The following is a 72,089-nucleotide window of genomic DNA, read 5'->3' as shown; positions in this document are numbered from 1 at the left end:
ACGAGGGGGATGGGGGGTGGGGGGGATGCTGGGACCCGTGGTGATGGATGACGGGCACTGGTGGAGGGATGGGCACTTGATCATTGTATAACTGAAGCCCAAGCACAAAATTTGTAAGCCTATAACTGTACCTCATGGTGTTTCACTAATAAAAAAGAAAAATAAATAAATTTAAAAAAATAAATTAATTTAAAAAATAAAGTATCTCAGGGATTTATGTAAGCGTTCCAGACAATTTGAATGTACGCAAAGATGTAAAATCTATTGTCTTAGGATATAGCTTTCAAATAAGCAATGTAAAACATACAGAAAAATTTAGGCTAGAGTGCTTTAAAAAATCAGAAAATTACCCAAATATGTTTCAACAGTAAAACAAGTAAAGAAATTGTGGTGAATTTATATATAATGCAAGATTGTATAGTAGCTATATGCCCACCCCTGAGGTGGACTCTCAGGAATATAAAAAAATAATTGTTTAGGCCAGTGGGGAGGAAAACAAAAGAAGTTATACTGTACAATTAATTTATAGTAAGTACAAAAATGTGAAAAATATAATTATTATGTAATTTATAATATTTTACACTATTATATGATTTAGGGATAAATACATAAGAAATTTGCACATATATGGATAGCACTGTAGCACTGTCCTCCCATTGTTCATCAATATTCTCGAGCGGGCCCAATAATGTCTCCATCGTGAGACTTGTTGTTACTGTGTCTAGAATATCGAATACTTCACTGGTAGCTTACCAGGTTTTGCTGTGCGGGCGAGATACTCTCGGTAGCTTGCCGGGCTCTCTAAGAGGGGCGGAGGAATCGAACTCAGGTTGGCTACGTGGGCTGCATGCAGGGCAAACTCTTTACCCACTGTGCTATCACTCCAGCCCTCTTAGAGATAGATACAAAATAATTTATACATTTGTACATATTCCTTAGGAGTATGGGGAATACTAAATGCAAATTTAAGATGAAGATTTAGGCATTAGGAAGTTTGCACCATGGGAAATGATCTGTGAGTGTTTGTTGAATTGCTACTCTTTATATTTTTCTCATGTGATAAAAGTATATTTTCATATTAATTAAATGCAAATTCTTTGAACAGAAGAAGGGTATGGTTAAAACATGGTACTTTAAAGATAATTAATCAGAATTATCTTAATATTTTGACAAATATTTGGTGAAATATCCAAAATTTCCCAATAATTTTCACCAACCTGTTGACAAGTTAGGATACAACTTAGTGTAGTTAGGTAGCATTGTAACACTGTAGCACTGTCCTCCCATTGTTCCTCGATTTGCTCCAGTGGGCACCAGTAATCTCACCATTGTGAGACTGTTGTTACTGATTTTGGCTTAAGGAATACATCACAGGTAGCTTGCCAGGCTTTGCCATGCAGATGGTATACCCTCAGTAGCTTGTTGAGCTCTCCAAGAGGGCGGAGGAATAGAAACTGGGTCGTCCATGTGCAAGGCAAACACCCTGCCCGCTGGAAAATTCCTTAAGGGTGAACACTTGAGATCATATGTGTCCTGTCTTCGTACCTAATCATTCCCATCCTGAACAAGTCAAGTTCCAAGAAACCAGTGATACTTCCAAAGACCAACTTTGTGCAACATGTGCTCTGAAATAAAACATTTTTTTCCAAAGCTACCTCTTATTATACTGAAATGATTATTTAATGCTATTTGTGTCATGCTAAATAATGTAGTTTCTCCAAGTTTCTCATTTGTATCCACTGAGAAATTAACACCCTTCAAATCCTTTCTCATTCACATCAATTTTACAAGGGATCAAGATAGGACTGACTTAGAAACATAAAGGTGGTGAAAGGCAAAGTCCTTTTGTTCAGATATATACTTCATTTCTAAAATGGCATATATTGCCTTTTTTCCTCTAATGTTCTGAATAATGGAGTCCATGACTCAGTCTCATAGCGATTGTTTAAAGTTGACTTGCGATGGGAGCGTGATGGTTGTGCCAAGCGGTATGTGAGAACAAAGCTGCCTGTCATATATTGGCCTCAGTTTCTTTACATTCATTTTCTGGTTTAAACAAAAAGACTTCAGTTTCTTCCTAGGAACAAAGAAACCCAAGAGACCCTAAGTTACTTTGCCAGTTTGCAATATAGCTGTCATATAGTTCTTGATGTATTTAAGAGATACAAGTTACCACCAGAGATGATCACAATAAGAAACTCAGCATGGGTGAGTTTAGAAAAGGAAGTTAATATTTTGCTCCTTAATTGCAACCACCTCTTCATCAGATCTGTTCAACTGCTCCAAGAACAAATATAGTTAAGCCTTTATTCCATACCACATGACTTGAGAGTCTTGTATACATCACTTTGCCAGCACTGACCAGCTATGTGATTTTGAGAAAATCACTCCATCACATCCACAGTAGTTGAGTTAGCAACTATTTATTTTATTTTTTTATAAAGAAGTTCACAATAGTTGATTACATTTAATATTCAAACACCAATCCCACCACCATTACACCTTCCTACCACCATATTTCAGACCCAAACCCCAATCCCTGCACCAAAGCAGAACCCAAATAATGTATTTTGTATTGTTTGTTATGGAAAAACTGAGGAAAATACTACAACAAAGTAGCCTTAGAGGAAAGAGTGTAAAGATTGTTGTATTTCACCCAGGGACCATTAACCCCTTCTGTAAGAGATCACTAACATGTCTTTAAAGGTTGAGCCTTGTGTGCTTATATATATGTATATATGTAAATATATATATTTCTGAAAAAAATATTTCCCTCTAAGATTGGTTGCCTCCTATTTTGAACCCCATCAAATGTGGTGCAATACTCTTGAAGTATGGGTAGATTGTGTTATATAAAGTGTCGTGTGGCTGCAAATGTGGCCACACAGTCCAGAAATAGATTTACTCATGGGTGAGGTTTGGCCCAAGCATGTGGAGAGTGGCCTTGAGCATGGCAGTGGTTGGGTTCTGGAGGTTTTTGGCGACCGGGGCTGACATGACTCAGGCTCATAGTGATTGTTTAAAGTCGACTTGCAATGGGAGCTTGATAGTTGTGCCAAGAGGTATATGAGAACAAAGCCCTCCTCCAGAGCACCCTGAGTGAAACAGCCTGTCACGGCGTCTGACAGCATGGTTATGGCAAGCATTATGTTATGCTCTCTTCTGGGAAAGAAGGGCATGCGATCTGGATGGTGGCTGATAACGAGAATACCTGGCCAACAACTATTTTTTAAAAAAATCATACTATCTGGCTTGATTCTACAAACACCTACTTGTCACATGCAACGCAGTTCAATATTGGCTGTATAGATTTCCTCCAAGAGGGTACATTCCACGGTGGTTCCACCATTTTCAAAAGTAAGGCTGAGTAAAAGTAGAAAGTAAAGGAGAGACTGCAAGGAGATGTTTCACCCTTTTGTAATTGTTCCATTCTCTCACATCCAGTTCCAGAAATGAGTCATATGATTCCACCTTTTTTTTTAATTATTATTTTTTATTAGTGAAACACCATGAGGTACATTTGTAGACTTACAGATTTTTGTGCTTGGGTTTCAGTTATACAGTACCCACCCCTTCACCAGTGCCCATTCCCCACCTCCAACGCTGTCGGAATCCCTCCCCCCCAAACCCTCCCATCCCACCCCACCCCTGTGGCAGGGCATTCCCTTTTGTTCTCTCTCTACTTTTGGGTGCTATGGTTTGCAAAAGAGGCATTGAGATTCCACCTATTTGTAAGAGTTCAAGAAATATGATTGAGCTTATACACAAGAAGAGGAAAAGGAGAGCACGAGCATCCTGTCAATTTCTTCCACAAGTCGGTTATTTTTTTGCCTCAGTTGCTTCATCTCTAATGGTAATCATTATTTCTCTCAAGTCTTAACTCAGAGAATAGTAATGAGAATCAATAAAAAGCATGAGACAAAGAAGACACAATAAGGGGCCAGTATTATAGTATGGGGGTTCGGCACTTGCCTTGCGTATGACTGGTTTGATCTACAATACCTCACCTGGTTCTCCCAGGTCCATCATAAGCAATCCCTGAATGCAGAACCAAGACTAAACTCTGAGCTCTGGTGGGTGTAACCCTCAAACAAAAACAAACACACAAAAAGAAGACACAAAGATCTATCAAGCACTGCAAGTGTATAAAACATTGCAATTTCTAACACTGTCCTAGAGTTCAAATGACTTTCTGTAGAGCTCATTCACAGCTGGTAGAATCCTGGGTCTTGACTAGGAGGCTCGATTCTGAAAGATAGCCACCCGTTTTATTATGATAAAAATAATGAAGATGTCCCAAAGGTGATGGAAGGAAAAAGTTCACATGAAAGAGATTATACACCATATAAAGTGAAAAGATAAAATGTTTGAAGGTGATCAAGTTAAATATTCATTGTTTTATGTGAGATGAAAAAGAAGTGCGTGGAGTAATGGAGGATTCTCAGGACACTCCTGGAGGAAAGCAGACACCATGGATGGGAAAGGTATTAAAATGTTAAATGTATGAAAAGTATTATTAACAGTGTTGTAAATTCTGGTCTCTCAATCAAAACTTTTTTTTTTAAAAAAAAGAGAGATTTTATACCATTTAAAGCACAAAGATAAAATGTTGGAAGGGTATCCAAGTAAAATATTGGTTTTACTGTTTAAACTTTTCTTCAGTTGTTTATCAATATGTTTCCTCAGGTCTACTAGTCATTAGTTTATGAATTTTAATGTCCTTCATTTGGTTCATGTATGTTGATAAGAGTTATGTCCTCTTGATGTTTTATTCCTTAGTTGGCATGCTATGTCCATCCCTATATCTTAATACCTTCTTTAGTTTGAACACTATTTGGTCCGGTACAAATATACCGTCTTGTTTTGTCTAGTTTACCATTTGCCTGTGTGATTGCCTTTTGAGCCTTTTACTCGGGTTTGTGTTTGTCACAAAAATAAAGTGTGTCACTTGAAAGCAGAAGGTCGAATTTTATTGCTGGGTCCATAAAGTCACTCTGTGTCTATTGATAAGGGAGTTCAATCTGCTTATATTTAGAAAAATTATTGACAAAAAATAATTGGTGGACATTTTTCTATGAAAATTTTGGGCATTTCTGGACTTTGACTTTGTTCCTTTGACTTTTTTAAAATTTTTCTACTTGCAATTTGATGCTGGCCTTTTAAATGTTGATCTGCTTCTATTTGCTTCTTGTTACTTTCTTGTAACTATTTTTGCTTTGAGGTTACCATATTTTTACTTTTGAATTCTAAGTTTATTTCCCCTTTAAGTCTTAAAGCATGTAGTGCTAGAGTTTACTATGGAAATTTTCATTATTACTCTCATTCTTTCCCCAATTTATGACTTTTATACATCATCTTGCTTCAAAATGGGGTTTCCTTTCCTTTTATAGAAGACAATATAATGTTTCTTACAGATATGGTGTGGGAATGGTATAAATTTTGTCTGAAAACGTCTTTATCACTTACTCAAATCTAAATCATTAGCTGGCAGAATAGAAGATACTTGACTGGATGATAGTTTCATTCAAAATTTTGAATATATTATGCCTTTCCCTTTGCTTATTGAATTTCACACAATAAAATGATGTAGACTTACAGATACTTCTTTCTGTGTGAGTATTTGCTTCTCTGTCTGCTCTTGAGAGTCTCTCTGTGTTCTGCCATTTTGATTGTAATATGTTCCAGAGTTCTTATTGCATTAGTTTTATTTGGAGATCTTCTGTCTTCCTTCCTGGATCAATGCACATGTCTCGCTTCTCAGATTGTGGAATTTATTAGTTATAATTTCTTCCACCAGTGATCCCACTCATTCCTCTGTTTCCTCTCCTTTTGGTGTTTCTATAGGGCAGAGCTTGTTTCTCTTAATGCAATTTCATATTTATTTCATGCTCTCTTTATTTTAAAATAATTTTTTCAAATCAAACTTAAAATCTCTTGGAGAGCCTGGCAAGCTACCGAGAGTATCTCGCCCACTCAGCAGAGCCTGGCAAGCTACCCGTGAGGTACTCGATATGCCAAACACAGTAACAACAAGTCTCATGATGGAGACGTTACTGGGCCCACTCAAGCAAATCAATGAACAACGGGAGGACCACGCTACCGTGCAAACTTAAAATATAATCAGGGGTTGAGGCAATAGCACAGCGGGTAGGGCGTTTGCCTTGCACACGGTAAACCCTGGTTCAATTCTCAGCATCCCATATGGTCCCCTTAGCACCGCCAGGAGTAATTCCTGAGTGCAGAATCAGGTGTAACCCCTGTACATTGCCGGGTGTGACCCAAAAAGCAAAAATAATAATAATAATCAATGTGTATCCCACAATGTAATTTTACTGTTATCCATAATCTTGAGGCTGGTGATTATTATAGTATCTTTAAAAATAAAACTTGGGCACTGCTCAAAAAATTTTTTTCTTTTTTTTCTCTTTATTGATAGAATTGTGTATCTTGCCCTGGGGGTCACTGATTTGAACTATGGTTTCTTTAATTCTATTGACAATTTTAGCTAATATCATTTTCAGGTCAGCTACTGTAATATTTTGATTCTTTATTTCTATTTTAATGACTTTTAAAAAATCCTTTCTGTCAAACTTTCTCTAAGATTATTGATGTTCTCATCCATTGATTTCTTCATTTAATTAAACAAATGTAGCATTGTGGCACTAAAATCTTCCTTGGGCAATTTAGAACCTGATGTGGTTCAAGACATTTTAGATTTTGGTTTCTATTAATCAATGTAGACAAGGTCCTTGATTTATTATCATCATTATTATTATTATTATTGGGCTGGAGTGATAGCACAGCGGTAGGGCATTTGCCTTGCAAGCAGGCAATATGGCCAACCTGAGCTCGATTCCTCTGCCCCTCTCGGAGAGCCCGGCAAGCTACTGAGAGCATCTCACCCACATGCAAAACCTGGCAAGCTCCCTGTGACGTATTTGATATGCTAAACACAGTAACAAGTGTCACAATGGAGACGTTACTGGGCCCGCTCGAGCAAATTGATGAACAATGGGAGGACCATGGCCGTATTATTTTTATTATTATTATTATTATTATTCCTTGTGCTATGTGAGTGCTAAGGATGGAGTTGAGTATAAGCTGGTCTGAGAAACAATCAAGTGCTAATGTTAGTAAAATAGGACAATATATGGTTCTGAGTTTCTGTGTACCTGCATGATTGCTAAGGATTTATGGTATTAGGTGCATGTAACTGGTATAGCAAAAATTCTTAGCTAGTTTGAACTTTGGCCCAGATTTCACAGTTGCTAATATCTAGAAACTGACTGATGTGAAGTCAAAGTCTGGTTGGCCTAAGCAGTATCTGAGATTTGTGGTCATGCATAGCCACTAGCAGCTGATCTTTGTAGCTACTAAGGGGTTTTGCCCTTGCCAGGACCTGACTGCAATTGTAGAGCAAAAATTCACAAGATGTGGAAAGGAACCTGTGTTGTGATGCTATGATTGCCTGATAGGTTCATAATACCAAGTTAAACTGGTTCACAAGAATTAGGACTTGCCAGGGGCCAAGGATAGCTGGGAACCAGATTCATTCAAACATGGGGACCAAATTTTAACTGGGAAATGCTCCCAAGTGCCTGAGTATCTATATTGGGAGGACCTGATTGGGAAAAATGCTCTCTCTATAACCAGAGCATCACTTAATCACTTAATCACTTAATCCCCGTTATTCATCGATTTATTCGAGCGGGTGCCAGTAACGTCTCCATTCATCACGGTTGCGTGCTAGCGTAGCCCAATGGTATCTGTTCGTTTTAGGAACATGTAGAGCCTCAAACCGATCATTTAGGGTCTTGACGAAGAAGTCTGACCATCTTATAGGTGGGCATCCACGTGATCTTTTGATGTCTCGTGGAATCCAATCAGTAATGGCTCTAGTCCAGCGGTTGTCTGTAAACCTCATTACATGTCCAGCCCATCTGATTTTTGATGTCTTGGCAAATGAGACAGCGTCTCTGATTCTTGAGCGTTGACGAAGATCAGAACTCCGGATTCTATCTCTCATTTGAGTGAATCGTGATATTCCAAGCATAGTTCTTTCGATTCCTCTTTGAGAGACCCGAATAGTGTTCTCATCCTGTTTTCGTAGGGTCCAGGTCTCTGAGGCATATGTTAATGCAGGAAGAATAGTGGAATCAAAGAGATGTGCTCGTAGTTGGAGGTTCTTTGTCCTTTTAGTTATTTCTTCAATGCTCTTGAAGGCATTCCAAGCCGCTCTCTTCCTCCTGCGTAACTCAGGTGCCAGGTCATTCATCATGTTGATTTCTCGACCTAAGTATATATAACTGTTGCATTCGGAGATGGTGGTTCCGTTGAGAGCGAATGGAGCGTCAGGAACAAGGCTGTTTCTCATAAACATTGTCTTCGTAAGATTCAGCTGTAGTCCAACCTTTCCACACTCACGGTCAAAGTCCGCAAGCATTTGTGCTGCTTGGCTGATGTTTGGTGTTATTAGAACGATGTCATCAGCAAAGCGGAGGTGGTGTAGTTGCCGACCATCTATCTTCACTCCCATGTTTTCCCATTCTAGTCGTCGCATGATGTTCTCGAGGGTGGCACTGAAGAGTTTTGGTGAAATGGTATCAACCAGAGCATAGACGACTTATATATGCCCTTCTCTGTTCTACAGGGCTGGGCACCAGTCTCTTGAGCACTGCCATTGCTTGAAGATCCAATGCTCTTTCCCAGTCAGTCAGTGAGAGCACAAAGTTTAGCCTCCGAGAACCTGTGAATTCAGCACACCACTGTCTCTGTTTTGCCTCTCAGTACCTAAGAAGCTCTCAACTGAGTTCTATTTCCCAACACAAGTGGTACCCCTTTGAGGCATATGTCCATGGTCATGTGGCTGGGCTTCCAGTTTGTTTTGTCTCATTTCCCTTGCTGAGCTCCTCTTTTGGGTAGATGCTGAGTGCACTCAGCATCTTTGGGTAAATGATTCTGCACTCGATCCACCTCTCCATACAATTTCCACTGTGGGAGACTCAATGTTGGACACTCGTTCATTTGGTCATTTTAGCCACTCCCTTCACTAGAATCAACAATTATCATTTTCCCTTTATAACTGTTAAATAAATATTAACTTCTAGAGTTCCAGTTTGTGCAGTCTCTCTCTCTCTCTCTCTCTCTCTCTCTCTCTCTACCCCTCTCCCTCTCCCTCTCCCTCTCCCTCTCCTTCTCTCCTACTGTACTCTATGCAAAGGAAGATAGCATGTATAGTACTATATGTATTTATTTTAAAAATTAAACTAAATTCTTTTTTTTTTTAAATTTACATATAAGAGGGCTCTGGAAAATGCCTCAAAGGAGCTGGACTGCATGATTTGCATGCAGGAATTGTAGGTTCAATGTCCAGCATTATACTCCCTGAGCACCACAGGGAATCAGTAACCCCTTAAAACCACCTGATATCTCAAGAAAGAAAGAAAGAAAGAAAGAAAGAAAGAAAGGAATAGAAAAGAAACATATGAAAAATTATATATGATTAGTCTTCCTAGAGTTTTTATTCTTTAAGGTACAACTTTGCCTGTGACAAGATGATTAACATTAAGTAAGCTTATTAAAATTGCAAAGTGCTGTTACTATAGAAAAATTGTTTCTTTATTGAAGGGTTGTCAAAAGCCTAATTTATTATCTTGTCATGTTCTGTGAGTGGGTACATAAATCTTATATTGGTGATCAAGAGGAAAAAGACTTGGAATGTCTGCCGTAGTAAAATTCTCCGCATACTTTCCATGGTAAACACATATATCACCTGAGTTCTTCTACGGGAGAAAGTTTGATTACCTCCACCCCAAAATATGAAACTCCACTATCAATGTCATTTGAGGTAAGATGGATACCAAGCCTTAATTTATAGTAGCATTGTGGTGTAAAAATTGGCAAAGACAGGCAAAAATTTTTACAAAACCAACTAAACTTTTGGTTTTTACAAAACCAACTAAACAATGCTTTTAAGCACTAAAGTTGTATAAATGAGACCAACAATAACACCGTTGAAAAAGTTAAGGGAACACCCACAAAAGTTAAGGGAATCTGGTCTCTGGAATGGTTTTTAGATCTCAGAGAATCACTGAGTTGTGGGAGTTTACTGCTAAAGTCAAGAAGATCCAATCTAAGATATGACATATTTCAGGTTTCAATCACTGTCAACCAATGTGCCCCTTGCCATCTCTCTACACTGTTTCCTTCCCTGGAGACTTGTTTCACAAGATATCAAGAGGACTACTGGAATTTTCGGGCATACATATTTTCTGGCTCAGTAACTCAGACCAAAGGGAACTTTAACTATTCGTAATAGAATAGCCAAATTCACAGAATGTCTCAAGAATGTCCTCTCTTTGCATTAATTACAGAGGGCTAACTAAAATATGTTTATCCTGGGACTGGGGAAGAGGATAACATGAGCTTACAATGTGGCAAATCAGCTAAGTAGGCAGTGGGAGGAGGTATCTTTCTGGTGCAGCCCTCCCCCAACACAAACACACACACACACACACACACACACACACACACACACACGAGTAAACAAAAACAGGGCACATGAAATGAACACAGTAATGTGAAAAAAGACATAGGATGTGTGAGTTTAGAGAAAACCAGATCAAATTCCAGACAAAACTCTATTCCTGATGAAGGAATCTAGGTAAGAGTATTGTGAGAAGTGACCAATCAACTTCTGCTTTTCCCTTTCTTCCCATGGTCGAGAAAATAACTCTATGGATAAACAGTTCTGACAGAATTCTGAGTGCTGTCACCCAAGTGTACCTTACTACACTTTCATCTTGAGTTCAAATTGTGTCTCAAGAAACAGTAAAGAAGCAAATCCATTAACCCTGAGCTGGTGAGCTCAGCTTGTAGCTCTTTCCCAAGTCTTTGAAAACTTCTTCCCTGAATGACCATGTACAACCAGAGATCAATTAACCATAAGCAGTCAAACCTTGGACATCAGGGTCCCACACTACTACAACTCCCATCATTGCAGAGGGTCCTAGGGATGGGGGAGAGGGGCGGAAGTGATAATTTTCTGTCTGGAAGCATTTATATTTAAACATTTCTGATAAAGTAGGTCTTTTAAAAAGTGACTGGATTTCTGAGCTCCAATAATTTGTTAAAACCTGTTTAATCTTTTAAAATAAATATTCACATTCATATTTATTTACAATCTCATCTAAAGGAAAAATACTCAGAAATAAGTTTAACATGTAATTAAGATATTTGTTCATTATGAAACACTATTGAAAGAAATTAAAGAAGTCACAAAGAAAAGGAAGACATTTTCATGCTTATATGTTGAAAGAAGTAATTTATTTAAATTTTCCTTTTTATTCAAAACAATCTATAGATTCAACAAAATTCCTATCAAAATTCCAAGGTGTTTTTCATAACAATAGAGCAAACAATCCTACAATTTGTGTGGAACCATAGGAAATCTTGCATAGAAATCTTGAAAAATAAAATCAAAACAGAAAGCATGACCCTTCCTGACTTAAAATTGTATTTCAAAGCACTAGTAATGAAAATAGTGTGGTATTGGAGCTGAAGTGATAGCACAAAAGTCTGAACCCAGAGTACGCATGGGTTTGATCCCTGGCACCACATGGTTCCCTGAATTTGGAAGCAAAGTCCTTTGTGAGATTTAGGAATGACTTCCTCTTTGAATCTCACTCCACTCACCTGTGAATAATAATTCTTTTTCTGATATGTCAATGTTGAAATGATGATCAAATCAAATTAAACAATATAAAAAGCAGTTTTAAAATGACAAACATTCAAGGAAAAAATAGGAAACATTAATTCTCCTAACTTTGCCACAGTTTAGGCCCATAGTTATTTATTTTTTTCACCCTTGATTTTTGTTTTGTTTTGTTTTTTGTTTTTGATCACACCCGGCGATGTACAGGGCCAACTCCTGGCTCTGCACTCAGAAATTACTCCTGACAATGCTCGGGGGACCATATGGGATGCTGGGAATCGAACCCGGGTCGGCTGCATGCAAGGCAAACACCTTACCCGCTGTGGTATCTCTCCAGCCCCTCACCCTTGATTTTTTTCATTTCGAATCAGAGGGTTGCTTTCAGCCCACATGTTATGTACATACAGAGTAATGAGGAAGGCTGGATCAAATTATTTCTTAGGCAGACAGGCAGATCATGTTCATTGCTAGCTCGTAAGAAGCAGCCATTCTAGTCCAAGAAATTCTACTTCTAAAAGAGGAAGAGCAAAATGTTTTGTATTTCCTTTGGAATGTATCCAGTCTGCTGGAGCTTCGTGGGGGAGTTTGAGAAGTGTAGAAATCAGATGGGGCTCATAGAGAAAGAGGGAATAGTTATGTCTGATTTCAGGCCCTGCCAAATCAGGGCTGAGTATCAGGCACTTTCAGTATTTTAACTCATTTAGACTTTACTGGTTTTCAAATTATTATGCTCATTTTCCAGAAAAGAACTCCTGGAAATTCAGAAATATTATGTGAGTCTCTGAAGTTTTTAAACTGTTTGGCTCCCATGGGTTTTCTACATGAGATTGCATCTAATACCCAAATCAATGATATATACACTTCTGAAGCAAAACTGCAGAGAAGAAGAGATAATGGCGATGGCTTTGCCTGCAAATCTCTGTAGATATAAGTTACAAGCAGGTAAAAAGTAAAAAAGCATAGTGCCGGAGAGAGCTCAAAGGGCTAGGACACATGCACTGTGTGTGTGAGTGTCAGCTTGCGTCCTGGCACTGAAGGGTCCCCTGAGGACCACCAGGAACGACCTCAAAGAACTGAGCCAGGAAACACACATGGGCATCACCAGACGTAGACCTTAAACAAAGAAACAAGCAAATCAAAACCACAAATACAGGTTTTGAAAATACTGAGAGCTGATCAGGAAGATGGTGGGAGCTCCCATCTTTGGAGGTGCTTTGAATCCTTTGTTCCAGATCCTAAGTTTCACCAGGTGAGCTCATTTCCAAATCCTGCTGGGGTGTGGACCTGCTCACCTCTCCACTTTTCTAGGCTGCAGCGTTCTGAGTTCTCAGACTTGAGTAACTAAATCCCCGAGGGGAGTTTTGAAATTACTCAATTCCCTAGGCCTGTACTTATAGCCTAATGATAGGATATTAAGATGCAAATTAAACAGTAACTTGGTAAGCAAATCATGTCACCTTCTAATGGAGACATCAATAAAGCTCGCTGAGAGGCAGGACACTGGTGCCTGGTGCAGAAGCCTTTGGGAAGATTTCAAAGGCCCACCTGGAAGCCTGGGGCACTCCAGTTAGAAGGTCTATCAGGCCCAATGTATTTATGGTCTGCCACCCTACATACCCAAGCAGCTGATTTTTCTGGCACTGTTCCCTTCCCTTATCCTAATCTATGCTGACAGGACTTTGTACCTGTGTGGGTCTCCAAAAGTGTTGAAATTTCTTACCCATGTCACTTACAAAGTAACAAAGGAGATCACAGTCTCCTCTGAGTACTACCAAAATGCAGGACATTTGGTTTCTTTGGGACAGTTTTATTGCTGCCATTTGCTTATTGCCTCTTCTAATTTCCTTTATTCTACTTTGCCTCTTAAGAATGGGCTGGGAGGCTGGCCTCTATGCCATGGAGTAATTCTCCTGGTACTTATCTCGGCTATTGTTGGGCGTTAGTCTCCTATTTTGTTACTTTATGTTCCCAAGATGAATGCAAGCTTTCTATGTCTGTCCCTCTCTTTCTGACTCATTTCGCTTAGCATAATACTTTTCATGTAGTACCACTTGTATATGAATTTTATGACTTCATCTTTTCTAACAGCTGCATAGTACTCCATTGTATAGATGTACCAAAGTTTCTTTAACCAGTCATCTGTTCTCGGGCACTCAGTTTTTTTTCCAGATTCTAGCTATTGTCAGAGTCAGACAGCGATAGCACAGCGGGTAGGGCGTTCGCCTTACACGCGGCCAACATGGCCGACCCGAGTTCGATTCCTCCGCCCCTCTCGGAGAGCCCGGCAAGCTACCGAGAGTATTCGATATGCCAGACACAGTAACAACAAAGTCTCCAATGGAGACGTTACTGGGCCCGCTCGAGCAAATCAACGATCAACGGGAAGGCCTTTACCTTTTACCTTTACCTAGCTATTGTAAACAGTGCTGCAATGAACAAACAAGTGCAGAAGTCACTTCGACTATACTTTTTTGCCTCTCTGAGATGTATTCCCACGAGTGGTATTGCTGGGTCAAATGGGAGCTCAGTTTCTAATTTTTTGAGGATCGTCCATACTGTTTTCCAAAAGGGCTGAATGGGCAGCTCAAATAGAGAAGGGAGCACCAAATATAGGGTGTTGGGAGGTTCCTCTCAGGATGGGAGATGCATGATGAGAGTAGACTATAGTCCGAACATGATTGCCACTCAATGTCTCTTTTGCAAACCACAGCACTCAAAAGGAGAGAGATAACAAGGGGGAATGCCCTGCCACAGAGGTAGAGTGGGATGGGGTGATGGGGGGTGGGAGGGATACTGGGATCAGTGGTGGTGAAGAATGGGTACTGGCGGAGGGATGGGTATTTGATCATTGTATAACTGAAACCCAAGCACAAAAATTTGTAAGTCTACAACTGTACCTCATGGTGTTTCACCAATAAAAATTTAAGAAAAAAAAGAGTGGGCTGGGAACCTCATGAATTCAGGTTGTTTTGACCATCCGGAGCTAACTCAGATGAGGAGAGAGCTCCTAAATTCATTGGCTCCACTTATAAAAATAAATAGGAATGCATTATAATCAGGAAAATATAAAGGTAGGGGAGAAAAGCTTAAGGGAACATTTTTTCCTTGACATGGTTCTTTTATGGGGCAAAGGGATAAATTTATTGGAGATACAGCCAACAATATTTAGGACTTACTCCTCCTGACTCTGTGCTCAGGAACCACACCTTGAAGCACTCAGGAGACCATATGTGGCGTTGGAGATCAAACTGGGATTGAAAACATACAAGGTGGATGCAAAAATAATCAATTAAATTAAATCATTGGCTTCTTCAATAAATTGTAATCACCAGATCATAGAAGGTCAACATGTTTATTGTCCATTCAATACACTCTAGCCTTTAGCCAAGGACTCATACAGAACATACAGTTCTTCTAATAATGTTTGATAGAGAAGGAGTACAGTCTGCTCAAATTCATCATCAAATTCTTATTTCTATGGCTGTGTTCAAGGAAAGCAGGAAGCTCTGGGTGCTTGTTAAAATTCCAGTTAGTTGTGTGATGATGCACAGATCATTTCCCCTTCTCACTGTGCCTTGCTCTGTTCCTCTTGCATTCATCTTATGTTCCCAAGATGAATGCAGTCTTTCTATGTCTGTCCCTCTCTTTCTGACTCATTTCGCTTAGCATGATACTTTTTTTCCCCTTTATTTTATTTTATTTTATTTATTTTTTTTTTGCAGTTGTAGATTTACAATTTTTTGTGCTTTGGTTTCAATTATACAATGATCAGATACCCATCCCTCCACCAGTGCCCATTTTCCACCACCATGGATAATATCCCTCCCACCCCCATCCCCCCATCCCCGCTGTCTCTGTGGCAGGGCAATCCCCTGTGTTCTCTCTCTCCTTTTGGGTGTTGTGGTCTGCAAAAAGAGGCATTGAGTGGCAAACATGTTCAGTCCATAGTCTACTTTCGACATGCATCTCCCCTCCTGGGAGGATCCTCCAAACATCCTTTATTTGGTGCTCCCTTCTCTATCTGAACTGCCCTTTCCTCTAGGATACCCGGCTGGCCTCTAAGTTATGGAGTAATCGTCCTGGTGCTGATCTCAGCTATTCTTGGGTATTAATCTCATACTTTGTTACTTTATATCCCCCAGATGAATGCAATCTTTCTATGTCTATCCCTCTCTTTCTGACTCATTTCGTTTAGCATGATACTTTCCATATTGTACCACTTGTATGTAAATTTCATGACTTCATCTTTTCTAACAGCTACATAGTACTCCACTGTGTAGATGTACCAAAGTTTCTTTAACCAGTCATCTGTTCTTGGGCATTCAGGTTTCTTCCAGTTTCTGGCTATTGTAAAGAGTGCTGCAATGAACAAACAAGTGCAGATGTCACTTCGACTATACATTTTTGCTTCTCTGGGATATATTCCCAGGAGTGGTATTGCTGGGTCAAATGGGAGCTCAATTTCTAATTTTTTGAGAATCGTCCATACTGTTTTCCAGAAGGGCTGAACCAGTGGACATTCCCACCAACAGTGAAGGAGTGTCCCTTTCTCGCCACATCCACGCCAGCATCGGTTGCTTTTGTTCTTTTGAATGTGGGCCAGTCTCTGAGGTGTGAGATGGTATCTCATTGTGGTTTTGATCTGCATCTCCCTGATGATTAATGATGTAGAGCATTTTCTCATGTGCTTTTTTGCCATTCGGATTTCTTCTTTGAGAAAGTTTCTGTTCATTTCATTGCCCCATTTTTGGATGGGGTTGGATGTTTTCTTCTTGTGGAGTTTAACCAGTATTTTGTATATCCTGGATATCAACCCCTTGTCAGATGTGTATTCGGTGAATATCCTTTCCCATTCTGTAGACTGTCTTTGTATTTTGGTCACTGTTTCTTTGGAGGTGCAGAAGCTTCGTAGTTTAAGATAGTCCCATTTATCTATCTCTGTTTTCACTTGCTCGGCCAGTGGCGTGGCATCTTTGAAGATACCATTAGCTTCAATGTCATGGAGGGTTTTGCCAACTTTATCTTCAATGTACCTTATGGTTTCTGGTCTGATGTTGAGGTCTTTAATCCATTTTGACCTTACTTTTGTACATGGTGTTAGGCAGAGTTCTGAGCCTATTTTTTTGCATGTAGCCGTCCAGTGATGCCAACACAATTTATTAAAGAGGCTTTCCTTACTCCACTTCACATTACTTGCACCTTTATCAAAGATTAGATGAGCATATGATTGAGGGGAGATGTCAGTGTATTCAACCCTGTTCCATTGGTCTGCAGTTCTGCCTTTGTTCCAGTACCATGCTGTTTTAATTATTACTGCTTTGTAGTACAGTTTGAAGTTCGGGAGGTTGATTCCTCCCATTTTCTTTTTCCCAAGAATTGCTTTAGCTATTCGTGGGGGCTTATTGTTCCATATAAATTTCAGGAGTGTTTGCTCCATTTCTTTGAAGAATGTCATGGGTATCCTTATAGGGATTGCATTGAATTTATACAAGCATAATACTTTTTATGTAGTACCACTTGTATATGAATTTCATGACTTCATCTTTTCTAACAGCTGCATAGTACTCCATTGTATATGAAAAGAACCAGGGTAGGAATCTCTGCTGTCTGTTACAGATCATGATCTGTGAGGCCAGGATTCTAGATCTTTGCAAATATTGATATTTGCAAAGATCTAGAGCTGGAGTGTCATCCCCCGCCTTGACCCCCCCCCCCCCCCACACACACACACTGCCCTCATCGCCTGTCTTACTGGGCAGGGACTCCTTGAGTAACAGCTGAAGAATGCAAGAATGCTGGAGTTCTAGCAAATTAAGTCCTAAATTTAAATTGATGCCATTGTCAATTTATACCTTAAATGCATTTGATGTTCAAAACAAAATGATTCCCATTTGTTATCAAGCTTTTCTGAGTTTCTTCTGCCTAGGATTTTGGATAACACCTGGGAGCTTTGAATCCTTTTACAAAGAAAAGCTCACATTTACATTTAAACTGACCCACTGGCTTTCTGGCATGGTTCTCACAAAACCAGATGGCTGACTCACAGGTGGCAAAGTTTATAGGGTAAAAAAAATATACAGGTCAAATAAGGAATTTAAGTCAATTCAGTTTTCAGTTCCCATGCCTCCCCGCCCCTGCCCACAATACACACACACACACACACACACACACATATATAATCAATTAAAACATCTAATATGTAACCATTGGGGAGGGAACAAAGTACTAAGGGCCATTTTTTGGAGGCCTTGATAGTTTGGGATCTAGGAAATATTCATTTGAGATCCCACAACCCCTAGAATATATCTTGAGAGATGGTTGCTATTGGTTTTTCAGAAATTCTTATGACACTTACAATCAGTTTACATATTGTTACACACATACCATTCAAGTTGGCTCTTTGTCATTATCTTACACTGTTTCTTGTTTGTACTAAAACAGAAAGTCTTTAGGGAAAGCCTGGATACAGGTTTTCCAAAAGGGGCTAAAAGTTCTAAGTGTTAGATGTATGGAAATTTTTTTGGAAGAGGGTTCATACCATTCAACATATCCAGTGGGATCTTCTGTATTATAGTCATAGCCAACATCACGTTTCAAATAATTCCCTTTTCCAGCGCCTACTCTGAGGCCAGGCGTCCAGGATACTCCCCATTTGAGTTGCTGTGCCAGGCACTGAGAATATAATTTTCTCAGAGAAATGGTCCTTGAGTGTTCTCTCCACTCTCCAGTGCTGCATCAACTAGGTCACACCTAGCTCCAAATTCATCAAGAGAGCTGAACAGACAAGCAGGCAAGCACAGCCTGGCTCTCACATTCATTCACATGCTGAAGGGAAAGAGGGGCTTTTGTTGGGAATAAAACTAGGATTTCTAGAACTCTCTTCCTATCCTAAATAATGGATTATTGAACTAAAATAATGGATCCAATGACTTGAATCCAATACAGGTGAAGTGGACACAAGGGTGTCTTTGGGAAGAGAACGATTGCCAATGAGTTCTGTCTCAAGTTGTTGCATATACTTAGCCAACAAGTACATGCACATGGAATATTCCAGATTCTCGGGTCCCCAACATTTTTGCTTCTTTTTGTTTTTCAGTTCCCAGAATCAACAGAGAGTTAAGGTGTTTGGGGGTTTTGTTTGTTTGTTTTAATGAAAAGTTTCAGACACTAATATTCTTATACAAAAGAAAGTCTGATTTCTCTTTAAGTTCCTTCTTTGTTTTTATTAATGATGCAATATCTGGGCTGTGGTGCTCACACAACTTGGGGATAATATACTTCTGTCATCAGGGATCACAACACTGGAGCTGGAGATCCTTCAGATCCTTTAAACGCGGGGATAAAGACAGGGAGCAGATACATGGCCTCATACATATAAGCAGGTGAGCTTGCATGCCCACAAAGGCTCCATCTTTCTCTTAAAGGTGAGGAGAGTCCTGTTGCGGGAAAGCTGAATCTCACAGTGGGGATAGTTTGAAGGCCAGATATGGGGGTTGAACAAAGCCTATTGACTCTTTTTAAACATTTATTGAATCACAGTGAGAGACACATTTACATAGTTGTTCATGACTGGGTTTCAGTCATACAATTTTCAACACCCGTCCCTTCACCAATGTACATTTCTCACCACCAATTTCTGGAGATCCCTCCCACCATCCCTCCCACAGCCTGCCTCTGTGGGAGACATTTCACCTCTCTCTCTCTCTCTCTCTCTCTCTCTCTCTCTCTTTCTCTCTCTCCCCACCCCGCCACCCTCCTTTGATTCGCTGTGGTTTACAACAAAGAGTATATCCCTTTAACTCCTTTCAGCACTCAGTTCATGTCTAGAGTGATCCTTTCCAGTTATCATTGTCATAGTGTTCCTTCTCTGTCCTCATTGCCTCTAAACCCCTGACTGGGGTCTTTTGTTCACACTTGCAAAACTTGGAAGGATCTTGGAGTTCTCTAACTTCAATCCAACAGATTTGCGGAGTTCCTGTGGCTCTCTCCTTGCTTCCCACCCTGCTTCACTCCTGGCTCTGCCTGATGCTGATCTCATCTCCCCTTCCTGGTTCTGCTCTTGCCTCATAGGGAGGAGGGTAAGCACTGCTGCTAATACAGTTTTCAAGCATTTTCAAACACATGCACTTTTTGTTGTTTTGTTTTGGGACCATACCTGGTGAAAAGGTTGCTCTTGGCTCAGCACACATGAATTACTCCTGGAGGGGCTTGGGGATCATATGGGGTGCCTGGATTAAACCTGAGTCAGCCTCATGCAAGACAAACACCTGACCTACTGTATATTTATACCTTTGCTCTGGCCCAGGAAGTACATGCACTTTCTAAAGGCCATGGACCCTGGGGGTGGGGGAATAGCACTGTAGCACTGTCCTCCCGTTGTTCGTTGATTTGCTCGAGCGGGCCCAGTAACGTCTCCATCGTGAGATTTGTTGTTACTGTGTTTGGCATATTGAATATGTCATGGGGAGCTTGCCGGGCTTTGTTGTGTGGGCAAGATACTCTCGGTAGCTTGCCAGGCTCTCTGAGGGGGGCGAGGAATTGAACCCGGCTCGGCCAGGCTGGCCCGCATGCAAGGCAAACACCCTACCGCTGTGCTGTCGCTCCAGCCCTAGGGTGGGGGAATAAAAAAAAAGGACATGGGCCCCTGCAGCACCCTTGTCACTCCTGTCACTGTGTTTCCATTAAGTGAAGAAGGTGCTGAGCTGGAACCCCCTGGTTGCAATAATTTCGGCAGTTAAAATGATATAGAAGAATCTTAAAAGTTTGAAGGTAGTAAATTTCAGTTCTGTGACTGGACAAAAAAAGGGGCCTGGAATTTTATGGATAAACAAGTATCAGTTGGCAGAAACTTTTGCTGGAACGTGTATATGTTGTTAGTTCCACCTCTTCTCCTGTCCGGTTACCATAGGGGACACCTTCCTGAAAATCTATGCTGCAGGATGAACACATGTTCAAGAGATAGGTGAGGTTTCTGACCAGAGGAAACATAGACACAGTTATATAAACCATAAAGCTGAGGAGAAAAGACATTCAGATGGGTTTGAGTGGTTCCCCAAAGTATGTTGGTCTCTTAGGTTCCTCAAATGATACTGGGAGAAGAAACAAGAAGCAAGAGTGGTAGTCACCTCAAGAGGAAAGTGCTAGTATTATCCTCCAGCTCCACCCACCTTAGTCTCTTGGGGTTGGTACCTGAGGGAAGAAGAATGGCAGTGGTCATCACAGTCCCTGAGTCCCACCAGTCCCACTGGACAGCTATCAAACTGCATCTGGCTTCACTTGATCTACACAGTGTGGAAACTTCTGGTCTCCCAGCAGAGTTCTCAAGGAGCCAAGAACTCAGATTGGACCAAGGAATTGTTGTTTGATGGAAAAGGAGTTATTTCTCACTCCTGAAAAGTTTTCTATGTCTGTCATCTACCACCTCACAGTAAATAAATATTTCAGGAGGGGCATCACTGTCACTGTCCTCTCATTGTTCACTGATTTGCTCGAGTGGGCCCAGTAACATTGTGAGACTTGTTACTGTGTCTGGCATATCAAATATGTCACGGGTAGCTTGCCAGGCTCTGCTGTGCGGGCGAGATACTCTTGGTAGCTTGCTGGGAAAAGGAAACACATTTCCCTTCACCAGTACTTACTTTTCACCACCAAGAACACCAATATACTCCCCCTCTCAACCCTCCCAATGCCTGTGAGGCAGATGAATTCTAGTTAACACTCTATCTACTTTGATTAGATTCATTGTTTCGACAAAAAATGCACCATTATTATTTAGAGTTTACACTCCAAAATCAGACCTGCTGAAAAGGCATTGTGAAATAATTTGTTTTCTACAGCTGGTTACAGGAACCAAATGATGTTGCAGGGCCACAATAGTGGGCATGTGATTTTGGATTTCTGATATTTTACTTATTAAGCCTGGAAGTATTTCTGCCAAAAGTCAGATAATTATGAGATTGGTTTCTGTGGCTCTGGAGCCATGGCCATACCGGAGAGCTGCTCGTGGGGGGCAACTTGTGACCTCAGTAGGGCGTGAAGGACGAGCCGAGAACGACCTCCTTCCTATGAGGTTTCAGTTGCCCCGTCACCACCGGCTCATACCTGGCTTTCCAAAAAGCGCCAAGGTGGCCGCCATCTTGCTGTTCAGAGGGAAAAAGGAGGAAGGGAGCAAGCAACACCCTTTCCCTTCTGGGCAGGCATGGTGGTGTGGATTAACTCATAGTCCATTCACTTTCCTGCTGCAAGCTGCCGGGCTCTGCATTAAGTCCTTGTGCATCTGGAGCCATGGCGGTGCTGGAGAGCCGCTCGTGGGGGGCAACCTGTGACCTCGGTAGGGCGTGAAGGACGAGCCGGGAACGCCCCCCTTCCCATGAGGTTTCAGTGGCCCTGTCACCACCGGCTCATACCTGGCTTTCCAAAGAGCTCCGAGGCAGCCGCCATCTTGCTATCCAGGAGGGGAAAAAGGCAAAGTTGGTTTTATAGGGTTTCCTCAAACTATTTCACTTGGGATTTTCTTCTTAGGTAAGATCCTGTTGCTAGGGTGTTGTCATAAGCCAAGAACTTTGAATTTTTGGTGGTCTTCTCTCCTCTTATCACAGCCTATTCGAAAGTAGAAGTGAAAAGAAGAGAAACTCCTTAGGGTGTTATTATAGGACTAAGTTAAGTATGGCTTATTGTGGTTATTGGGGGATTTTATAAAAAAAAAACCTAGGTCTTTGTGTTATGTATCAAGTGACAAGAATGTTTACAGTAAATGCAAGAATTATGCAGTGTGATCTGGTTAGCTTTGAGCCTTTTGGATAATCTATTTGGCCACTGGCCTTAGGTATTATCCATTGCCTCTTAGTCTCTGTGAGCCTAAGGTGTGGGGTAGAATCTATTATTTTAGACTATTGTTAAAACTTACTATTTATCATAAAGAGCCCAGGAATTCATAAGAATGTTAAAAATATAGGATAGAGTCATAAAGAAAAATGGGATTGCTCACAGCAGCTGGCAAGGGGTGTTGTGGTCTGCAAAAGAGGCATTGAGTGGCAATCAGGTTCAGTCCATAGTCTACTTTCAACACCACTGAATTTTTTTTTTCTCCCACAGTGCTGGAAATCAAATTCAGGGTCTCATACACGCAAGGCAATTGCTCTACTGAGTTATGTTCTAAGCCCTGCTTTGGAGTTTTATAAGTTTAACTGTACGTGATTGAGGAGGTGGGAGAGATGAGTATCATTGTCCTTGACATGTCCTATCCTTGAACTGTCCATACCTGCCTACTTGGGCAATTTCACAAAATCTGACTCACATGCTGATAATTCCCCAACTATTACTTGCATCTCAAGTATAGAAATAGGGAAAGCCTCAATGTACTCTACACTCTTAATTTCTTACCCTGTAGATTTTATCATTCACATGATGGAGTTTGCTTCCTTGTATACTGGCACCTCTTCCCAAGTCACAAAACACTTTTCACTTAGCTCATATGATCACAACCCAACATCCTATGGGTGGGCAAGGCCAGGATATAGGGTTTTAGGCTTGAGCATCCAGTGTGAGTGAATACCTTCCTGATATCACAGGAAAGCAATGTGGTCCTAAACCAAGAATTCACAGGAGGGACTCAGTTAGATGAGTCATGGGTTAAGTCCTCTTACTACCTGGACTTGATTCTTAAATCAGGCTTCTTAATAGAATCATAGGTAACTGCTAATACCAACTGATTCATGGCTCTTAGATGCTTAAAGAAAGAAAAAATGAATGAATAAAAACTGATCTTCCTTTAGATACTTTCTTACTAATCTGGTTATATCAGGTCATCCTGGGAAATAAATGCACTAGAGAAAAATATATACCTAGTTTAGGCCCAGTCAAACTCACTCAAAAGAATGAGGTAAGGCAAGGAAAACACTCTACTCTCTTGCCAAAGGAACTCCTTCTACTTTCCAAAAAAAAAAGAATAGTAGGGTGAAAGTGTTGTAGCCTCTTAAGTACACTCCAGAGTATTCTGGTTACTATTTTATATAAACTTAGATTTCTAAATCTGTATCTGACTAGTCATCTTGATAGAATTTGTGATGTTCTTTTAAAGATAATTTTGAGTATTCAAGGTTCTTTTCATGAAATAGAGGTTATTAGTAATTGGAAGAGAGGAAGGAGAAATTGAGGAAAGAGAAGATGAAGCTTTGGGTGGAAGGAGGAAGGGAGCTAAGTCAAGAGCTCAAACCTAGCCCACCCCTAATGTCCTCTCTCAGAGGTATCTTGAGAAAGTCATTTAAAATATTTAATATGAAAAAATGGATTATAGGATTGGAGCAATAGTGTAGCAGGTAGGGCATTTTATCTTGCACACAGCTGGCCTGCGTTAAATTCCCTGAGCCCCATATGATTCCCTGATCCCACCAGAAGTGATCCCTGAGCACAGAAAGAGGAGTAACCCTGTGCACTTCTGCATGTGCTCCCCTGAAAAATTAGAAAAAGAAAAATGGATTATAAAAAGTTTGACTTAGAAATCAGTTCATCATGGTCTGGTACAGAAGAAAGATCTCAGTAAATCATAGCTGATTTGATGAATAACAGAAAAGGAAGCATGAGTCTGCGGTCCATGTTCTAACCCCACCACTGACTGCCCAGAAATCTTGAGACAGTCACTTTAGATTTAAATGCCTTAGTATCTTTATTGGTAAGTAGTAGAGGACAAGAGGGTTGACTATAATAATGAGGGCATCTTCCAGGTTCCCTCATATTTAGTTCTGGGAAAAACACCAAACAGGTGTTGGAGTAATCTGGAGGGAAGTTTCTGGGTGGGGCCAAGTACCTCTGGATGATGCATGCCTTGATCTCACCCAGGTTACTTGGGGCAGAGATCCATGTAAAATCATTCCCTTTGCATATTTGAACCTTTGTTTAAATCTTCTTTCATCCTGTTAAATCTATGAGCCATAGACGTGTAGGGAAGAGTCCTGTGGTTGTTAGAGCACTCCTTGCTTCATTCCACTCCAATGAAAGAAAGCGGAATCAAGGAATCCACCCAGAGGGGATGCTGCCTGGCCCCCCATGATCCAAATGCATAATTAGCCAGGAAAATTGCCAGCCCTAAGACAAATTAATTCACCTACTGTTTTGCTCATGATACCCTCCAGGATAACAGGTGTGGGAAGTGGCCAGAAGGGACACAGATTGATGAGGGTGCCTTTCCCCAGCTGCCCGGAGGAGCCTGCATTGGGCTCCACTCAGCCACATGGGTTTTCTTCCCTCACACTTGGCAGCACTGGAGCTGAGTTATGAACCAAGAATAATTTTTTGCTTAATTTGAGATCAATTGGTCTCCTTCAAAAATATCAGATCCATTCTGCTGCTTCCCAGTAATGTATAATTTCCTGAACGAGCTCTCCTCTTGACTACCCTCTTGGGACTGCCAGGGGAACAGTGGGAGAGAAGGCTTTTTTCCATAGAGCTGTCAATATAGAAGGAGCTTTTTGGAACAGAAAACGTGTGGGGAGGCCTGCTGTTGTAATTTTGAACAAATTTCACACTCATTGTTTCAATATTCACCATGAAAGTTTTGGCTGAATTCTAATGCAAGGCTAGCCTTCTGTCCGGGCACCATCCCCAAAGTAAGGAATAAATGCATTTCTTCTAGTTGTCTATGGACAACTATGCTGAAGCTACAGACAAATATGCTGAAGCTATTTTTGGGAGAGAAAGTTTAGTGGTTAGGTGCCCAGAATCAACCAGACAGACCCAGATGGAGTCTGGTGCTGCAAGTTCTAGTGGCGATATTAGTGCTATTATCAGTTAACTATACAATTATTTATGTTATAGTTGTTAATATGCTTTGTAACCCCTTACCCTTGATGTCAGTGGGCCCCACGGGTGACTTATGTGAAGCGGGGAGGAGAAAGACAGTCACTTTCTCCCCACCCGCCTCTGCTACTCGGGACCCAGGGGTGCTGGGTTCTTGTCTCGCCTCACAGAAAGGAATTTCAGGAGTAGACAAGCAGTGAAGTAAATAGATTTTATTTGGAGGATTTTTAGGTATGGAGGGAGGGAGAGAGAGTGAGAGAGTAAAGTTAGACACGAAAGCATGAAAGTACACATCTCAAGAGGGGAGATGCGGGCGACACATGTGCTCGGGAACCACATGTGCTCGGCCACGTGGGCGCAAGCAGCACAAGGGCTCGGGCAGCAAATGCGTGCTTCCTTTGTTCAAGGTGGCCTTTATAGGGTTTCTCCAACCTGCTCCCACGTGGGGCTTCTTCCCAGGTAAATGTCCCGTTGCTAAGGAGGTTACCAGGGAGGATGGGAGTGGTGATGGTCTTCTTTGAAATTCCTTTCCTGGCCTTTTGTTCCTAGAGGAGCTTCTTTGGGTCTGTTGCTGGAGCCAGGTGAGGGTCTTATCAAGCCTTAGTTCCTGTTTTCCTATTTTCTGCAGGGCTGGCTTTTTGCCTCGGGAGGGGGCCCTCCCTGTCTACCTGCCTACATCATTATTATATTATTAATTATTTAAGTTAAATCCTCTTGATAGATTCGTTGTTCCATTAACCAGTTTTTAACATCACTCTACCTCTAATTATTTTCCTTAGTTTGAATGTTCTTTTTTCTGATACAAGTATGGCCATCCCTGATCTTTATTTTTTAGTTTACCATTAGCTGCTTGATTTTATTCTAATCTTTTACTCTGAGTCCAAGTGTGTATTTTGTAAGCATCATAAGGCTTGATTTTGTTTCTTGATCTATCTAGACACTTTCTGCCTTTTGATAGCAAAGTTCAATAATGCAAAGAGAAAAAGAACAGCCACTTTCCTGAAGAGGACACATGGATGATTAATAGACATAGGAAAAATTACTTTTCATACTTATATCAGGGAAATCCCAATAAAAAACAACAATGAGATATCACATGCCAGTAAATGGCATATATCAGAAAAACTGGAAACAAGGAGTGTTGGTTAGGGTGTGGTGATAAAGGAACCTGTACTCACTGTTGATGGAAATGTTATCTGGTTCAGATGAAAGACAGTATGAAAATTCCTCAAAAAAAGTAACACTAGAGCTTCTGCATAATCCAGTGATTCTACTTTTTTTTAGCATATGCCTACTAAGAATAAAAAATAATTTGAAAAGATATATACACACCAAAAGGTTTTTTTTATAGCACTAAGTATAATATCCAGGAAATGCAAAAAGTCCAGATCTCCAATAACAAATGAATAGATATGAGAGTTATAGTGCGTAGATTCAATGGAATACTACACAACTGTAAGGAAGATGAAATCATGCAGTTTGATGCAAGTTGGATGGAGATCAAGGGGAATCATGTTAAGTAAAATAAGTCAGAAGGATAAAAACAAATACCAGATAATCTCATTCATCTGTGTTATAGAGAGAGGAAAAAGAAGGGGTAGACAATACTGGACATTGAAAATGTCTTGGCTTGCGGGGGTGGGGGCGGCAGGGGCCTCATGGGAAGGGGGGCGTTCCGGTCCGTCCTTCACGCCCGACCGAGATCACCAGTTGCCCCCCACGAGTGGCTCTCCGGCATTGCCACGGCCCTGGAAGCACAAGGAATTGGCGCAGAAAACCAAACGCTTGGAGCAGAAAAGCGAATGGACTATGTGTTAAACCGCGCCAGCATGCCTGCCCGGAGGGGAAAGGGTGTTGCTCCATTCGCCCTGGCCTCTCTGGAAAGAAAGATGGCGGCCGCACGAGAGCCTTGTGGACAGCAGGTTTGAGCTGGGGGTGGGGGCGGCAGGAACCTCATGGGAAGGGGGGCGTTCTGGGCCGTCCTTCACGCCCGACCGAAGTCACCAGCTGCCCCCCACGAGCGGCTCTCCGGCACGGCCATGACTCCAGAGCACAGAAACCAATCTCTTAACTATCTAACTTTTAATAGAAATACTTCCAGGGTTAATAAGTAAAACAGCAGAAATCCAAAACCGCACGGCTGTGATAGCGGCCAAGCGACATCATTTTATTCTTAAACCCAGCTGTAGAAAGCAAATCATTTCACAACGCTGTTTCAGCATATCTGATTGGGGGGTGGGTCGTAAACTCTAAACAATAATAGTGCATCTTCTATCGAAATAATGTATCTAGTCAAAGTAGATAGAGTATTAACTAGAACTCATCTGCCTCACAGGAATTGGGAGGGGTGGGAGGTGAGGTTCTATTGGGGTTCGCGGTAAAAAATAAATATTGGTAAAGGGAAATGTGTTTGATATTTACATGACTGAGACCTAAACCCGAAAGCTCTGTAACTTTTCCCACAGTGATTCAATAAAGAAATAAAAATAAATAAATAAATAAATAAGAAAATGTCTTGGCTTGGATTGCAATATTTGGATTACCCAGAAGTGGGGAAGAAGTGGGGTATAATAAAGATGAGACTAGGGGTTACATAAGATTGTGGTGGGTGTTCTGAGGCACACTGGTGGTGGGGTAAAGTAACATTGTATATCAATATCTATAAAAGTTAACGTAATTGTGACCATGTTACCTAAACTACGACTAAAACACAAAACAAAAAAGACAGTTATCTGCACTTTAGCACTGTCCTCCCATTTTTCATCGATTTGCTCCAGCAGGTACCAGTGATGTCTTCATTGTGAGACTTGTTGTCATTGTTTGTGGCATATGGAATATGCCACGGGGAGCTAGCCAGGCTCTGCCGTGAGGGTGGGATTGGGATACTCTTTGTAGCTTGCCGGGCTCTCCGTGAGGGACGGAGGAATCAAACCCAGGTTGGCCGCGTGCAAGGCAAATGCCCTACTCGCTGTGCTATAGTGATTAGAATACTCAACTTGATAAATTTTTGCCTTCTGATACAACTAAAGAATCATCACCAACATCATGAGAACAAATACATCACCCCCAGTGTCGCTTCATGTTTGGTCAGTCCTCTATCCTCGCCATACCCTGTGTTCCATCTGTTCCCTTTTCCAGCCCTAGGCAAACAATGATTTGCTTGTGTTTTTCAAATGAAATTACACAGCAGGAATTCTCTTGGTGTGAAGGCATGTCTGGACTTCTACTCAACATATTCCTTTAAGATGTATCAATGTTGTGTTGATTTATCCATCTATCAGTAAATAGCTCATTTCTTTTTGTAGTGGAGTCCTATTTGTTGTGTGGATATACCAGAGTTTACCCATTCACCTATTCACATATATTTGGGTTGTTTGCAATTTTAGTAACTACAAATAAAGCTGATATGATTCATGCAGAAGTCTTCGCAGACGCATGCTTTTATTTCTCTTGCACAAACATCTAAGAGTGGAAAAGTCTGATAATTCAGCAGACAAAATTTTTACTTTCAAAAAGGTGCCAAAATGGTTTTCACAGTGTTTAAAAATAAAATTACATAAAATTAATTTTTTAAAAAGAGAGTTAGGAGGACTGGTGTGATAATAGAGGTAGTAAGGTGTTTGCCTTGCACGTGGTTGGACCAGGTATCACATATGGTTCCCTGAGTTCATCAGGACTTATCCCTGAGTTCTGAGTCAAGAGTAAGTCCTGAGCACTGCTGGGTGTGGCCCCCAAACCAAAAAAGAATGAGAGAGGAAGAAAAAAATAATGTTAGTTAACTGGTGACTATAATAGTGTTTTTTAACTGGCCCTTTGTGGGAACTCAGGATATTCCCAAGGTTGCAAGTGAAAAATCTCATAAATGGGGGCACAGAAAAGAAACAGTTCAAAAGGGGAACAGGGGTGGGAAAAGATTGAGAAACATAGCTTTAAAACAGGGCATTTCTTTAAAACAGAAATGGGGGAATGGAGGAGGTTGTCTTAGAATTCTTGCCATTTGCTAACTTGGAAACCAGAAAAGCAATAGGCCAGAGTCAAGGGCCACTGGGTTTTGAGGAGGAAGGTTTGTATCTCGCACATACTGCTAAAGTTTTTTACCTCTCTGTTTCCCCTCCCAATCTCCCCCCACCCCTCCTTTGGTATTTGAGCCATACCCCAGGATACTCAGGGCTGACTCCTGGCTCTACACTCAGGAATGATTCCTGATGGGCTCGGAGGATCATATGAAATGCAGGGGCATGAACCTGGGTCGGCCATGTACGAAGCAAGCACTTCACGCACTCCACCACCACTCTGGCTGCTACAGTTTCTTGTGCATCTGCTGCTGAGTATGCAGGGTGGGTTTCCTTCTCTCTATTTCTGGTTCCTTCCTGTCTTCCTCTCTCATTCTTGTTGGATGTAAACTTTGGACACAAGAATTCTGAATCTACACCAAGAGGGCCAGAGCCCATGCAAGCTCACAGCAGGAAATGAGGAATCCAGAAACATGGAGCCATCCTTTCACTAGTACAGTCCTACCCAGCAAAGACAGCTCGACTCAGCTTGGACTTGTTCAGAAACATGGCAGCAAGTTCCTGGAGGACCTTGCCTTCCACTTTAGAGCCCCTGTCCCTGAAACACACCACCCAGGACTTATCAGATTGCTCTGTATTTATTTATTTATTTATTTATTTATTTATTTATTAGAGGCCCTCCCAAGCAGTGCTTAGGGGTCTTAGGGTCTTGTCCAGAGACACTGAGTCAACCCTTCCAGATTGTTCAATGCCTGAAGATCCTAAAAAAAAAAAACCTGCTTTACCTGAGGGGCAACCACCACAATGATCAGAGTAGGAGTTGGATCCCAAGTTGATTATTTTGACGGGTCACTCCCACACTCAAGGATCAATTCTAGTTCTGCATTCCAGAGTCATTCCTGATGGGGCTTGGGGAACACGATGGGGTGACAGGGATCAAACCTAGGTCAGCAGCATACAAGAAAGGTATCCTACCCACTGTACTATCTCTCCAGCCCCATCAGCTCCCAAATTGAAACCTTATTCTCAGCACTTTTTTTCTGAACCCTTCTTCTGGCACTGGAGAAAGAATTGGCCCAGAGTTCTGCTTGATTCTAGGTTTACTTCATGGACCATGTCAGTGGTTGAGTTCAGAGGAGCCCTGGAATTTCCTAGACACAGAGGAGGCTGTCACCTCTGGTTCCTCAGGCAGAAGTCTCTGTATGTGCCCCTGCTGTGGGTCTGGTGTGCACCCCTATTCCAGCATACATCCCTCCCCCATTCCTCTGCTCTCTTGGTGGAAGGTGCTGAAACCAAGGCACCTAGAACAGGCCTCCCTGGTAGAAGTAGGGCACTCCTCTGCTTCCTAGAAGCTCAGGGAGGCAACCCTCAGCCCGCCCGGCCATGCCAGGCAGAACACAGGTTCCTGGGCTGGGCTCAGGCCCAACAACTGCCCACTGGAGTCTTTCTGGAACTCATTGTTCACTTCTCATCAGCACCCACTCCCTTCCAGAGCTCAGAACTCTCCTTCCCCTCCCCCCCCCACGCCCCAGCAAGCAATTTAACTGAGTGAATCCATATCCCTTTGGGGAAATTCATGGGGTGTCACTCTGCCCAGGGACATTTGCATTTTTTTCTTTATGCAGAGGATCCTGAATGGTGCTGAAAGGGCTCCGAGGCACTCCCTGGTGATTCTCAGCCAACAGGACCGACATTTCAGTGCTCAGGCTGTGGGTGGCATACTGCTGGACCATCAGATCCACACCTAGTTATGCTCAGGGGCTTCCAGCTACCATGTGACACTCAGGAGACCAATAGTGTTGGGGATTGAATGAGGGTCAGCTGCATGCAAGGCCTGCTTCTTGACCACTGGGCTATCTCTCTGCATTTTAATATGTGCATTTCAAAAGAGTTCTGTAGTGAATGATGCATCTTCAAAGAACTGGAGCCAGCCTAGCAAGGACCTGAAGAGGGGAAGGGTTTTTAGCAGAGGGTCCTTATGGCATCTGTGTTAAACCTTTCCAAGGATCCAACTGTTTCTTCAACCATCTAAAAGACAGTCACCTCTGGGTAGAAGAAGGGAAGGAAGACCAATGCTCCACTTGATAAGGGGGTTCAAAGTGAAGAAACTGCTAGGAAAAAAACCTTTTTTCCACATGACATAATCACCTCAATTTACATTTAGTTTGTCACAAATAGGAAATGTTATTCATTGCATAGATTGAATATATGTAAGGAAGTAAAGTCATATTACATTGAATATATGTAAGGTGGTGGAGAGTGGGCACTGGTGGAGGGATGGGTGCTCGATCATTGTATAACTGAAACCCAAGCACAAAAATTTGTAATTCTACAACTGTACCTCATGTTGTTTCACTAATAAAAATTTTTAAAAAAAGGAAGTGAAGGCAATTACCGAATTTTTTTACTTGTATGTGGAATACAAATAACAGAGAAAACAGGCAAATGAGCAGATGAAAACCAAAACAAGCAAACAAAAACATCTCCTAAGGGAAGAATGTGTTTGAGAGGAACCAGGAGATGGGTCTTTGGGGTGAGGTGGGGGTGCTGGAACTTTGCTGTGGAGACCCCTAGATACTAAGGTTTACTAAGGCTATAAGCTAGGCTGTACTAAAATTTCCCCCTGAGATTCTTTAATTTTACCAACAAATGATAAATCTACTTTGAAAGGACCCAAAACTTCATTTCCTGGTTCTAGATCTTCATAAATGGACTGGAGCGATAGCACAGCGGTAGGGCATTTGCCTTGCACGCAGCCAACATGGGCGACCCAAGTTCGATTCCTGCACCCCTCTCGGAGTGCCCGGCAAGCTACCGAGAGTATCTCGCCCAGACAGCAAAGACTGGCAAGCTCCCCGTGACGTATTCAATATGCCAAACACAGTAACAATGAGTCTCACAATGGAGACGTTACTGGACTTCCTCGAGCAAATCGATGAACAACGGGAGGACAGTGACAGTGACCGATCTTCATGCAGTCCACAGTGGAATTAGGACCACACACTAAAACAGGTGCAAAGCAGAGGTGACAGCTCAGCGCAGGCAGCCAAGGTGGGGGATGCCCTGGGTCCTCACCCCAGCTCCACAACATCCCCGCTGAAGGCAAGTTGTTCCCCATACCACACCTGCAGGGAGTCTCAGTGTTCTCATCTGCACAATGGGGGGATTGCCCCAAAGCCACAGAAAGATGTTGGGAGAGTCCAGTGTAAAAATATATCTGTAAGTGTGCCTTGCTAATGAAGATGCACTCCAGCACAAAGGTGGTATCACAACGGAATGCAAAAGACTGACATTAACTGTTCTCCAAGTCTGTGGGCACAAACTGCCATTCGTGCCCATGCCTCCAGGCTGTGGGCATAAACTTGGTAAAATCACAGCATAGTAATGGGTGGGTAGGAAGAAGGAGTTTCCTATTCAGGCAGGAGGGCATGAGGCTGGACTCCTAAACCTATTTGTATGCACTCCAGTCTATTCTAAATTCAGTTTTAGTTTATTTCCAGAGAGAGAGAGGCTTGCATATTTAGTTAACTCACTTTTTGTTTGCTCTCAAATCAATGTAGGAGTGCTCACTGAGCCCAGATGCTGACTGGGCTCTTATTTTGTCAGAAGTTAGCAGACAATGCTCTGCAAGCAAGAGCTGATATCAAGACAAGTAATAGCAGCTGGGTCTGCAGATGTCAACAACAGCTGTATTTTGTCATCTCAAGATGTGGTTCTCAATTAATCGCTCACTCTCCCTTCTTGTTTTTAGAAACTTTGGAGTCTTCCTGGTTAAACTAACTTTGCGATTAAACCCAGATGTGACCAGTCACTTTGGCAAAATTAGTTTGTTCAGGATACTGAAATAACAATGAATGCTTTTTATCCAATTATTAGTGAGAGAAATCTCAGCCGAAGGCATAATTCTGTTTACTAATCACTTCCAGCAAAAGATCTACATGAAATGCCAGCTAGCTAAATTACCTGCTTGCACAGAGGTATTTCAACAGGAAACCTCATATTTCAGCGCTTTCCCCTTACAACATGTCTGTAAAAAAAGCCACAGATAAAAAACCTAACTTAAGACTGACACCCAAGGACAGTAGATACAATGGCCAGGAAGATTGCTCCATAGTTGGAATCCTGCCCCCTCAGCAGGGGTGGGGGTGGGGAGTGGGAGGAGAAGACAACTGGGATAGAGAAGGGATCACTAAGAAAATGATGATTGGAGGAATTGGTCAGGACGGGAGAGGTATGCTGAAAGTAGACAAAGGACAAAACATGATAACCTCTCAGTATCTGTAGTGCAAAACATAATGCCCCAAAGTAGAGAGAGAATATGGGGAATATTGTCTTCCATGGAGGCAGTGGGAGGGTGGGAAAGGGAGGTTATACTGGGGATACTGGTGGTGTGTAATGTGCACTGGTGAAGGGATGGGTGTTTGATCATTGTGTGATTGTAACTCAAACATGAAAGCTTGTAACTATATCTCACGGTGATTCAATAAAATAATTAAAAAAAAGCCATCAATGTAGAAATAGGAAAACAACTTAGCTAAAAATGAAAACAAAGGGCCAGAGTGATAGTATGGTCGTTAAGTCCCTTGCCTTGCTTGCAACCAACCTGGGGTTGAGCCCTGGCAGCCCATATGTTCCCTCCAAATACCTCAAGGAGTTTACCCTTGAACACAGAATCTGGAGTAAGCCCTAAGCACCACCAGGTGTGGTCCAAAAAATTAACAACAACAAAAATCACCACTTCCAACAACAAAAAAATGATAAAAACCTATCATTTTATAGGAAATTCTATGCTGTAGTTCAAGTATGGAGCATTCTTCTGAGATCCAGCTTGTCCGAAAGTGTCTCATTGGATGCACATTGCATCTGTCACCGTGCATCCAACTCAGCAGCACTCACAGTTGCCATTCATAGTGAACTCTAAAGAAACCAAGAGGCTCCCGTGCGGCCGCCATCTTTCTTTACAGAGAGGAGCGGGCGGGCCGGTCAACGCCCTTCCCCCTCCGGGCAGGCTTGGTGGCGCGGATCAACACAAGTCCATTTGCTTTTCTGCTCCAAGCGGCTGGTTCTCTGTGCTAAGTCCTTGTGCCTCCGGGGCCGTGGCCTTGCCGGAGAGCCGCTCGTGGGGGGCAGCTGGCGACCTCGGTGGGGCGTGGGGGACGGCCCACAAAGCCCCCCTTCCCATGAGGTCCCCGCCGCTCCCCCGAGCCCGGCTCAAACCCGCTTTCCACAAGGCTCCCGTGCGGCCGCCATCTTTCTTTCCAGAGGGAAACGGCCCCGGAGGCACAAGGACTTAGCACAGAGAACCAGCCACTTGGAGCAGAAAAGCAAATGGACTTGTGTTGATCCGCGCCACCAAGCCTGCCCGGAGGGGGAAGGGCGTTGACCGGCCCGCCCGCTCCTCTCTGTAAAGAAAGATGGCGGCCGCACGGGAGCCTTGTGGAAAGCGGGTTTGAGCCGGGCTCGGGGGAGCGGCGGGGACCTCATGGGAAGGGGGGCTTTGTGGGCCGTCCCCCACGCCCCACCGAGGTCGCCAGCTGCCCCCCACGTGCGGCTCTCCTGGCACGGCCACGACTCCAGGGCACAGAAACCAATCTCTTAACTAGCTAACTTTTAATAGAAATTCTTCCAGGGTCAATAAGTAAAATAGCAGAAATTCAAAACATCATTTTATTCTTAAACCAAGTTGTAGAAAGCAAATCATTTCACAACGCTGTTTCAGCATGTCTGATTGTGGGGGGTGGGTCGTAAACTCTAAACAATAATTGTGCATCTTCTATCGAAATAATCTATCTAGTCAAAGTGGATAGAGTATTAACTAGAACTCATCTGCCTCACAAAGAATTGGGAGGGGTGGGAGGTGGGGGTCTATTGGGGTTCGGGGTTAAAAATGAGTATTGGTAAAGGGAAATGTGTTTGGTATCTACATGACTGAGACCTAAACCCGAAAGCTCTGTAACTTTTCCCACAGTGATTCAATAAATAAATAAATTATAAAAAAATATATATATAAAAAAAAATAAAAAAAATAAAGAAACCAAGAGATGACCTGTGGCTGAATCACCTTGTCTTACTAGCACGAGACCTCAGGTTTGGTTCTCAGTGCCTTTTGCAGGTGCCAAGCACAATACTCCACTGTTTATACCTGGCAGCTTTGCTTTCTGTGATTCCTTGGTACTACAAGTGGTTTCTCGTCGTATCACGGTGAGGTGGGACAAGCACAGTGAGGAGTGACCCTCAGTGTACATGAACAATGCAACTAAGCTATAAGAGTTCTGGTAAGCACCCCAGTCCCGGGGTCAAGAATTCTACTCTGATGTGTGGCCCCCTGGCGAGAACACAACCAAATCTGTGAGCACTGCCAACAGCAATTGCAACAACATCCATTTCTTAAAACAGAAGAAAGAAAAAAATCCAAACACCAGACAGCCTTCAATGACTGGCGCTTCTGAGCAGCACTGCTAGTGTCATACCCTTAGGGCAGAATCTCTGCTGTTCGGATGCTGAGACTAACTACATCAGTGAAGGAATGCGTGTTCACAGTCTGTAGGGTTGTGCTATCCTTCCTTCTTTCCTTCTTTCTTTTGGAATTTTGTGCCTGGGAATGTGTGGAAACTAATGAGTAATGAGGATAAGAGTGAAAAGGAGGGTTGGAGCAACAGTACAGAGAATTTGCCTTGCATGTGGCTGACCTGGGTTCAATCCCCACAAGGCATATGGTCCCCCTGAGTCTAGTCAGGAGAGATCCCTGAGCACAGAAAGAGGAGTAAGCCCTGAGAATGTCCAGGTAAAGGAGATGGAGAGATAGCATAGGAGTTAAGATACAGGCCTTGCATGTGCACTACCGGGTTCAATTCCTGGTGCCACATGACCTCCCTAGCACCTCTATGTGTGATCCTGGAGGCAACAGGGTTTCCACAGGGTAAGCAGCACCACATCTTTGGGCCCTCACTCTGAACTGCACACTCACCTGGAGTGGCCCCGATCCCCTGAGCACTGCTTGAGAGTCACCCCCAAGTCAAAAAAGAAAAAGAAAAAAGGAAAAGAAAAAGAAAGAGATAAGGATATTCTGATGCCTATCCTGAACAACTTTGCAACTGTGTATCTCACGGTGATTCAATTAAAAAAAATTAACCCCCCTCCACCCAAAAAAAAATCATGTGATGAAGAGGACTGGAGGACTGGGGCACACCGCATTTGCCTTGGGCAGCATGGATGATCAGTTTTCAGGGCCTGCAGACAGTCCTGGAGCTTGAAGCTTGGATCCACTAAACTTGATTGTGATCCTCTCACAGGAGCCATCCCCCTGTGTCCCCTACCTTGGTCCAATTCCTGGCCCCACTCCTCACCCCAGCTACTCATCACTGCCTGGTCTCTTTCTCTATTTCTCTGTATGCAGGCAGCACATGAACTCTTCCTGGGATCAAGAGCCAAGGTCTCTTGCTCAGCTACATTTGAAAAATACTCCTCTAGACCAATACTTCTGAGTCTGGGAACTGGAACTTGATTTCCCTGGAACTGAGCTCAGCAGAACTTCCTGGGCTCAGGTGGGAGCTGACCAAATGAGGTCTTTGCTGCCTCTCACACTTTAGCCCCCTTACTGGTTTATTTGGCTTTTATCTCCCTGAAACATGAGTCTCATGAGGGTAACCTGTTCAATTTACAAAGTTCTTGATATGTCCTCAGTTCCCAACACATAATAGATACGTAATAAACATATTTTTAGGGGCCAGAGAAATAGTACAGGGATTAAGTCACCTGCCTTGCACATGGCTGATCCAGGTTCTCTGACTGGTACCACCAGATGTGATCCCTGAGCTCTGCGGGTGCAGCCCAGAAAGCAAAGAAAAGAATGTAATATCTTTGTAAGAAATCATTTTTCCAGAGCTGGCATGTTAAGAAATGACCCATCCACTTAAAATTCTCTTTTCAAGGTCTAGGGCTAATTTCTATTTGCTTGTTTGATTTGGGGGCCATAATTGGCTGTACTCAGAGCTGACTCCTGGTTCTGTGTCCCAGGATCACTCCCGGGATTGGAACTGAGTCCATGGAGCCTTAATCCTTGTTCTGTCTCTTCAGCCCAGGACTTAATTTTTAAAATCCACCAAGGTTCTGGTTTACTAACCTTTCAGAAGAGAGAAGGGGAAGGCCAAGGAGGGAAATGAGAAGTGCTTAATAAAACAATGCCAACTTTTGCTTTCAGTGTAGGCTTTAAGATCTACAGAGAGAAAGTAAAGCCATAAAAGTGAGAGCGCCAGGGTCTATAGAAATATTTTTAATTGTTTGATTAAAAACTGTGATTTGCAAAGTTATTGATAGTTGAGTTTTAGGCACATAATATTTCAACACCAAACCCACCAGCAGTGTGAACTTCCATCCACCACTGTTCTCTTATCCCATCCCCACCCTATCTTTTAAAAAGATATTGTGGACCTAGAAACGTACGTAAGCAAATTACCTGTTGTATTTTGAGTTTTGTGCTTCCTCTTCTAGAAGATGTTGGGCAGGAAAGCAGGTCAATGCTTGCAGGAAGTCTAGCCGAGGGTATTCTCACTCTGACGGCTAGGCTGCCTCTATTCCCACTCCTTTAAGGGTTAATAAGCACCCAGCAGTTTAAACTTCATCAGTATTCCTTTGGGAGTGCTCCATGACAAATTCTTGTCCTTCGTGTCTGGCTTGGATCCAATCCTCACTTGGTAATTGTAAAGCTAACAGCCATTCTTAGTTACAGACTAAGATTTGTAGGCAATCTAAGCTGCATTCTTAGAAACAGCTACCACTCTGCACACACTGTCCGGTGTGCCTCCTCATGACAATCACTGAGCAGCTTAGGCCGCACCAGCTTTAATAATATTGGGCAAAATTAGAAATAAATGGGAAAAAAATAATTTTAATGTATCAAGTTCAGCCAAGGCATCCGGGACTTGAAGGCACACAAAAATGCTCAAAAGGAATTTAAAAGTGATACCTGGAAGGTAATAGAGCCAGAAAGTACATCAGGAACTACACCTTCAGTGGAGCACAGCGTGACCTGAGAACTCTGTGGGACTGAGTAAGGGGTGAGAAATTTACATGTTTCTTGGTAGCTGCTTTGGGGAGTGTCTCATCAGCTCCAGGTTCTATAACAAGTTCCCAGAACCTGACTGATCTGTACTAATATTCATGTCTCACACTTCTGAAGGCTGAGTTCTAGCTCGGTTCTGGGGAGAACTGTCTCTCAGTCTTAGAGTTTAATTTTTGCTATAGTCTCACACAGGGGGGAGAGAGAGAGAGAGAGAGAGAGAGAGAGAGAGAGAGAGAGAGAGAGAGAGAGAGAGAGAGAGAGAGAGAGAGAGAAGAGAGAAGAGAGAGCAGAGAGGAAGAGAGTGAGGGAGAGAGAGGGGAGAGGAGGAAAAAAAAGAGACAGAAGGAGAAAATGAGAAAGTGAGTGAGATAGTTGTGTGTGAGAGAGAGAGGTAGAAAAGGGGAGGGAGGGATGGAGGGAGGGAAGAAGGCAGGGAGAGGAATGAAGAGAGAGAAATGGATAGAGAGAGGGAGAGAGGTGGGAGAGATTGGAAGGAGAAGGTAAGAGAAAGGAAGAGAAGGAGGGAGACTGGAGGAAGACAGAGGGAAGAGAAAATAGAAGGGAAGAAAGAATTTGGGAAAGAGCTGGAGAGGGAGAGAGAAAGGGAAAGATTGAGTGAAGCAGACAGGAGAAAGGGAGAGAGAGAGGAAGGAACATAAGGAAAAGAGTTAAGAGAGGAGGTAGGAAGGGAGAGAGTGAATGAAGGCAACAGTTGTAAAGATACAAAGGGAGGAAGGGAAATAGAGAGGGAGAGGGTGGAAGAGATGGATAAAGAAAGAGTTAGGAGGTAGGGAGGAAAAGGAGGGGGGCAGAGGAGAGAGAGACAGAGAGAGAGAATACCTCATGGAGCTCACTTCAGAATTTAATCATTTCCCTAAGCCCCTGCCTCCAAGATCACAGTGGGGCCTGGGCTTCCAACACGAGTGTCTGAGGAGGATCCAAGTGGTCACGAAGTTGTGTGATCTTCCAATTCTTTGGGCTCCTGTGGGTCAAATAGACAGCCAGGCTGAACCAAATTTCCAGTAGAAAGAGTCCAAGTTTCCCATGTGTTGGGCTAAAAGCCAAGGAAATATAATTCCTATATCTCCTCCATGCTCCTCTTTGGCCCAGAACTCTGCTCAGGGTGGGTGCTTCAGCTGCATTCACCTTGCCTGAGCCTCCACAGATCCTCGAGAATCCTGCCTCAGAAGTTTACAGTTCCACATTCCTACCACTCAGGTACTCCCAGGAGCTCCTTGGCTCGTCTACTTCCTTCATGAGATGATTGGAAGCAATGAAAAGGCTCAGCAGGCTTTTCCCTAAAACCCACAGCAGAGCTTGCCTTGGTTTTTAGGAGGACAGAGAAGAAAGCACAGAGGTTAGGCTGTTGTCAGAAGAGAGACGAGAAATTATTACAAACATGCATTGGTAGAGGAAAGAAGGGGTGATGGGAGTCAGGACCGTTGGTGTGGCATCTCAGGCTATCTCAGGCTAGCTTTGCAAGACTTTAACCACTGTCTGGAAGCCAATGCATGAATTTGCCCTGAAATAGAAGCAGGACTCTCCATAACTCTAACATGGATTAGAGCACAATGTTTTCACTAATTAGACCTGTAATTGCTTTTCCTTAGGAAGCCTAAGGTCTTGGCCATGCTAATTATTTTTTTAAACTTCCTTGCCTATGTAAAACCCTGCTTATTTTGATACACTCTGTTACTAATAATCCCTTCTTCATCTTGTGTCCAAGTCTCCCTCCTGCTTTTTCACAGCTAGTATATGAATAAAATATTGAGCTGCTGATTAATGACCCGATATGCACCACTTGGAGATGTCTGGAGGAATTATCCAAATGCCCAGACAGCTCTATAATGTCACATTTAAATTAGAGGCTGAATCTTTAAAAGGCTGTCTTCTGTTGTAAAGGCTGTGTTATAAGGATGGTAATCAGACCTAATTTCCTGTTAAGAGAAAGAACAGAAACATTCTCTTTTAATGCCAAGAAAAGAGCATATGATACACTACTTAGAATAGGCAAATATGTAAGTTAATGCCTTGATACAGCTACACCGAGAAACTGTGCCTTCTTAAGAGGACGAAGCTCAGGGGATTATTCCTGGGTTTGTTTCCCACTGCTTTTGTCTCAGAACTCTTAACCAAGGCCATGTTCCCCACTCTGTTCCTCTCCTTCTCCCTACGACCTTGTACTTCCCATAGAGGGCGCTAGAAGATGGCTTCCACCCTTATGTTACAGAAAAGCACCCCCCCTCAACACATGATCAAGTATTTTTTTATGAACCATGCACACTGAGTCCTTTACACACTGCCTTTCACTTCAGCTCAACCTATGAAGTAGGTACATGGTTACTATCCAAGGTCAGGCTGCAAGGTAGAAGAGTGAATAATTAAACCAACATCTCAATGAACATGCTTTCCACTAATATATCATACTGTAAGGATCTGAGCTACTATCAAACTTGAAATTTATAGACCTAGCCTGTGACTACTTTTTCCATCCTTTTAGCTCTACTGAAAGGAAAACAAATGTCACTTGTATCAGAACATACAATTTCAAATGGATTGTCTGAATTTAGTGACCAATAGTCATACATATCTCAATATTTTAGGGCAGTTTCAATTTAGCCATTTTAGGTGAGAGAATTGGCTTCCCAAAAGAAGTAGGGTTTCTAGCAGCTCGTGAAAAGTTTTAGGTCACCAAACTCCTAGCTCTCTTTTGCAAAGTGATGTGGGTAACTTGGGAGAAATGGTCAGTGACGGAGATATTAGTTTGAGAAAGAATCTTACTGTCTTCCTATTTGGACCATCTAGGACATCCAGGGAAGTGTCTGTGGGGATTTAAAGTATGCAAAGTGCACCACAAGCTTCTATGTAGCGTGAACATCAGAATCCCACCAGCCCCAATGGGCAGCTGTCAAGCACCTACAGTCCACTTGATATTCATGGCATGGGAACTGATTCATTCACCTGAGTTCACATAAACCTGGGCCTAAAGATTGAATGAGGGTTTGCTCTTTACAGGAAAGTAAAGTCAATACTTATCTCTGCTCACATTACTAGATCTATCATCTGCACTCAGTGAAAAGAATTTCAGGATGGAAATAAATACTATAGTAAAATATCTTTATTTAGGAAACATGAAAGGAAATAGACTAAGAAAAACACTTTCAAGAGAGGATACAGTCTTCTCTAGAAAGAAGAGGGTTGAGAATCTACATCCCAAATTGAGTTGCAACTTTCCAGTATGGGGAATGTCTTCTTAAAGTTAGTTCTATTGGACTTTCTCCAAACTGTCCCTCTCCATCTTTTCATCTAGAAAAGATTCTGCTGTTAGGGTGTTGTCAAGGGGAAGAGCTCTGCACTTTTGGCAGCTTTCTTTCATATTAGTATCACAGACTTTTGTTTCTGTTGGAGCTTCTGCTCCCAGTGGTCCAATCTGCTGAACTGATACTGGCAGACTTAGCTTCTCTTCTCAGTGGGTATCTGGCCTTTATATTTTGGGGCCACTTGGACTGGAGAAAAAGTGACTCTTAAATCCACATCTTTTTTTTTGTTCTTCCAAGAGAGAAACTTGTCTGGGAAGGGGGCTCTCTAGCTGCCTGTTTCACCTTTATTCCCATCCATTGATCATCCCATGCAGTACATTTGGGGGGAATTACACACACTTAACTTCTTAGTCATGAAAAAGTGAATTCTGTCTTTATTTTGAGAATATTACAAAGCCTAAATGTTACTAAATACAATCAACACAGGCCATTGTGTATTTCAGAAAACTGTCACAGCTTCAGATGCTTTCATATCAATTTTTTGCATTACTAGAAAATCCCAAATCTCTATCTAGAAAATGAAACATAATTTCTTCAGTTGTACTAAAATCTTCTAAAAACGATAAAAATTATCTTAATTTCAATTATTCTAAGAAAGAAAGTAAGAAATCACTGAGAGAAATAGAAGAACCTTGAATTTTAGAATGCATTTGAAAGCTCCAGTAATAATAACATTAGGGAACTGGTACAAAAATTGTCAGATAAAAATAATTGGGATATCTATTTTTTTTTTTGCTTTTTTTGAGTCACACCCAGCGATGAACAGGAGTTACTCCTGCTTTATCCACTCAGGAATTGCTCCTGGTGGTGCTCGGGGAACCATATGGGATGCTGGGAATCAAACCTAGGTCGGCTGCATGCAGGGCAAATGCCCTATCCTCTATGCTATTTCTCCAGCCCCGGGATATCTATTTTTAAAATTTGTGTCTGTATTTAGAGCTACACAATGAAGGAACAATCAGACCAATGGGAAAATTATAAAAAAGAATCACCACTTGATAAGCTCAATAAGAGTCACTAAACGTAATTAGAATTGTTCGTAAAAACTTTGTTGGAAATAGGAGAGTTGTATGGTCTCAAAATAATACCATATGGATGAGGTACTAACTTCAAAGGGAGAAAAGTAACTGTACTTTGAGAAATCTAGTGGTTACCACCTAATCAAATGCTTATCTTGAGACATCACTAATCTTGAGACAATCTGATGTTATATCACACTAATGATACCAGCACCCATGAAGTGTTCTTGCCAAAACTGTTTTCCTAAACCTGATTAAGACTTTAGATCTAACATTCAGTTAATAGGAAACCCAGAGACTAGGGCAAGTGCACGACACTGCAAGGGAATAATCAAACTCACAAAGAGGAGTTTACTATGAAAACTGGCATCTCCAAAAAGTCATTTAGTGAAACAAAGAAAGGTGGATGTCTTTCTCCTGAAAAAGACTTATAAGAGTCTTAGTAACCAAATTAAACGTATAATTCTTCATGAGTTCTGGCAGGAAAAATAGAAAAATGAAACCAGTTTAGGGAAATTTTAATATAAATTAGATAGGAAAGAATTAATCCAGATTTTCCCCATTCTGACAAACATCTTGTGATTATGTAAGATAGTATATTCTTAGGAGGGGCATGCTGAAGTCTCTAAGCATGAAATGTTATGATGTTTGCAAGTTAATGTTTACTTTAATGTTTTAACATTTCCCTTTAAGCAGTCACACTCACAAACTTAATATACTATATCCATACAGATAAACATATATGCATGCATACTTTGATAGACACAAAGTAAAGAAAGTGTGGCACAGGGTGTTTTAAAATACTTAAACATGGATGCACATTGTGCAATTCTTTTACTTTTTTAGTTTGTTGGTTGGTTTCAGTTTCTATTTATTGGGTCATCCCCAGCAGTGCTCAGAGGTTATTCTTGAGTTGACACTGAGAAGCACTCTGGGCAGTGCTCAGGGGATCATCCAGGCAGTATGTCTGTGTGTGGTGAATAGAACCGGTTCTCCTACTTGCAAGCATGTGCTCCAACCCCTTGAATTGACTCCCTGGCCCTAATTATTTTATTTTTTTATGTTTGAAAATTGTCATAATAAGTTAGAAAAGATTATTTATTTAAAAAAACTAACATACTGTAACAATCCCAAATTCTGTAATCTCTAATAAATCATAGAGAACTTTATATAAAGTTGTTATGATGCTCTTATCAAACATCCTTTCAAAAGTTTTCAAACACATAGGTAAATAGTCATAATGCATTGGTAAGGTAGAAATATATTATGCAATACTTTATATATTGCAAGGGCTGGAGCGATAGCACAGCGGGTAGGGCGTTCGCCTTACAAGCGGCCAACATGGCCGACCCGAGTTCGATTCCTCCGCCCCTCTCGGAGAGCCCGGCAAGCTACCGAGAGTATTTGATATGCCAGACACAGTAACAACAAAGTCTCCAATGGAGACGTTACTGGGCCCGCTCGAGCAAATCGACGATCAACGGGAGGGCCTTATATATTGCACATAGATTTTGACATTACTTTTTTTGTTTTTTGGTTCTTTTTAGCCACAGCCAGTGTTGCTCAGGGGCTACTCTTTATTTATTTATTTATTTATTTATTTATTTGGCTTTTTGGGTCACACCTGGCGATGCACATGGGGTTACTCCTGGCTCTACACTCAGGAATTACCCCTGGTGGTGCTCAGGGGACCATATGGGATGCTGGGAATCGAGCCCTGGTTGGCCATGTGCAAGGCAAACACCCTACCCGCTGTGCTATTGCTCCAGTCCCATAGGGGCTACTCTTGGCTCAGAGTTTTGGGGTTATTCCTGGTGGTGCAAACTAACCACGCAGTGTCAGGCATCAAATCTGGGCTTCCTGCACTCAACACATGTGCTCTAGCCCCTGAAGCCATCTCCCTGGCCCTAATCTCACTTTACAAAATTAATCCACTATAGTTGTTGGGCAGTTATTACGTATATCAGGAACTTAGAAGAAAAAAACATGGCAATATAAGTAAGAGTGTTTCTGAGCATTAGGATTCTAGAAGATCTTTACCAGTTTCTGTAGTTGTTTTCAGTTTTCCAAATCTTACAATTATTTCAAAAGTAAGAATAACAAATATTTTGTTTGAAAAGCATTATTCCCTTGAGAGAACGATGAAGTCACTCTGGTGGTGAGTGTGGTATCACAACACACAGTACCTAAAACATTATTACTGGAATTATAAATTGCACTGTCTGGGGCTGGAGATATAGCACAGTGGGTAGGGCGTTTGCCTTGCATGAAGCCGACATGGCTGACCTGAGTTCTATTCCTCCACCCCTCTCGGATAGCCCTGCAAGCTACCTAGAGTATATCGTCGGCGTGGCAAAGCCTGGCAAGCTTCCGTGACGTATTCGATACGCCAAACATAGAAACAAGTCTCACAATGTTACTGGGCCCACTTGAGCAAATCGATGAACAACGGGAGGACAGGACAGTGACAGTGACAGTGGATGAAGGAAATGTTGGAGTAGTCATTCTGATCCAATATTAATGGTAGCTGATGTTGACTGAACATCTAGCAAGTCTCTTTCTGTCTTCTCCATGCTCTACAGGAAAAGTGCGTTTAGTCCTCCCCCAAATCTCTGAGGTAAGTATAACGTTATGCCTTTTTAACACACAAAGAAACTGAACACAGAGAGGCTTGACAGCATAACTAAAGCAACAACTCATGAGGCAGACCTGGGATATCGGGATATGTTGGAAGACGTTTTGGGTTGTCTCTGTGAGAAGAAGGAGATCAGAGATTGGGGTTACAGTTAAATCCTGTATGGGACACTCCCTCCAGAGAAGAATGACCAGCTTCAATTCTGACCAGCCAGGTTGAGCATGAGAATTGCTGGCCTAGGATCCTTTAGAAGTGAGCAGTGGAGTCTGACTTTGAGTGTCGGCAGCCTGACTCCTAAGCCCACACAGCTTATCACACTGTATGGCTCTAAAGCATGAACATTTGACTGTGCTAATGTTGTGGTATTAAGCATGACAATATTAAATGAGTGTAATTAGTAGTAATAATAGTAATAGTACCAATTATAAATATGCAACTAAATATGACACACTGAAATTCATGAAAAGATTAAAAAACATTAAAGCAATAACATTTTCCTAAAAATTTCAAAGGTGCAATGCACTAAAATGGTATCAAAAATAAAATATTAAAACAATAATATTTTCCTAAAAATTTCAAAGGTGCAATGCACTAAAATGGTATCTAATGTGGCCAAAGGGCATTTCTTATATAGTGAATGTGAAAATCTGCATGATTCTTTTAGGTAGCAGTTTGCTCCAAATCATAATATTTATAACCTGGATCCAGAAATTCTACTTTGGGGGGATTTATGTTAAAATATAAATGAAAATGCTGCAAAATCCTGGCATAAAAAGTATTTTTTTTAGAGTATGTGGGTGGAGGGTAAGGGAAGAGTTGACCCACATACTTAGTAATAAAAGAGTTTAACCTTGAGAGAAGGCATGTAAGGATGTGGGATCATGTGCAATATAATATAACATTAGGAGAACAAAGAGCATATCAAATCATATAGATCTGTTTGCTGGCATGTTGCAAAGTAGCACCACTGTAAAGATAAAAAGGAAATACATGGCTAGAGTTGTTGGATTAGGATAATAGGATAAAAGTGATGTCTTTGCCTCTTTCTTTCCTTTTCAAAATTTTCTGAAATGTATCTATGCATTTTTATTAAGCAAAAAAACAATCAGGATATGTTTTAGGTGCACCTAAATCCTGGGAAAATACCTTTTTATTTTTTTAAAAAAAGGAGTTTCTTCACAAAACCTGAAATATGTGTAAACAAGCTTATGACCTAGATCTGAGCACTTTAAAGGTAAAAACAAACCTGACGCGCCAACCGTCCTCCCAGCACATTCTCTGTGTCGATATTAGATGAGAAAATCTCCTCTCTGGCAATCGTAATGTCTCTTTCTCCCTCTATAATGACTCGATGCATAAAAATTAATCTTTTTCCTTGGCTTTGATCCCTGAGCTCCTTAGCAGAAATTCCATCTTGTTCTGCAACATCTGATGAAGCATTTTCCCTGTTATAATGTGACAATGGCCCTACTGAGCACAACAATTTGAGTCTGAATGTGTCCGCCAAAGAGGAAATCTTAAGAGGCAATTCCACCCAGAACTATTTGGCAAACGCATAAAAAAGACGCATTAACACTGCCTGAAAATAGTGCCCTTAACAAAAGAATACACCACAGAGCTGAGAATAGGAGAGGTGGAGAGGAGAGAAGAAAAGGAAAAGCAGAAAGGTGAACTCTTCCTAAGGCTGGTCCTACAGATCAGGCTGTTTCAGCCAAGGGGGTAGAGAAAGGCGCATTTGAAAACTGTCAATAAGAGGATTATTTGTCAAAGCTAGGGAAGAAAAACATTCTTTAATTAGTTTACTCAAATATTAAGTCTGACATCTAGAATCTCAATATTAACAAAAATGTGATAATTATAGCTGGAAGGGATTTTCATTGAATGTAAATTCATGTATAACACTTTAAGCATATCTCACTCCCTATTGTTATTTCTCCTAGTGTTCACACTTAACTGGAAGCCTTTGGGCTCCGCTCTGAAACCTGATCTCAATTTCACAGTCTCCCAGATTCCCTCTGCAGTAGGTGCTGCTGCAGCAGCAGTGACAGGATGTGACTGAATCAGTCCCCAGGAAAAGACATGACCTTGAGAGATGCTGAAAGCTGGGGCCACCTGGGTCTCCTTGTGTCCCAGTGATTCCCCCAGCGGCTTTCTGAACTCAAGAGAGTTCTACACAGCCCTTCTTCCCATGGCTTGTGGGCAACCATCTTGACCTCTCTGGTCATCCACTTGAGTAAAGGAGTTGCTAACGCTGTCCAGTTACAGGCATGAAGGGGAGAACGGAAGGAGGGATGGTGTGTTTGGTGTCTGGAGGCCAAGTGAATGCAAACAGGCTCTGCCCGTTCATGGCCAGACCCTCACGTCCATCTTATTATAGAGAAAAGAGTTGGGAGTGGGAAGCATTAAATGAGGTACCTCATCATGTTGTGGAAATGACACAACCAGAATCCAAAGATAAGGCAGCCTCGGGTTAAAAACGGCTGTGCTATGTCTTCTCCGAGAGTTTCCGGCTGGGTGACAGAGGAGAAAGGAGAAAGTAGAAGCCATAGAATAGCCCCCAGACACCCCCTCTCCCCCCAGAAATCAGCTCAGTACACATGTCAGAGTATAACATCACAAGAAACCACTGTGTGCTCTTTAGTAAACCATGAGGGATCATGAGTAGTCCAGGGAATAGACCTTGCATGCAGCCAATCGGACAGAACCAGGAGTAAGCCCTAGCACTGATGGAGGTGGCATCCAAACAAAACAAAAGGAAAAAAGTTAAACAAACATTGATGTGGTATAGCACATTACCTCTTTCATGAGGGTCGAACTTTGCACGGCTGAGATGAATCCCACTTGATGATGCCCCTACACTATCTCAATGTAGTGTTGCATCAAGATTTTTTGATTTTTGCACTTATGTTGGTCAGTGATATATGTCTGCTGTTTTCTTTTGCTTCTTTTGTTTTCTGTACTATTGGTTTCTGGTGGCAGCTATTAAGGTCGCCTAGGATTATAATCATAAGCTTTTTTAAAGACATCAGAAGAGATAAGGGGCCTTTCCCTCTTAAAAAGCACTAGCCTTTTGTTTTGTTTTGTTTGTTTTCTGAGCCACACTCCAGATTAACTCCTCACTCTGAACTCAGGAATTATTCCTGGAGGTACCTGGGGAATCGTGTAGGGTGCTGAGGATCCAACCTGGGTCAGTTGTGTGCAAGGCAAGTGACATCCCCACCGTACTATCTCTCCAGCCCCCCAGACCATAGCTTTTGTGTATTCCAGCAACTGTCAGTCAATGTGCAGAACTTTGGAGTTTTCAAAAGATGTAGTGTCTTATTTCTGACTATTATGTAAACACTCCTCACCTCTTCACTTATTTTCAAGCTGACAACTATTATAATTTTTTTTTCAAATATTGTGAGCCAAATGAAACAGATCTGTGATGCTGATTTGATTTTGCCTCTTTGCTTTGCAGCTTTTGGTCTAGCTGGTACTTGTGCTGGGTAGAAGGTAGTAGGTGGGTCAGTCCTCAGAAGCTAGCAGGATTGCACCCACCACTGTAAAGAAATGCCTCATCCATTTTTAATAGCCTTTGTCATTTTTAGTAGTATTTAGAAGAAAAGAAAACAAATGTAACATATTTTACCTTAAAATGTGTGTGAATTTCACAGTCAAGGAAATGGGCACTTCCTAAATGGTCCAGTGGTTTTGTGTCCAGAGAAAATCCACATGAAATATCAGTTTCTCTCCACTCATGTGAAACTTGGGCATAATCCTTAACATCTCTGGGTCTCTTTTCCTTGCATCTAAATGGAAGGATAAAGACTACAAGTATCATAAAAACAGTTAATCTGTGTTAAGTCAAAAAGCTCAGTACAAAGTACATACCTTATCTCACTTCTTATCATTAGCTATCCATGATAGCACTGACAGTGTATAAAGTTAGCAACAACCAAAAATAACACTGTCAATTAAGTTGCCATTTATTTAGGGTTTTTAAAGTCAGGACCATAAATCCTTATTTCGTGGTTTTAACTATCTAAATGTCACAATGAGGTATCAATAATGGATCCTAAGTCTGTGTACAGTGCTGAGATTTTGTTCAGGCAGAGGGTACAGAAAGGGCACATGTTCACTCAAATGTAGGGAAAATGGGAGAAACTGATATTGGTTTGTATCTTGGAGTGGAGAGAAGAAAGCAGATAGGTCAAGGAAAATGTCGGCAACTGTGGCAGGCTTGGATAATGGATTTCTCTTAATGGATAGAGAAGCTGCTAATTCGCAAATAACAACAGCAACAGTCATAGGAACAGCAACAATAATGCCCACAACAAAAATAGATGTTTCTCTAATGGTAGTGCAGGAATGATTTCTTTTTTTTTTTTCAAAGAGTCTCAGGTGTTTGTAACCTCAGAATCCAGAAAATTACACATGAAGTGCCAATTTCATATTTAAAATAACATAGATAAGAAATCTATTAAGAGGCTTCCTGAATTTGGACAGCAATTTGTTGGAATGTGTGGTGATTCGAATCAGGGAGAGGCTGATGCTTGGAAAACTGCCTCTTCATTGATAATGCAAATGATGACTGCAAACAGGATCCCTTGGGGGCATTTAAAGTGCTTAAGGGAACACACTGCACACTTCAGAAGCATTCCTTTTATATGCAATTAGTCTGTTCATGACATATCATTCTTATCTATTCATTAAAAATAAGTCCCAGGCTTAGTCAGAGGCATTTCATGGGTTTATAGAATCATGAAAGCGCAGAACCTAAAGGTCAACCAGCCCACAACACCCCTGCTGCTGGTGATGACTCCCCTCCCCAGCTCCAGGCCCAGCTCACTACCACTCTTGACCTCCTCTGACAATCTTTGAAATGAAGGTGGATTTGGAGCCAGGGAAGCTGTATCCATCAAATCACGGCTTCATCTTCATTTGTTCCTACATCTGCCTTTTTTTCAGCAGGATCCCACCTACCATAGTGGCACATATGTGGTCTCACAAGTAGAGCCAGAAAATAGGTTAGTGGTTGTCTGGGGATGGGAGGCGGAAATGAACACAACTGGACATACGGTTTCTTTATAGGGGTCAGGGAATATTCTAGAGTTAGAATATGACGATTGTGCAACTCTGCAAGTTTGCTAATTTGTAGTCGCTAAACAAATAAAATTCTAACTCCTGAAGTCCTAACTTCTAATATTCTAAAAGCAAAATGAAGAGGAAAGTCCCTAACAATATTGAGTCATTTCAATAGACAAGAAAAGTTCCAAACAATTTAATCTTAGAACTGTAGGAAGTTGCAAAGTGAAATACACAGAATTAAAAGTCAGCAGAAGGAAGGAAATAATAAAATTTGAATAAAAATAAGTGAAATGATTATAATGTAAATAAAGATTATACAAAAATATCAATGAAACACAGAGAGAAAGAACAAGAATATGAGTACCCTGACAAAAGAATTAGAGGGCTAGAAGGGTAATTCAAAGGTCTGAGTGCATGCTTCACGTGAAAGAGAACCGGGTTAGATCCCCATCACCATATGGTCCCCTGAGCACTGCTGGGAATGACCTCTGAACACTGAGAAAGATCATAAGAAGTTCTATGAACATCTATGTGCAAGTGAATTGGACAACCTATAACATCCATTTTAGAATCATCTAAACTTCCAAGAATAAATGGTCATGGTCACGGTCCTCCCGTTGTTCATCAATTTGCTCGAGCGGGCCCAGTAACATTGTGAGACTTGTTACTGTGTTTGGCATATCGAATACGCCACGGGAGCTTGCCAGGCTTTGCTGTGTGGGTGAGATACTCTCCGTAGCTTGCCGGGCTCTCCGAGAGGGACGGAGGAATCAAACTCGGGTCGGCCATGTTGGGTGTGTGTAAGGTAAATGCCTTACCCGCTGTGCTATCACTCCAGCCCAAGAATAAACCAGAAAGGAATATTTTTTTTTAAAAAAAAGGACATGAACATACCAATCGCAAGTATGGGGGGGGGGGGGGGAAGAAAACAGTAATCAAAGTGTCCCAAAATCTAAAGTCCTGGATCGGATGGCTTTCCTAGCAGATTCTAGAGTCCTTTCAAAGAACTAATGCCCATGCCACTCAAACTCTGCTGAAAAATTCAAGAGGGAAAATACTTTCAATCAAGTTCTGATGAATAGCTCAGAGGCTTAGAATGCATGCTTTACAGCACGCGGTCTTGAGTTCAATCCCAGTCCTGCTGTATGTGCAGAGCACTATCCTAGAAGCTCTGCTGTTTGAGTCTAAGAGTTCTGCGGTTTGTGACATTTGATGCCCCCAACAATTTCCAGCTGCACCACAAAGGAAAAAAGCGTCCTGTGAGCACCACAACTACAAAAAGATGTGCAAGCACTGTAGCTAGGAAATAATGAGCACTGCAGTGGCCTCCAAGTGAGCAGCATAACCAGAACGTGTGCCACATTCACAGTGAAATGAGTGGGAACCCTGGCAAATACATGTGCAGGCACAACAACTGAATGAGTGCAAATCTTGCAAATGATGTCAAGGGTGTGAGTAGCACATGACCCACTATAAGCACCCAGCTCATTGCACTATCACCACAGCCAGGCATATGTGCAACCCTGTCATTACAACAACATCAAAACAATAAAGGGAAATAAAAGAGATGGAGAGGAGAAGAAACACACACACACACACACACACACACACACACACACTTGATGAGACTGATATTGTTCTGGTCTCTAAACCAGAAGGGGGGAGAGGGAAGGGGAGGAATGGGGAGGAAAGGAATGGGGAAAGGAGGAATGGGAAGGGGAGAGGAGGGGAGGGAAGGGGAAGGCGGGGGAGGAAAAGGAAGGAAAGGGGAATGGAGGAGAGGGGAAGTAAAGAAAAAAAACTCAGATATCTCTGACTAACAAAGATAAAAAATACTCAAAAACTCTTGGCAAATTAAATTCAACACTACATTGAGATAATATATCATATCATCTTCAAGTGTGATTCATCTTAGGCATACAAAGTTTGACCCTTGCAAATCAGGTAATATACCACATCAACAAATTGAAAGATAAAAATCACATGATTATAATAATTGATGCTTAAATAATTGATGCTTAAAAGCTTTAATCATGTGATAAAAATCACATGATTATAATAATTGATGCTTAAAACCATTTGAGATAAAAACTTCCAATAAAAATTATGAATAAAAGGCACACATTTTTCAATGGCTGAATAAATAGCAATACTCCTACATTCACTGTCACTGTCCTCCCATTGTTTATCGATTTGCTCAAGCAGGCACAAGTAACATCTCACGACAAATTGTGAGACTTGTTGTTACTGTTGTTGGCATATCAAATACATCATGGGGAGCTTGCCAGGCTTTGCCACGCGGGTGACATACTCTTGGTAGCCTGCCAGGCTCTCCGAGAGGGGTGGAGGAATCAAACCCAGGTTGGCCGCGTGAAAGGCAAACGCCTTACCTGCTGTGGTATCGCTCCAACCCACACCTATATTAAAAAAAATTTAAAAAGGCATACATTTCAACATAATTGAGTTCATAGACAACAAGTTCACAGTTAACATTATGCTTAGTTGCAAAAGAGCTAAGCCTTTCTACCATCTAAAATAAGACAACAGTGTCCACTTTCACCACTGCTGTTCAACATAACTCTGAATGCCCAAGTCAAAGAGATCGGGCAAGAAAAAGATTTATAAGGGATCTGAATTGCAAAGAAGAAATAAAAATATTGCCATTTGCTGAAAATATGCATAAAAAGCTCCGAAGACACCACAAAAAGTCACAGTAGAAATAATTAGTGAGCTCAGTAAAGTGGCAGGATACTAGATCAAAACACATAAACTTGTTATGCTTCTATACTAAAGCAGTGAGTTAGAGGAAAGGAAAATTAAAAAACATTCCATTCACAGTTGCCTCCAAAAATGGAATCAACCTAACAATGGAACTGAAAGACTATACACTGTAAACTTAAGATATTAACTAAAAGAAATAAAGGGAGGCATAAGTGCAATTTACAATGATCAAGATCTGAAAACAACCCAACTTTCCTCCAACAAGTAAGTGGATAAAGAAATTGTGGTAAATATACACAGTGGAATACTACTTAACTACAAGAAAAGATGAAATATTATATTTTTCTGTAACTTTGATGGAACTGAAGTATGTGTCTTTCTGAACAAAGTGAGTTTAAGGGTGAAGGACAAATTGGAATGATCTCTCTCACATGTGGAGTTTAAAGAAGCATAGTGAAGTAATAAACAATGATCAGTGATAATAGGACAGAAAATCTGCCTATAGAGCTATTTCCTAAGTGTGTGTGGGGGGGGGGGGGCGAGAGTGGATAAGAATATGTGGTTGAACAAACAATTCTAAATGTGTACAGAACTACAAAAGACCCCAAATAAGTGATTCTGAGAGAAATAAGGAAAAATAGAGGCATCATATTTTCCAACTTAATTAAAATAGTATGGTATTGGAACAAAAACAGGCACAGAGGAGAATGAAACGGAATTTGAAGCCTGAGTATAAATTCATACATACATGGGTATATAATCTTTGACAAATGAGGTCAAGCTTTTACCCAGAGACAGGAGAACCTCATTAATAAATAGCTTTGGGAAAACTGGACAGACATGCAGAAAGTTATAACTAGGTCACTATACAGGAAAATTACACTATACAGAAAAATTAATTCAAAATGCATCAAGTACTTGGTTATCAAATCCCAAACCATAAAATATGTAGAACACAGGTGAGACACTTCAGAGTCTCAACATCAAAGATGTATTTGGAGACTACACTCCACTGGCAAGGTATCAAAAGCAAGAATGAAGAAATGGGACTATATCAAAAGAAAAAGAAACTACTACAAAATATTTTTAAAATAGCCTAGAAATTGGAAAAGATTCTTGCACATTTGAAGTGTTAATATGCAAATATATGGAGAACTCACACACAACTCAACAGAAAAAACAAGTAACCCAAATTTAAAAATGGGAAAAACTTGGATAGTTATTCAAAGAAGATATACAGATGGCCTATGAATGCATGAAAAAATGCTCAACATTACCCATTAAGGAAATGAGAATCCAAACCACAATAAGATATTGCTGTGCATTAATGAGAACAGTCTATATAAAAACATTGGGAAAACATGTTCACAAAAATGGAGAGAAAAAGAAACTCTGGTGCATTGTTGGTAGGCATGTAAAGTGATTCAACCTCTATAGAAAACAGTATGGAGAGTTGTCAAAGAAATTAAAATGATGAACTGAGTCTTATATTGTTTCTCTCTGGCTGGAGATTTTCTTTTTCTTCTACTTTCCAATAAGTGTTTATATTTTATAATTTATTTAAAATTTAAACTTAAAATATTATATGACTCATAAATACCACTTCTAGGCATTTATCTAAGGATATTTGCATCCCTATGTTCATAAAAGCATTATTTGCAATAGGAAAAACTTGAAATCAATTAAATGCTCATTGACAGATGATTGGATAAGAAATACTGTGTTATATATACTTAATGGAATACTATTTTGACATTAAAAGTGAATGAATTGGGCTGGAGAAAGAGAGTTTAGAGTGTAAGATGCTTATGTTGCATATATCTGACCCAAACCTGAGCACTGCTGGGAGTGATCCCTGGGTACAAAGCCAGGAATAAGACCTGAGCACCAACACGTTTGACCCAGACATCCTCTCACTCTCCAAAAAAGAAGTTGTGACATATCTATTCAATGGAATATTGCCTTTGTCATTATAAAAATTAAGTTATACACTTTAAGACACAAGGGATGAGACTTGAGGAAATTGTGATAAGTGAAACAAGAGATTAAAATTTAACACCAGAGAAATTAATTTACTCATATTTGGAATAGAAACAATCAATGCAAATGAAATGAGGAAAACAATCACCCCAAAAACCCAGTTTATGGACTTGGTGAGAATTGTGGTGGTTACAAAGAATGCTTATGAGGTTTGGGTAAAGGGTCTTTGTGACAGTGGGTTTGCACTAGAACTGTGGTGATGGTTGTGCTCAATCTTTTACAGATAAAGAGGTATGATGCTAAACTTCTGAAACTGCATAATATTCTTACCAATGATCAAGCAATGTGACAAAGAAAATCTTTATTTTTTAATTTCCAGAAATCATACCCAGGCTCTCAGACCCACAGTGAAGTTTTAAGGTGTTCATTTGTTCCACCATTGTGCCTCATTTTATGATATGTAAATTATGCCTCAATAAAGCAGCTAGAGACAGTGACAGTGACAGGTTGTATTCCCAGAGATACATAGCCCTTCGGACTGGAGCGAGAGCACAGCGGTAGGGCGTTTGCCTTACAAGCGGCCAACATGGCCGACCCGAGTTTGATTCCTCCACCCCTCTCGGAGAGCCCAGCAAGCTACCGAGAGTATCTTGCCCGCACGGCAGAGCCTGGCAAGCTACCCGTGACATATTCGATATGCCAAACACAGCAACAACAAGTCTCATGATGGACACATTACTGGGCCTGCTCAAGCAAATCGATGAACAACAGGAGGACCATGACCATGACATAGTCCTTCAAAGATGCTGGAATGACCCCCAATACAGAGTGGATATAATCCCTGAGCACCACCAGATGTTCCATTCTGCAAAAAAAAAAAAAAGACATTGACTTTTAAAAAAATTATGAAATGGAGGTTCTGGAGAGGTAATACGGGGTTTAAGATGCTTGCTTTGCATTCAGCTGAGCCCAATTCGTTCCTGACACTAAATGATCTCCTAAGTACAGTCTGCTTTGACTCACCAGCATGCAGCTGGGAGGATCCCCCGAGACTGCTAGGTGTGGTCCCAAATCACCTGCCCTACAAAAACTAAAATGAAAAACCTAAAATAAATAAAATAATCAGCTTTCTCCACTCAGGAGAAGCCCATGATACTCTTGATACTCATCATACTCAAGATACTCTTGAGCAAGTATTTCTCTCTTTCTCTCTCCTCAGATTTCTCTAAGTATATTTTTTTTTTAATTTTTATTAGTGAGACACTATGAGGTATAGTTGTAGACTTACAAATCTTGTGCTTGGGTTTCAATTATACAATGATCAAATACCCATCCCTCCACCAGTGCCCATTTCCCACCACCACAGATCCCAGTATCCCTCCCACCCCACATCCTCCCATTCCCACCCTGCCTCTGTGGCAGGGCATTCCCTTTTGTTCTCTCTCTCCTTTTGGGTGTTGTGGTTTGCAAAAGAGGCATTGAGTGGCAATCATGTTTGGTCTATAGTCTACTTTCAGCATGCTTCTCCCATCCTGGGAGGATCCTCCCAACACCCTTTATTTGGTGCTCCCTTCTCTATCTGAGCTCCCTTTTCCCCTTGCATGTGTGGCTGGCCTCTAAGTCATGGAGCAAAATTCCTGGTACTAATCTCAGCTATTCTTGGGTGTTAGTCTCCTATTTGGTTATGTTCCCCAGATGAATGCAATCTTTCTATGCCTATCCCTCTCTTTCTGACTCATTTCACTTAGCATGATACTTTCCATGTAGTACCACTTGTATGTAAATTTCATGACTTCATCTTTTCTAACAGCTACATAGTACTCCATTGTGTAAATGTACCAAAGTTTCTTTAACTAGTCATCTGTTCTCGGGCACTCAGTTTTTTTCCAGATTCTGGCTATTGTAAAGAGTGCTGCAATGAACAAACAAGTGCAGATGTCATTTCGACTATGCTTTTTTGCTTCTCTGGGATATACTCCCAGGAGTGGTATTGCTGGGTCAAATGGGAGCTCAATTTCTAATTTTTTGAGAATTGTCCATACTGCTTTCCAGAAGGGCTGAACCAGTCGGCATTCCCACCAGCAGTGAAGGAGGGTCCCTTTCTCGCCACATCCGCGCCAGCACTGGTTGCTTTTGTTCTTTTGGATGTGGGCCAGTCTCTGTGGTGTGAAGTGATATCTCATTGTAGTTTTGATCTGCATCTTCCTGATGATTCTAAGTAAATTTCTTTAAATGAAACGTTTTCCTTCACTAAAAAATCATAAAGAAAATTTAAGTACTAGGAATAGCTATGTGAAATAATAATTTGGGGTATTTGTGGGGTGATACTATGGTTAAAATGCACAAAGAATTTTAGGAAAGCACCGATTTAGCATTCTTAAGAAAATTAAAGCGGAATTATCGCCATGGAAAATAAAGATGAGCTCATAAGACAGACTGAAAAAAAAATTTGGTTCCACAATCCCCTAAAAGGATTCCATGTGATCAATATGTTTAAGAATTCATAGTTTTTTGAATTTTAGAATGGTAATATGGGGCATTTTCCATAAATTACATAACACCCCCAACGGGGTATGTAGCAGCATCTCATAATTAAACACATTAATATTTTTTTAATGAAGCATGAATATTCATGCTTAGTAGGATAAATACAAAACTATAAATAGAATCATGTCAGTTCAGGCCTGGTTTTACCACCCAGAGAGTTTGCTTTCAACTTCAGAAGAATCTTGGTTTTCCAAGTTTTTCAGACCAAACAGGTGTGGCTGTTGGTGTTATTAACACACCATCACCCTGCCTTTCACATGGAAGTTTACTGTCCTCTAGTCCTTTCTCCATGTCTTAACCCCTAAGTCTCTCCGAAGAAAGATCCTAAAGCTGGAGACCAAGCTTGGGGATAGACTAGAATTTTTTGTTCTACCATTACTGAGTTTAAAGAATACTGGAATACTGGGTGCTGGAGCAATAGCACAGCAGGTAGGGCATTTGCTTTGCATGCCCCGGGTTCGATTCCCAGCATCCCATATGGTCCCCCGAGCACTCCCAGGAGTAATTCCTGAGTGCACAGCCAGGAGTTACCCCTGAACATTGCTGACCCAAAAACAAACAAAAAAATAAAAAATTAAAAATTAAAGAATAGTGGAATACTGAAAACATCTAAGATGAGCAGAAAATATCAATGACAATTACTGTTCAAGATGGGCTGGGATATGGAGAGATTAAAGCACCATTTTTTGTTTTTATGGAGCGATAGCACAGCGGTAGGGTGTTTGCCTTGCATGCAGCCAACATGGCCGACCCGAGTTCGATTCCTCCGCCCCTCTCGGAGAGCCCGGCAAGCTACCGAGAGTATTTTGCCCGCACGGCAGAGCCTGGCAAGCTCCCTGTGATGTATTCGATATGCCAGACACAGTAACAACAAAGTCTCACAATGGAGACGTTACTGGGCCTGCTCGAGCAAATCGATGATCAACGGGAGGGCCTTTACCTTTTACCTTTTAAGCACAGGATGAGTTAAAAGGTACATTCTTAAAAGTAGCACAAAAGCACAGTGAGCAGAAAATAAGAACATTTCATGTCTCAAAGATATTGCTAAGTTATTACATCATTTACATGGCTAATTTCAGAATTAACTTGAAGAAATCAGTAAAGCCTTGAAAATGATTTACCATTAATTCTTTAACCTCACTATATGAGTGAGCCTTTCTTCTTTGTGCCCCTTCCAACCTTTTCTTTTTTTCCCCTTCCCTTTCCCTCCTTCTCTTCTTCCCCAATTCCTTCCTTTATTACATATTGTCACATTAAAATGGAAATTCCAGTGAATTTAGGATTAAGTCTAGGTTCAGAATCTAGCTTTGAGACTTTCTCTTGGGGTAGCCTTCATAAATCACTGCCTCTTCTGCCTCAGTTGTCTAACTTTACAAGAAATAGCAGAAAGACTCAGTACTCAGTGAAGATGAACAAACTAGGAGAGGAAGCACTTTGTAATCATAAATGCTTTCAACATGTGGGCCATTTATTGCATGAATGAGGGAGATTGGAATTACCATATCATAAGTGTTGTCATGGTACGGGATTTATTCCAGAAGATATGCATACATTATTGTTTGTATGTTATTTCATATGTTTAGACATGCTTGTAGCTTTCATTTACCACTGAGTAATTACATCAGGGACGACATACAGGGCCTGATAACATAGCTTCATGTAATAGAATTTAGAAACCTCATTTCATCTATGGCTCTGGAGCTCCGGTAGATAACAAATTAGGTGCATTTTAAAAAATAAATAAATAAGCAGTGATTAAGATATATACACTAAGTAAACTATTACAAAGTCAAGGAAACTTACATTGAAAAAGATATTTCATGACAGAATTTCTCAGTAAAATAAGCTAGTTGCAAAAACAATACTTGTTATAGTCTTTAAAAATTTTATTGTGGGAAAGCATCCCCCTAACAAAAACCCCAGGGTTGGGATGGTCCCGTGGGCAACACAGATCTTTTAGAATACAATATGGGTTAAAAAAAAGTTTTTAGGAACGAATAAAACAGAGTAAAACCCATTTAGGGTCTTTTAATTGTATGTTTGTTTGTCTTTATGTGTCAATTGGTCTCATTCTCTGCCAAGGATCCTCACTAGAAAAAGGTCAAAGGTGCCAGTCCAATTGGCTTTAGACACTTACATGGAGGATGCATTTCAACAAGCATCAGCTCAAGGAAAATTATTAATATAATCTGCAGCCTTTGACAAAGGGTCTTGGACCCTCAGTGGCATCAAGCAGTAACTTACTCCAAAGTGTTTTTTTTCTAGATAATCAAGCTTCCTTCTTGGGGGTCACAGAGATAGTACAGGGTTTTAAGGTACTTGCCTTGCACATGGTCAACATTTATTCAATTTCAAGCACTGCATATAGTTCTCTAGGACTATCTGGGATGACTCCTGAGCACAGAGGCAGGAGGAAGACTTGAGTATTACCAGGTGTGACCCAAATATAAACAACAACAACAAATTGACAATTCAACAACAACAAATTGACAATTTTAGGCTAAAATGTCTCTTAAAAATATGGCACAATAATTATCCATTATCCCGACTTCTTAGAAAAGCAAACACACTAACTCAAAAGTAACCTTTTGTTGATTATCACAGTGTGGGGACATGACTTTAATCTGTTTCAATTCTGGGAGGGTCCCTCTGTTCCTATGCTCTCTGTTCTTTGGTACCTGCCTTGGGAAACAATCCTTTTTACCTTCTAATTGCAATAAAATCAGTATTATAGGACAAGCTAGTGTTAACTTCTCTGAGAAACAATCAGCCAATGTGGAGAGGTGAAGAGAAACAGTAGCAATACGTCTACTCAATTGACTATAGATTGGAGAGTTAAGAAAAGGTGCTTAATAGGGATTGCAAGGTAAATAAGAATCAATAAGGATCAAATGAAAAGTCTGCGGAAAGAAATTAAGCACAGAAGCTCATGGCCCTTCTGAGTCCACCCACTGTGTGGCACTTCCTTTCCAAAAGCCCTTAGAAATCTTTTCCATATGCCCCTGAAATCAAGAAGGACGAGGAGCTGGAAAGTTGACCTCTGAATAAGAGAGATTCCTATATGTGTAGGCACACATGTACACACACAAATACACACACACATGCACACACATACAGATAAGGGTGCAGACTGGGTGCCTTTACACCTGCTAGTGCAATGTGATAAGCTTCATATAACACCTGTTGGTTTAAATAGGTCTTATTTTAAGAAATGTACTTTGAGTTAACCTGCAGGAGATCTGGGCACCAAATGTGTTAAAGGGCTTGAGAAATCTACACTGGGGGCAGTGAAATCCTCATTCCCATTTCTTGTCTATTCCCCCGGTAACAGCCTTTGTGCCTAGTGGTGAAGCATGCCTTTCCCCTGCAAGACCATAGAACACCTGCCAACGAAGGAACCAATATGAAAACTTTAACTGCATCTCCAGAGTGTTTCCCCTTTGCTCTACACCAACTACTGACAATCAATGTAAAAGTAATCCTAGTTTTTATTTGAAGCTATCTCGGCTTTAAAAGAACCTTCCCAAAAATGATTGATGCGATGAATTAAACCCATAGGTAACCCCTGAAATCTGCTTTGAATAGCAACAAATTCCTAACAATATCTTCAATGCCAGCAGCAATGAAATCTAATCTCTGAACTCCTAAAGGTCAAGATTTGCTGTCTGGTAGCACGGCTCAAGAGTAAATGCTCCCTAATGCTGCGCTCGGCGATTGCTTTGCACTCCAGACAATGTCAATTTTGTCCAAGTAGCTGCAGATGTGTCTAGCATTAAGTCAGAATGGTGTCAAGGGCCCTTCTTGAACACCGACTGCTTCTCAGAGAAACTGGTCCTAAAGCCCTAGTCTATTACAGTCCATGCCCAAAAGGCAGACATTTAAGGCTTAAAGGAGGATGGAGAATAAAGCTGCATTAGATTTTTTAATGTTTCTGAGTCAGGAGACCCCGGGGAAGAAATTCTCTGGTGATCCAGATGTCCTTTCTCTCCCCTCCCACCTCCAGCCCTTTCAGATACCTTGATTAAGGTGCTAGGGTAGTAGCTGTGCCTTGTCTCTTTCAGCTGCTTTCCTGATACATCATTCATCACTGCTCTAGCCCATCCTCGCTATGGAAGAGCTATAAAAGGCTAATGAACCCATTAAATAAAGAAATGTGTATGTTACAGGAAGCAGTGTGCTGAGGGAAGGCCAGAGGGCTGGGGTGGGAGCATGTGACACCAACCTCGGCATGAAGTACTAGGTAGAAGAAAATTTGTCGATGTCTTTCTCCCATCATTCCAAATTCTGCAGAGAAGACACCCTCCCCTTCCCTCACAAATTACCTGAACTCAAGCCTTTTCTGTTTCGAAAAAGCAGAGAAACATGACAACTGATTTGAGAGCATATATAAAGCTAGAAGATTTGTATGAAAGTCTTTCACTTTTAACTTGGACAGCTGAGTGTAAGCCAAGTAGTTGTTCTCATATTTCACTGAACAAATCCATCAGCCACCAACCATTAGTCTCTGGATGCTCTGGTATAATTGATTTTTATTCCTGCCCTTCTCTGTTCTCTTTATCTTCTGTAAGTAAATGTCTACTGGGGGAAAACTTGCCGTGAGTTCCCAGAGGTGGCTTAGTTGATGCTGAAGGCAGAGAAATCAGGGTGCTGCTCCTTACGGCAAACAGAAACACTCTCTTTTGCAGTCCAGCTCACATTTTTACTTGGTGACATTCATCACCCAGGAGGTGGGAATGTGCATACACTTTTCTAACCTCCCCTGCGATCTCAGCAACACACTCACAGCCAGTGTAGAGGTGACCGCCAATTCCCTCTGGGTCATCTCTGTGAAAACTGCAATGTATTCCACATAAGAACTCTCATTCCCTAATGAGGCCTACACAGGAGGAAAATCTCATCCAATGCTCTGCACCAAGAAACCTGCTGTTATTGAAAACCTAGAGTTTGACTTTTTTTTTTCTTCACCTAGTCCTGTTGGCATCAAGCTCTGGCTCCTCTTTCTTTTTCTTCTCAGTCTTAGTGTTCACTGCTGGTGGTGTCAGAGAACCATAATTAATACAGAGACCAAACCCAGGCCACATACACTCAGACCATGCAGTCAGTTCACTTGAGTTTTCTCTCTGGTCTGTGACCACTCTTTTCCCACTAAAATCTTAGTGCCAACTACAAGCTGAGAGAAATGTTAATTTATACTAGATCAATAAGCAACATAATCTAGGCAGATAACATAAATGACAGAAAAAGATACACATGACAGTTAAGTAGTGGATCCTTTGGTGATCTCTTTAGCACTGTAGCACTGTCCTCCCGTTGTTCATCGATTTGCTTGAATGGGCACCAGTAATGTCTCCACCGTGAGACTTGTTGTTACTGTTTTTGGCATATTGAATACCTCTTTTGATGAACCAGAAATTGTCACATCAAAATTCTTAATGGCCTTGTTGGGGTGTCTGATTCTTTTTTATTTTTTGCGGGGAGATTTTGTGGTGAACAAAGCTCTCCATATTGTCAAACATTTACTCAAATTTTGGCTAGAGTGATAGCACAGCAGTAGGGTGTTTGCCTTGCGCGTAGCCAGCCTGGCCGAGCCAGGTTCGATTCCTCCACCTCTCTCAGAGAGCCTGGCGAGCTACTGAGAGTATTCAGTATGCCAAACACAGTAACAAGAAGTCTCACAATGGACGTTACTGGGCCCACTCGAGCAAATCGATGAACAACAGGAGGACAGTGTTGTTGTTACTCAAATTTTAAAATACATTATTAAAACCAACCAAATTCAGCTGTATACCCAGATTTAACACTTAGAACACCATTTGTGATTTCAGCTTTAGACCCATTTCCAAATCATTCAAAAGGAAAATCATCTAATTATATATGTTGGTGGCAAGATCCACAATGGTGGGGAAACAGTAGGAGGTCTGTCTACAGAAGCACGAGTTGTGAAAAATTTAACCTGTGTGTCTGCTCAGACCTGTAGATTAAACAAACCCCAGGATTCTAAAGAAGCGAAAGTGTTCAAATACCTCCTATTTTAAAGAGGGGGATATGAAGTAATTAGTTCCAAATGAGTTCTAAATTTAGTGATGCAGCTGAAGCTAAGAAAGGTGAATTATAGGTGTGGATAGTTCAAGTTCTAAAACAGGGGTGCTATTAAGAACTTAATATGTATGTGTTCCCACCCCATTATTCAAGGTGACTGCACTTGAAAGTAGGGCCTTTTGGTGATGATGGAGTTTGAAGTTATGCGTGGGAAGATCCCGTGATGGGATTGCTCTTCCTCCTCATCCTGCATGTGAGAATACAACAAAGTACTGGCACCACACCACAGATTCCAGGAATCCTGAACTAAATATAAGCATTAACCTGTGTTGGTCACACAGTTGGATGATCTGTTACAGCATCTTGAATTGAGATAGATGCTGAGCACTATTCATCATACCAGCCAAGTCCAACTGATGTGGCTGACAGGTTACTGGGAGAAGAAGCCAGATGGAGTATGAAAGATAATGAAAAGAAATCATTTTCACCATAAGTGTAGTGCTTCTTTTCTTCTTCTACTTCTTTTTTGTTATTGGGGCCACACTCAGTGATACTTACTCAGGATTTACTCCTACCAGTGCTCAGAGGATAATATAGGATGCCAGGAATCAAGCCAGGGACCAAACCTGGGTCAGCAACTTGCAAGGCAAGTGCCCTACAAAACTGTACTATCACTTCATCCCTGCAGTGCTTTTCTTAACTCTGTTTTGAAAGTGTTTCGGATGGAAAGGATTGCCAGATAAGTAGCTCATATTCCTAGGTAGGTGAGAAATCTATAGGCACAGATAAGACAGCAACACAGTCTTGGATTTTGCAATCAATCTACTTTTACCTTTAAATTATGTCATAGTGAGTCTACAGAACGCATCATAGTTTGAAGTCTCATTGTGTATCTGGAAACAACAAAAAGCATTCATCACCCTGGAAGAATAGTTTAAAATATAGATTCCAGGTAGTTTTAAAACATGTCATTTCCCAGGGAGCACTAGAATCATAATTTTCATATCTCAAGTAAAAATATGACCACCCATGAATATGTGTGCAGGTATGTGTGCAACTACAACTAAAGGAGTGAAAACCTTCTAATTCAAGAATCTTGCATAGCCACATCCCACAGCTGCCGCTATGTAAACTCATCCATTTACAGATCCTTCAGATTCCACAGCATTGATATCCCAGTAGGAGCACATCAAATTAGGTGGGAAAGTAACATAGAAGCCAAATAAATTCAGCAAACAAAAACATTAACACAGGAGTCGCAGCTAGCAACAAACAGCTTAGTAAACCCCAAGGACTTAATGACCCCAAGGTGAGAATTTTCACAAATTTCCTTTTACTGAAGATATTTTTAGTCATTAGTCATTTAGTTGTAACAAGCAATATAAAATAAATTATTTTATGCATGTTAAGGGAGCAGGACTGGGGGCTGGTTGAGAAGCTGGGAAGAATGGAGGAGGGAAGGTCACATCTGGTGGTGGGATTGGTTTTGGAGCATTGAATGCCCATAATAACTGCATTATGAACAACTTTGTAAACCACGATGTTTAAATAAAGTAAAAATGAAATAAACTACAGATTCCAAATACATCAAATCAATACCTGATTTATAAATAAAATTATCAAGCGATAACACATAAAAGGGTATAACTGCTCTACACTTAGCCCCTAAAAATCTAAATATTAGACTTTTTTCTCCCAACTCTGTGAACACCACTGAAGTGGATGCAGTAGTGCACTACTCACCTACTCACCATCCCTTCAGGAGCGAGCAATTCACTTTGCCAGCTGCTGGGGTTTCGGCTACTGCTGGAACACAGCTGAGCCCTCTCCAGGACAGAGCTTTCCTGGGGGCAGCCACCTAAACTTCTTTGATTCAACTAATAACTCCAAAGGGTCATCCTAGTCCCCCAGTTACCAGAAGATCACCCCAGTCCTCTGTTACAATTACATCACAATTTAATTCTTCCTTTGCCTGCTCCTGCTTCCTTCATTCTCTGTTCTGCTACAGAAATTTCAGAGATTCAGAGTTTATTTCCTGGAAAACTGACAGACAGCAAGAACCTAGTTGAAATATAGGGAAAGAAATAGAATATCAAAGATGCTGCATGCTAGGTGCACTTTAAATGACTTTGTACCAATGGAATAAAATGGCAAATTTATGGACACAGGAAGATATGTACATTTTAATGAAAAACATTTTAATTTGTCAATGATATTCAGCTATATCATATATAGAGGATGTTTGTGATTTGGGATGCTTCTCTGTTCATTCGGGAGACTTCTTCCCACTCCAATTGTGTGATTTGAAGAGCAAGAAGAGTAAGGCAGAAATAGTCAAGTGGTCCTGGTCTCCTTATCCACCTAGTTCATGGTGCCATGTCTATAGTCTAGGAAAAGAGCATGTGACCAAGATGAAACCAATTAGAGTTTTTGCATGGGACTTTATAAAGTTCATTAATAAAAAAGAATCTCTCTTTCCTCTTACTTCAAAAGTTATGATAATGCAATCCTTGAACTTCTAGCAGTCATAAACCTCATTCCGTATCTATTGTGGATGAGAATAAGACTAATACACAGAGATGTAGAGACCAGAGAAAGCCTAAAGAGAATTCACTGTCTCTTGTACACAGGTGTGCTTATGATTAGAGATAATCTTAAACAATCCAGTTATAAGAGCCAAAAATATTCTCTATCGTTTTGTTCAAGCTGTGTTAGTTTAGATACATCACTTTCAAGAGAAAGATCCTTGCAACAATACCTGGCCAGTCACATTAAAGCAGAAACCAAAAGCAGCCTTAAGGGATAATAGAAAGCTTAAACCGTGTAATCCCATCAGCGGCCAAGACTCAGAGACTATAAAATCCAGATCCCAGACGAGAGCAGTGCAGTCTCTGCCCCCGCGCCTGGGTGTTCCTTCCCGGAGTCCCTTGGAGGGGAGCGGGTTGAGCTTTCCTCCCCGCCCCGACCAGGGCTACGGCAGCCGAAGACCTCCAGGACCAGCCACCACCATGCTGAGACCACTCTCCGCACCCATGAAGGTACTGGCAGAGGGACACAGCCACGCGGGTTCCGGGGCCGAGACCTCCACGCCTACTCGAATTGGAGTCGAGCATCTTCCACCCAGATCCTCCAAATTCCAGTAGGCGGGGGTCACACCCACCACCTGGCCCCCTGGCGCCGTGTAATCCCATCAGCGGCCAAGACTCAGAGACTATAAAATCCAGATCCCGGAACCACGCATTCGCGGCCATGCGACATCTTATCAGGACATCTTTTTATGACATCTTATTATCTCATTCCTACTTTGGACAAACTTGCAGGCTATCGAATGTAGCCTGCCCACAGGGCAGAGTCTGGCAAACTCCCCGTGGCCTACCAAATATGCCAAATACCAGTAACAATGATGGGTCTCATTCTCCTAACGAGCCTTGAATATAATCTCAGGGCTAGGATGAAAGAGACGTTACTGGGGCCTGCTCGAGGCAATCGATTAACAGGAAACCTAGATAGAAGATTAGAGACAGAGAGATAGCATAGGGTTTAAGGTCCCAGTCTTGGAGGCAGTCAGTCCTGGTTTGATCTCCTGTACCACATGTTTCCCCTGAGCAGCACCAGGGGTCACTCCTGAGCTGTGAAGTTGTGTGAGTTCATTACATATTAGGGATTATAGGATAATATTTTTTTTCAGGCATACGTTTGCAAATATGTACTACTAATTGCTAGATTGTTGTTTAAGTTTTTTTAAATGTAGGAGTATTGTTATTTATTCAGCCATTGATTTAACTGATTTAAACAGGCATGAGCTCCACTTTACTTTTTTAAATTTTATTTTCATAAAGTTGTTCACTGTTAAGTACCTGAAAGCCAGACTAGAGCCAGACTGCAGCCATGACAGGCCACAGCTAACATTAAATTTTGACTAGGCCTAAGTTTCTGTTTCCCAGAAACTGAACTTGCAACTTGTGGTAAGGAACTACTAGATCATATCACTGGCATGAGAGGTCACTATATTCATTTTTGGGAACAACCACAAACTGACTGTTATCAAATGTTAACTAATTGCTAACAACTGTTGCTTGATCACTGTTATCATAATGCTTGCTCAACCTTGGAACCTATATAAACTGCTTGCCCTTGGAGGTCAGGGTTGCTATCAAGAGACCACTTTGTGTGTGAGATCGTCGACCCCAGTTAACTGGAATAAAACTTCTTTGCACTGTCTCCCTGATTCTGTGTCCATTCATGTCATGATCTGAAACCCCAGAGACAACATTCAAAATAATTGTTTACATTCAACATTTTAACACCAATCCCACCACTATTACACCTTTCCACCACCATTATTTCAAATTTTCTCACCACCACCCAAGCCTGCCCCATAGGCAGATGCTAAATTATTTATTTTGTATTGCTTGTTATGAATAGTATGAGATGTCATGCAGCCACAAAAATAGCCACGTGCTCCTGGAATTCTAAATTTTTTTTTTTAAATATTTGGGGTCCAGAGACATCTAGGCATCTCTGCAGCATGCTGCTCACTTATGAGATTCATCTGTAAGTCTCTGAATCATGGCCATTATTGCACTTAAATGGCACCCAGAAGCAGTTCTTGGGCGCGACTTCCAGGAAACCAGAGGGTGAGGAGATGGGGGGAGGTCACCCATCCCCAACTCCATGAAGCCTGGAGTTTTTAGCCACTAGTCTCACATACCTGTGTATTTCAGTGCATCCATTCTCATGCGTGATGGACTCAGGACAAGCCTCTGAAGCTTGGCCATAAGCGTGACTCCCACATACCTAACTTTGGGCCATTTAATTTCTTGGGAAAGTTGGTTGCAGGTTTTGGGGGTCTGGCCAAAGGTACAGGGGCATTTTTGGAGTATCAGGATGCCTGAAAGCATCATCAGGATGCTGATGCACTTGCCCCTCATGCACAGGCTGACCTGCTGGGTGGCACCATATCCCCTTCATTTAGGATTTTGTTTGTTTGTTTTTGGTTTTGGGTCACACCTGGCGTTGGACAGGGCTTACTCCTGGCTCATGCACTTAGGAATTACCCCTAACGGTGCTTGGGAGACGATAGGGAATGCTGGGAATCAAACCCAGACCAGCCGTGTGCAAGGCAAATGCCCCTCCTTGTTTAGGTTTTTAAAGATAAGTTCCTTCACAGTGTAGAAACTGTTTAATTTCATGTGACTTCCATATGTTTGTTCTTGCTTGCTTTTTCCCCCCCTTGCCAAAGAAGTTAAGTCTTCTTATCTTTGATATTGAGGTGCAGGAATGTCCCATTTATGCTTCCTTCAAAGTGATTTATGGTTTTGTATTTAACATTGGAGCTTTAATAATTTTTAGTGTATTTGTTTTGTGTATGGTTTTAGAGACCATAAAATTCTAATCGTAATGTCCCTTCCCAAAAGGAAAGGAGAGAAAAATTCAACATCAAATTCTGTTGGTTGTTTACTGTTTCTTTCTTAAAAAAAATAGAGGGAGGTGGGTACACTGGTGGTGGGTGTGGTATAGTAGTTATGTATGGGAAACTATCATTAATAGTACTGTAAATCACAGAATCTCAATAAATCGAAAAAGTTAAAAACACCAAAAAATTGAGATATAATTAACATAGAACATTGTATTGATTTCAGGTGTGTGGCATAATCGTTTAAGGTACATAAGATTTGTGAAATGATTACCACAATAATCATTTATTGTTAGTTTAAATGAAAGAAATCATGTCAATTTTTGCCAAATTGAAACCCAATCCTTAAGTATTTGTACTACTATCAACAACAATTTATAAATCTGAAGTTAAAGTAATTGTTCTTTCTTTTGTTTTGTGGGGTCTACATCCAGGTATATTCAGAGCTTGCTCCTGGCTCTTTGCTCAGAGATCACGGCTGGAGACACTTAGAGGACCATATGTGGTCCCAGAAAATTAAACCATGTCCAGCTACATGCCTGGCAAGTTCCTTAACCCCTGTACTATTTCTCTGGTCCCTGAAAATTTTTTTTTCTTGTATTTTTACTTTTGTCTCAAGATGCAACTGGTCAGCCTGATCAAGTCTTCAATTTAAGTTCATTTCACTTGTACCTGGATTCACTTTAAGGTGGTAAAACTGTGGGACATAGAGATCTGGGCAAAGACAGAAAGGCTCATCCCCACATTTAGGAGATGGAATGACACAGATAAGAAAAGCATGGGAACAGAAAACAATTTCCCAGACTAACAACTGTTTCTTCAATGCTCCCCCCAAGGAGTGAGAGTTGGACATGCAGCTGGCAGCACCTGCAAGGGGACAGCATGGTTTATGAAGAGTTTGCAAGCATGGCCTGCATCCTAGGAAGAAGAGTCATTTCCTAGGGATTCGTTAATCATGGCCCACTGTACAAACACTCCTTCCCATGGGATGGTTATATGTCTGTAAGCAGGGTTGTTTCGTGGAGAGAAATTAGCTCATGGCTGCAAACAGCAAACTTGCCCTGATGTAGCATAGACCCAGTTTGTTAACAAGTGAGCAATCAGCAACTTCCTAATGTGAGCATTGTGACCCTGTGAAAAGCAGATTCTCTAGTTACTAGAGAGACAACAGTTGCCTCCAGCTTTGAGGCTTTTTGGTGGTGAAATTTTTCTCAGAACTATGAAGCAGCCTGAAATGTGGTCTTCAGCTGTTTATTGTGTGAGTTGTTTGTGTAGGGAGGTCCAGATGTATATAGAAGCTGGGACTTCTAAAGGATGATGTGCTACCTGTACCCAAGGACCCTGCACTGACTGTCAGCTGGAGGGGAGGGTGGACTCTGTGGTGGTGTTGTGTCAGGGAATTCGAGACTGTGGAAAGCTCTGAGGACAAGCAATGCTGGGGCCTGGGGGAGGGGAGGTGGTGGGGTGGGGAGTACCAAGAAGGGAGCTTGGGCAGGAATGCACTGTATCTGATCACAACAACTGGGGGTGGGTGGAGTGAGGAGGGTATAATTTGCTCGAATCATTAAAATTCTTCAAGATTTAGAATTGTTTTTAACTTTAGCTAAATCTAGAGACTCAAGAGTTTTATTTCATCAGGACACTGCCTCTAATTCTAGGCGCTCTCTTTTGTTGGGTCAGTATGCTAATAAAACTTGCAGTTTCACAGTTTCACAGACCTTAAAAGAGTGACTTTCTGCACACCCCCAACCCCCACTGCACCCTCTCTAGGCCAATGAAAATTATAAGTGGCTTCTCAAAGGCCAGGTTTGAGACATGTGGTCATTTCTGAACTAATTACCACATCTAAGAGGATGTGCCAAATTGCAAAAGGAGGTGAATCAACTCCACCTGAGCACATGGGCTGAAAGTGGAAAGTGATTGCCCAATAGAAAACTGGGATGTACTACCAATATATAAGGGAAAAACTGGATAAGCAAAACCAGATGTGCACTATAATTATTATGCATAGAAGATCTAATTCAAATCACGAAAGGCATACTTGAAAGGAACAGGAGTTACCAAAAATACACTGGGCTCATGAAAAAGAAAGGATCACTCTACTGCTATTTCTACAGCTATTTTTGGCAGCAAAAAGAGTGACATTGTGGGTCAGCCATGTTCATCAAAACTAAAGTCTTGGGATCAGATAAATGGTAGGGTGCTTGCCTTGCACATGATCAACCTGGGTTGAATCCCCAGCATCACATATGGATGGTCTACTGAGCACTGCCAGGAATGATCCCTGAGTGCAGAGCTAGGAGTAAGCCATAAGCACTGTCAGGTGTGGCCCCAAAACCAAAACAAATAAACAAAAACCAAGTCTTGGTGCTGTACTGGAGATTGCACACAGCCAACCCAGGTTTGACCCCTGGCACCATATGGTACTCCAAGCCCCACCAGGAATGATTGCAAGTGCAGAACTAAGAGTAAGGCCTGAACATAGCTGGGTGTGGCCCAAAGACAATTTACAAAAAAGGAAAAAGGAAAGACAAAGGAGTCTTGTATGGCATCTGCTGGCAAACACAGTCTCTTCCACCTGAGACTGCCCTGTTCTTTGTTCCCCTATTCGACTCTTCCTTTACCACAGTAGCCATGAACTGAGGGAAGGAGGAGCACATGACACAGAGTGACCTATCTCTGGGACAGCTAGTGATTCCTTGAGGTGTCTTGGCGGCAGAAAAACAAAAATAGATTCCAAGTTCTGTAGTTGGTGGCTGTC

This window comes from Sorex fumeus, unplaced genomic scaffold, assembly GCF_029834395.1.
Source record: "Sorex fumeus unplaced genomic scaffold, SorFum_2.1 ptg000081l, whole genome shotgun sequence".
Classification (NCBI taxonomy): Eukaryota; Metazoa; Chordata; class Mammalia; order Eulipotyphla; family Soricidae; genus Sorex; species Sorex fumeus.
Note: the sequence above shows the minus strand (reverse complement) of the source record.